General features: G+C 42.3%; 1 protein-coding gene across 1 annotated transcript; it reads left to right on the forward strand.

Moving 5' to 3' along the window:
- Positions 1–3,165: 3,165 nt before the first annotated feature.
- On the forward strand, positions 3,166–59,323 carry NUAK1 (NUAK family kinase 1). The gene is made up of 7 exons (XM_024200082.2): positions 3,166–3,576; positions 32,545–32,665; positions 45,445–45,596; positions 47,221–47,286; positions 55,941–56,060; positions 56,396–56,528; positions 57,677–59,323. The coding sequence occupies exons 1-7, from the start codon at positions 3,223–3,225 to the stop codon at positions 58,828–58,830; spliced, it is 2,100 nt and encodes a 699-aa protein (XP_024055850.1). The 5' UTR covers positions 3,166–3,222; the 3' UTR covers positions 58,831–59,323.
- The last annotated feature ends 12,766 nt before the right edge of the window (positions 59,324–72,089 follow it).

The following is a 72,089-nucleotide window of genomic DNA, read 5'->3' on the forward strand; positions in this document are numbered from 1 at the left end:
GATGAGGCCAAGAATTTAAGATTCCAAAAGAGACTGGGCATTTATATGGATTTCAAGAACATACGATTATTGTTGTTAATGATAAATTTTGTGGAAGGGATATTAAACCTCATGTGTCAGGGCTTAAACCAGTCTCTAACCATTAGAGATGAGGCTGAGACCCAGTGAGAGGCAGCACATTATTCCACATCTGCCTGCTGTGGGGTTCTTACACTTTCCTCTGAAGCATCTGGTACAGGCTATTGTCAGAGACAGGATACTGAACTAGGTGGACCTCAGGTCTGATCCAGTCTGGCAATTCCTTTGCTCCTAAGATGAAGCTGCAGAGCCAATAACCTCATAGAGACCCGTGCTTTCACATCAGTCCATTAAACTACGGGTATAGAATCATTAACATCACCAAGACCCGTTTCTTGTCATTATCTCGGCAAGCTAGAGGTGCATCGGCAGACTTCACAGAAAGCTAAGCTCTCACATAAGCCCAGCAAGCTGGAGGTGCTGATCAAGAAACCTCACAGAGCCCTGTGCCTAGACATCATCCCAGCATTCTAACACTGCTGAGCTAGCGTCCTTAGCTTTTGCATTAGCCTAGCCAATTACTCAAGTGAAGCCAGTGCATGCACAGAGAGCTGTGCCTTAACATCATCCCAGCAAGCAAGAAGAGTTGAGTTAGTGACCTCACAAAGGTACAGACATTGACACCAATTTAGCAAGACAATGCTACTGAACCAGCAAATTCAAAAGGCCTGTGCCTTGTGATTATTCTAGCAAAGCAGAGGTACTTAGCTGGTAACCTCAAAAAGGACTGTGCCTTATTGTCAGCCAGCAAGATGAAAATGCTGAGCCAGTAACCTCAGAGAGGCCTGGGTCTTTGTATCTATGCAGCAAACTAGTCATGCTGAACAGAGGATAAAGTAAGGGGGCAACACAGCTCCCACTCCTCTGCTAAAAGCAGGAGGTGCCCCCAACCCACTCCTGGGCTTCAGGGGACATGCAATTTTTAGGAAAGATAAGTGATAAAATTTCAACCCTGGCAATCAGTTGACATATCTATTTTGATTTAAGTTTTCTAGGCTATCTTTGCAAGGGAAAGGACTAGAAACTTACTTAAAAAGAAAAGAAAAGAAAAGAAAGTTGATTTTCTCCTTTACATTTCTAGGTGCCCCAAACCAGGAATGAGGGCTCTGCAGGCCCAAAGGTTGGCTCTGGATTGCATGGAAAATTTGGGTACAAAAACCAAAGATTTTTCTTAAAGGTGAAAAACACTAGCCTGGATCATAAGAGGGATTATATGTGCTGCACGATGCCAATGCAGAAAGCTGATGGGTGTGCCCAGTGTTTTTCTAAAAGTTCTAATTACACAGAAATCTTACAGACCTGTTAGGATACTGGGGAATATAATAGTTTTTTGGAAACACTTACTAGACATAAATGGGTACATTTTCTTCTGGGCCTCTATCCAGCCTGTGAGTGTGCATTTGTGCACACAAAATTGTTGCATGTACACCTTTTATGCCTGCACGTTGCAGGTGCAAGCACTAACACGTGCTATAAAAATTCTGACATTGGTGTGCACATTTTAAATAACCCTATACCTGTGCACGCACAAGTTTTTGCAGTGTCAAATTTGAACACATATGCATGCTTCGGTGTAAGTCTGTTTAAATCAGGGGTTCTCAAACTGGGGGGTGGACCCCCTCAGGGGGTCCCGAGGTTATTACATGGGGGGGTCACAAGCTGTCAGCCTCCACCCCAAACCCCGCTTTGCCTCCAGCATGTATAATGGTGTTAAATATATACAAACATGTTTTTAATTTGTAAGGGGGGTCACACTCAGAGGCTTGCTATGTGAAAGGAGTCACCAGTACAAAAGTTTGAGAACCACTGGTTTAAATTGTATGTGCATGTGTTTGCATTTGTAAAGCACAGGCTATCTTCAAATGCCTTGTGTTTGAAATTGTGGGCTACAGTATTCTGCCTAATCTTGCTAGTTCTCTTACTATAACCCAATGTGTAAATGCTTAGAGATCCTTATATAAAAGTGAAAATAAAAGCATCCTGTCTATCCACCTTTATGGTATCTCTCTGTCCATGGGATCTTCCATTGTCCCACTCCCCGCCTGTGGCATCTGTCTGTTCCTCCGTTGTCCTATCTGTCTGTCCTGGTATCTGTCCATCTGCCCCCTCATCTCAGTTTCCTTAGCAGCAGGTTGCAGCTGACTCCCTTTTGTGCCATGCTTTTGTCCTTGCCTAGCTTCATGCCGGCTGCTGGGCTGTGAGCTGAGTGGCTGGCTGGGCATTGCCAACCGCACCCTGCAAGCGCGTGAGTCCCGCTTTGTGACCTGCGAAGCTGGCCACCGCCCCCCACCCCTGGCTGCCTGCTTCCCGCCCCCCGTTCAGCGCCTGCACTGGAGAGGGGCGGCTCCCGGCTGCAAATCCGCTAGGCGCTGCCTGCCCAAGCCAAGCCCGCAGGGAGGCGAGCGAGGCAGGCGGCGGACTGCCCGGGGCATGTGCGGAGCTGGGGCGGAGGAGGGACTGTGGCTTCCGCTCACGGCCGCGGCAAAGCGGCTGCTCGCCACAGCCAGGGCCGGGCTGAAGGGAACATGAGGAGGCGACTCCGGCGCCTGCTCTGCACGGAGAGAGCGGCTCGGCCGCCTAGCCCCGCCGCTGGCTCCAGCCCCAGCCCGGGCACCCTCCGCCACCAAATATAGCCCGAAGCAGAAGGGCACCTTCCAGCCGCACATGTGCGGCGGGGCCGGCGGCAGGGACAGCCAGCGCCGGGCCCGCGGGCTGTAGATACCGACACCCCCCGGCCGGGCAGCCAGGCTGAGTGAGGGGCCAGGCGGGGCAGTCTCCTCGGCGGCGGCGGCCGCTGCTGTAGCACAAAGACGGAACTCGTCTCCCCGCCACCCCCAGAACCGCTTCCCAGCCCGGGGCCACCGGCCAGGAGGGGGCTGCCCAGAACAGCTCCAGCCAGGGGATCCCCGCCAGCGGGGGCTTGCCGGGGCGGAGCGGGGTAGCTCCTGGGCGTCGCTTCTTCCCGGGGGGGCGGAGTGGGGTGGGGTGGGGTGGGGGGACTTGCCAAGCGGGGCTGCAGCGGCGCCTGTTCCCCGAGTGCCAAATGTGCCTCAGCAGCCGGAGAGTGGGGTGAGGGGGAGGAAGAGGAGGGGGAGGGGGCGCTGCGGATCCCCACCCCCCGGAGCAAGGGCTGGTGCACAGCAGATGTGGGGAGAGCGGAGAGGCAGCAGCTGCGCTCCCGCGAGTGCCCCCCGCGCCGTGCCGCCGCCGGAGATGGAGGGCGCTGAGCTGGATGCTGGCCGCGGCCCCTCTCCCCAGCGCTGCCTCTCCTGCGGCTCCCAGCCGGGCGCCGGCAAGGGAGCCGCGGCCCTGGAGGAGCCCGCGGAAGAGGCTCCATCCTCCGAGGTGACAGCGGCGCCGGAGCTGAGGAAACAGCAAGGGGTGAAGAGGCATCACCACAAGCACAACCTGAAGCACCGCTACGAGCTGCAGGAGACCCTGGGCAAGGGCACCTATGGCAAAGTCAAGAGGGCCATCGAGAGGTTTTCTGGCAGAGTGGTAAGGCAGCCTGAGCTGTTTTTCTTATAGCTTCCCAGAGAGAACACCGCTCCTCGGGTGCATCTTCCCAGGAGCTCGTTAGAGACCAGTCCCCTGACCATTAACTCAGAGGAGGTAGAAAGGAAAATGTGGCATTCAAGAGGTGCCCAAGCCACAAAGCTTCGAGCTGAAATTTCCCCATTGTATGGGAGAATATGAACCCAGCTCTTTGGGGTTCTACATTATACAGCTAGTTATGGAGTTTGAAACTAGATCTGAACAGTCTTCAAGTGCCTTTGGAACCAGTGTTTTGACTCCAGCCAAATACTTATGATGAAGCATGTGGGGTATTTATATAGTTGGGCATATTTACCTGGTGCCAACTGATATTTATGATTGGAATAAAATGTGTATTTTTGTTGGCCTTCACAGATGTGGCCATCATCACCAGTAACCTTATTTTTATTTCTAAGTCTGGAAATTTATAGTGCAATGAAGCTTGTTGTGTTCCCTTGCTGTGTTGAAGTGACCTTCAGAATGGTGTCAGAATATTAATTGTTATTTTTAAGTGATACATTGCAGTGATTTGTTGCAGTTAACTTTTGTGATCTGAACTTGGCTGACACCTAAAAATGCTGGGACTGCAATCCAGCCCCATTGAGTTTTACAGTCCAGTTCATGGCTCAGTTTTGTGGGATGGCTCAAGACCTAACACAGCCTTGAGGCCACCCTGTAATAACTGGAGCCCAGCAAGTCCTCCAACATCTCCTTCAGCATCATACAGATGGGCTCTTGTAATGCATCTGAAGTAACACACACATTGCCATTTGTTTTTCAATTGAAATACATCTCCAGTAGTAGGGCGATGGTACAAGGTGCAGCGAGTGCATTAGGGATTGCTTGCTCAGAGACATAGATGCTTTTCTGAAGACATCTTAACATATATTTCATTTGAGGTAGACTGATTTTCAGCAGACTTTGTACAAAAGCAAGACATTGCCATAGTGAGATACAAGTTTTGTTTAATTGCTGTTTTTGTTTTGGTTGTCTGCAAACCTAGCACATACCCGAAGGAAGAAACAGTAACTGCCAGTGAGATGGCTTTAACAAGGGACATTTACTTTACAACTAGATCTGTGTGTCAGCAGTTAAAACGAGAGTTTCAACCAAGCTGTACAATTACATTATGTGTTCTTTCATTTTACTAGCTCATTTGGAGGCTGGCTAAAGAGAAACCAGAGATGAACATTTCTGCACATGCTCACTTCAAGTACAAGATTTTTAATGTTTGCTGTCTTGGCTGGTCTAAAATTTCAGACTAACAGAAGCTAATGATCTCTATTATGGAGATGTTTTTTAGTTGCAAAAAGTAACAAACATCTATTTTTTAAACTTGAATAACTTAAAGAAGGATGTTGAATGGGCTTTAATCCGATTTGTTTAGGGGAAAACTCTTCTGAAAAGAGATGCAGTTTTTCAAATTTCAGTCTGAACTGAATCTATGTGGCTGAGGTAGCAAAGCTTGGGGAAATAGGGAGAAAGGGTGAAAATCACAATACAGCTGGATTCTTAAATGAAATAAAAATATTGCATCCAATCTGTTTACCGGTATCTAGAATACTTACTGGAGTATATTATAGCTTAATTTTATATTGTAAAACATAATCCTTGCCACATAGCATTTATTTTTTATTAATTAAGATACATTCAATTACAATGTAATGTTTTTGCCTGAACTCTCCTGTTTGAGCACATGTAAAATATCTGCATTTTGTCTGTTCTAAAGAATTTGAGCTAGTGGCCCTGAACCCAACCAGACATGAAGTTAATAGAAATGACCTTTTTCCCCCCCAGTTTTCCCCCTGACACCCGTACTTCGAGCACTAATTTCTCTCACAGACCACTTCACCCACAAGAGGAGAATGCAGCAAAAGGGGGCTGGGTCAGGAGAGGTACAGGGTTTTCATTCAACTTTTTTTCATTCTCTTTTCTTTCTTCCCTTCTATTCTCATTAGTCATCAGCATTTATGGCATCATTGAAAAGGCTTAAATAGATTCATACTGTGACCAGCAGGGGATGCACGGAGAGCAGTGTGGCAGGCACCATTCCATTATGTCTTAAGCACAAATTGTCCAATAACCAGAAGCTAGGTTTCAAGAGTCCCAAGGTCACTCTCTAACCTGGCTGTTTGCTTCCAATCATCTTTTTTCACTCAGCAGTATGTAAATAGTTCAAGCTGTATGGCAACAGATTGCAAACCTGAACCTTAGAAACAACATTACATTCCCAGTTATTAGCCCTGTCCAAGTGATCTGCGCTAACATATTTGGCCTTTAACATTTTTTATTAGCCAACAAGCAATTTAGCTATACAACATTTTGCTAAAGATTACTGCATGAGTAGCCAGACTTTCATATAAAATGTAAGCTTTGAATTTTGCATTCAGTTGTTTCTAACTGTAATAAACAACTTAACAACAAAGTCAATCGGCAGGTTTGAATGGCTAAGAGTCTGATTCTGATCTCACATTGCTGTAAATGAGAAGTAACACCACAGAAGGCAATGGAGTAATATCAGTACAAAACCAGCATGAGAGGAGAATTGAGTCCAGTATACATAAATGGCTCAATCCTGCCCCAACTGAAGTCAACAGCAAGTCTGTATTGACTTCAGTAGGAATAGTATTTGGCTTTGATTTAACAGGTTATGTGTATTTAGTTTATCTTTTTTTTTTACCATTTTGCATTGAAACATCTTCACAAAGTGTTCTGAAAGTAAAACTGCTAGGTGGATTGTATGAACTATTTAGTTTGTTGCTGAAAACAACTTATTTGAATGTGTACTAGTTACTACATACAATGTTGTGTGTTGCATGAAACAGAGAAATTAATACCCCAATATGATATTTTGGGGCACCCTGTTTTCCAAACAAGATTTCCTTATTTAGTACTGGTTGGGTATAACATTCACACCTTATGATATCTTAAGTGAAAGTTCCAATAAGTATAAGGGTGAAAAGAGGATATAGAAAGTCTGTGAAGTAGCATGTACATTGAAATTCCTGTAGATGTTTTCTCCACTTGTCCTCTTGCACATGAAAGCAGTAGAACAAAACTTTGCTCTTGTACTATAATCAGTACTGGTTAGCCAAGGAATCCATAGTTACAATCATATAAGTGCAAGGCATGCTAGGTAATGGTCATATGTGCCTGTACAGTGCACGGTGCATAGTGAAAGGAAATGCTGCAAGATGCTCATGCTAGGAAATGCTTGGTTTTGGGATAATTATCCTAAATTGCTGATAGGTCCTTTCAACCTTAATTCCATCTTTATGTAATTTTATTCTGGGATTACATATAAACCAGTAAATGATATTCTGCTGATACGATGCATGTTTTGGTTAATATCGGCAAAAGAAGGTTTAGTATTGTGAAAATTGGCAAGAATCCAGATGAAAGCCTGTTACATTGCATGATGCACTCAAAGCAAAGCAGAACTGGATTTTTTTTAAAAGAGGCACATCCAGAGCCCCTGCGGGTCCACTTATTTAGGGATTCCCTCTTGTGTCATCATTCAATCCCCACTCCATACCCCAATATCCCAATTATTCCATACAATATACAGTGTTATTAACAATTTTTCATGTGCCTACTCTCCAAGCACCCAGTCTCTGTCCCCTTCAACATTCACTCACTGGACAGATTTTTCTTTCTGCAGTGGCCAAGAGTGGGCTAGGGGAGTGGGAGCAGCAGCAGGGAATTTTTTTCTCTGGTCCCCTCCTGAGAGTCAGGGCTTTTATCTTCCTCCTGGCCAACAGAGGGCAAACAACATTACTCTTCTCTCCCTACCCCTAAGACAGGCATATTATTTTGAGAACTGATGACATGTTGTAGCACAACATAAAACACAGGCATTTCATGTATATTGGTACAGGTGTTTACATCTTATTTACTCTTCTGTATAGAAGTGCACCATGCAGCTCTCAGTCATAGGGACACTGCCAAATTAATTTTGGCTGCAAATTTACATTGTATAAAAGCAATCTCTTGCAAAATTTTAGATCAATAGAAACATTGGCACAGTTGAAAAAATTCCAATGAAAAAACCTTGTTTCAAAACAAATCAGCATTTTCCTGTAGTGTTGGAAACTCAAACATTGCTTTTGAGAACCTGAAAGTGAAATGGTGTAAACAAAGGGAAACTGGCTTCATTGATTGTCATTGCCCTGACAGAGAGAAGTAGAAAACATAATGACAGTAGTGACAAGTAAATTGGATTTTTTTTAAGTTTGGTCATTTTAATAATTAGGGTCTTATTTGTAACACACACATTTGTTTGTTTACAACAAGATTTTTTAAGTGGAGTATGTCCCAATTAACAAGATAAGAGCAGTTGTGCAGATCACAAGGAGTAGTGCCCCGATTCTCCATTCTGCTGAATTGATCTCAGTGTAGGAATGGAAGGGTGGGAGTAACGGGGTTGTGCACCACTTTAAAGCCTTCCAGTATTCTTGGTCCAGTCAACATTCTGCCCAGTCCTGAGGGCTATAGGGCTGCGCTAACGGACAATATGCTCTGGTTGCAGTGGCTGCAGACTGAGAATAGCAGCACCCACTCTTCATTCTGTCTTTCGGCATGCCCCATACATGGGGAACTGAGAAGGGTCTGGTGCAGTGCAGTTCCAGTAGAGCTCTGTGGCAAGTGGGGAACCACTTTATGGCAGATCCAGTTTATGTAACTTTTACATCAGCAAATTATATAAAGTGTCTGTCAGACAACCCATAATTGAGCCCTTTAGGGGTAGATCAGTAATCCGTTACAGCCAGAGGGAAAAAAAACATACATTAAAAGCAAGTTAATGTTGAAAAGTCAAGCACTCAAAAGTTAGGAAATGTCAGGGGTAAAGTTGTCTGTGGAACCTTAATTCAACTCTCTTGTATGCTTTATTTTAATTATGTGATCACGTCCTGTTTTATCCACAGGATTCCTCCCTCATACAGTGAATGGACAGTTGTTCAATACACCTCTACCCCGATATAACACTGTCCTCGGGAGCCAAAAAATCTTACCGCGTTCTAGGTGAAACCACGTTATATTGAACTTGCTTTGATCCGCCGGATGCGCAGCCTTCCCCCCCCCTCGGAGCTCTGCTTTACCGCGTTATATCCGAATTTGTGTTATATCGGGTCGCGTTATATCGGGGTAGAGGTATTTATTTTTATTCTCATTGTTCATGTGTGGCCCCATGCATTATTTCCTACACATTATTCAAACCAAATACAGAATTATAAATTTCCTTATAATTTTTCTATAGTGCTCTCATTGTAGTAACTTAGTTCATGACAAACATTAATTAATGTGTCTTTGGAACACTGCTGTGATGTGAAGTGGTATGATTATTATTCCCATTTTATGCATGGGGAAGTGAGGAGCAGAGGTTAAATCCAAAAGTGTCAAAAGTGTCAACATACTTTGGGTGCCCACTTTGAGATGCTGGGACCTGACTTTTTCAGAGTACTTAGCATTTTATAGCACTTTGTATGTTCAGAGTAGAGCTCCTGCAGACTTCTGTTGCTGTTGTGAGCGCTCAGCACTTCTGCAGATCAGACCCTAACACCTCAAGTCAAGCACCCAGAAAATGAGGAACACACAGTGGCCACCTGTAATTTTTTTGGCTTAATTGACTTGCCCAGCATCACACAGGAACTCTGTGGCAGGGATAGAATCCAGTTCCCCAAGGCAGCATTCAAGTGCCTTAGCCATGAGATCATCATTTCTTTTCTTGCAGTTCCCTGCCTCTTTCACTACGTACCTTCCAACTTCTGCAACAAATGAGGCAGGGGTCCCACAGACAACCCCCTTTACTACTCAACCCTGATTCGTTCCTAGAGCAGTCTTTCTCCCACTTGGCTCTGGGCTTTAGCAAGGCTGATTTTACCAGGCGCCATGGTAAAGAGGCAAGGAGCGGGATGAGCCTGGGGTGTGAGGCCACAGAAGGGAGCTTGGGGCAATGCGGGGTGGGTGGGGTGGAAGTGGCAGGGGCCAGGGACATCCATGGGGGGCGGGGAGGGGCAGCGGGGGCCAAGGGCATCAAAATACAACTATACCTTATTGAATCTGCAAAAAAAAAACAAAAAACCCTGCATAAATAAATTACAATGATTTGGACAAGTATATGTGCATATTTATTTGTTTTTCCTAAAGTTAATTAAGTATTTTAGGAAAATTTGTCAGAGCGGCCACCAGCAAGAGCTGGTGGCCGCACTTAGAAACCACCAAAAATTTTGTTGTGAAAACCCGCTATCTGCATTCCAGTCAAGCTGCACTCTCCTCTTCTGTACTGACGGGGAACAAGCTGGGGGAGCATTGAGAGTACAGGAGAGAGAGTCTTCCTGCTCTCAGTTCCTGTGCCTGGTGCCACAGTGGGACCTAACAGTTGCATGAAGCAATTGCAGGGAAGGTCTGAGCTCCTGCAGTGTCAGGATGGAGCATGCTCAGTCTTTCTGTGGAGACAGTGCATACATGCTCCAGTCATCACACAGGAGCTGTGAGAGGGTTGCAGCATGCTCTGTGCAGATGGAATCTTTGGCGAATTTAGCTCCAAACTCTAACAACACTCTATTGAGCATATGCAAACTGAGATTTTTCAGAGGCTTATGACTTTTGATAAATTTGGGCAAGTTTCCATGGAGATGAGAGAAGCTACATTCCTGACACCAGGGAGACCCCCTGCTAAATTTCAAATTCCTGCTCCAAAGCATGGAGGCGTTAGAGCTTAGTGAAAAAGTTATAAGACTTTTTTTTTTTAATAAGGGCAAAACAACATTTTTCATAACCTCCTTCTTGGAAATGGCTGAACCGCTAAAACTTTCCAGCAATATTCATCCTGAGGCAGATCCCAGCATGGAAAATTGGCAGTCCAAACAATTAAAATTTGTCAAAGATATAAGCAACTGAAAACAGAGCCTTATAACAGAAAGTGGCAGGCAACCTTAACTATGGGAATTGCTACCTGCACTGCCTATAATAAGCCTAAGCAAATTGGATTTGGGGACTGATTTTTGTTGTTTTGTTCCATCCCTACTTATTATGTAACTTTGTTCTAAAACAGTGGTGTAAATATTTCCTAATTAAATCCAATGGTGTATAATTTATTTTTACTTAAAGTCCTTCATAGAAAGTACCACAAATTTATTACAGTGAAGTATCATGAGGTAAGTGTCAAGTGGCTACATCCAACCCTCACATACATACTTGAGTATCTGAAATGTTCAGGAAGAGGTTGAGTTTCAGGGATTGAAATAGAAATTGATTGTCCTGTATTCTGCCATCCTTCCTAAAGCACAGCTCTCCAGATCCTCAAACTAGAGAGTGATTAGATCAAAGGGGGTGCTCCTAGCTAAAAATAACTTAATGGCTGAAAAATGTAGAAGCAAGTTAGTTTGGTGAAATAAATATTCTGTAAAAGTCTGCATCAATGAGTTGCCAGTAAGGACTCGTAGTTGTCTGAATATGATAGTTTTCACAAATCTTTTAGCTCTTTTAGCTCAGTCGGAGCCAGATGTTAACTCTGATTCTTGGGTGGACGTCGAGTGGGTGGCATTTACTGGAGGACTTTGGATCTATAAACAAGTGAATGGATTTCTAGGCTCTGGGATCCTATTTCTGGCTCTTCCACTGACTTGCTGTGTGATTTGGGGCAATTCAGTTAACGTCTCTGTGCCTCAGCTTGTCCATCTATAAAATAGGGATGCTGCTACTTTGCCACACAGAGAAGTTGTGTTAATTTATGGGCCAAATTCGGCCCTGATTTACACCCCATGCAATCTCACTGAAGTGAAAGTCGTGATAGAATGTGTCCTAGTGTTTATAAAGCAGCTCTCAGTTAAAAAAATGCTATAAGTACTAAGTTTTATTACAAATGGTTTCTGTTGTGTGTGAGAACACAACAGAATGGAAACTGTACAAAATATCTCTTGGTACATATTGATCAAATGTATTATGGTGTTAGGCTGTGTGTGATTTTATCTTTGCCTAAGAATCACAATTACAATATTACATGTGGAGAGCGCTTTCATACATATTCTAGTTTGAGCTCATCTGTGTTGGATAAAGCTATTTGGAACTTACAGTTCCTGATAAATATTGTTTATTCATTATAGAATTCTAATCACAATTACTATGTGAGTCAGGTTTTTTTTTGGTAAATAAATAACTAGAAGGTCTTTGCTGGATTGGAGAACCAATAAGCAGCAGGTGGTAGCCACAAAATACCAGAGGAGAAAGCCATACATGGGTTAAAAAACACTGACAATGTTTGGTAAACCTTGGCTACAGCCAGATCCACGTGCACAGATCCATGAAAATCAAAGGAGGGAGAACGTGGGAAACATTCTAGTGCCGTTATAGCACACACACATCTGCTGACATTTTTCTCTTGTTCTTTCCCCCCAGAAAGCAGAATTTGGCCCTACATTGTCAGGGCATGCACCTGATTCTTTAAAAAAATATTCTTGTTATACTTCTTTGTTTGAGACACACTTCTTTACAACTCCAACTATACCCCATATATGGACCAATCAGAAGTGTAATACTAGATATGCAAATTATATTGGTTGATGCATCTTTTAGCAGACAGGGATACCATGTGTGTCTATTTAACAAACGAAACCAAAAACTGTTTCCACATTTTGCTAGATATATGTCCAACAGTGAAAAAACTACAGAGCAAGGTAAAAACTGCATCTGTGTGTTGTTATATTTGATGACCAATTCACTAAAGCCATAAGTGTATCCAGGCTTTCAATAGTGTTCTCCTGCTGTTGCTTCCTGTACTCCCTGGCTATAGAATCAGGCACTGTGGCTCTCATTTGTCTTACCCACATGAAAGCCTTTAAGCATCTGTGAGTTATGATTTGAGAAGTATCTGCTTTTTAAACAGATTATATTTATCACCATGTCTGCACAGACAACATTGTACATTGTATAAATTAGAAGATCCTAGACCTTTGAACACTAGGGGGCTGGGTGAGGTATTCCATGAGAGTATAGCGTCTGGCCATACTGATCAAACATCCTGGACTCACACCAAAAATACCAGATGTTTAATTCATGTAGAGGCCCTTCCATCACCTTTAACTACATGTTCAAATGGGGAAAAAATGCCTGAATGCAGTCGTCCCTTGCTGTGGTGTTGTCTAATTTCTGATTGCAGCTAAAAATAATTTTTATACCTATCACCATGTGTACAAATTAAACAATCCCCAAGTCATGCCATTAAACTAATATGGATTATTGATATTTGTAATATCCCTGCTCTCCAAGGACAAATAGCACTGCTACTAGCTTCGATTGTTCCCAAGATATCAGACCTTGTAACTGCCACTGGTCCAGGATTCAATACAAGTCCTGGATCTTGCTTTAGTGTGATTTTTTTCAAGTCCTGATCTGACACACGGAGGAAAGGAATAAAATATTTTTATGGTTAGTTCCTTTTATTTAAAAAAAAATGGCTGATGTGGGAAAAGTGCTTGACAGGATTGGAATGTTAGGAGCAGTCCTGGTGGAATTAGATTCGTGAGCCAACTGTAGGTAAACTCAAAATTGCAAATTAAATGCAGTTCATTCCATAGGTTGTAGCTTATTTCATGGCCACAGTCCATTCCTTGGCGAAAATGATCACATGACCATCATCCTTCTATCCGAGACCAAAAGCTTTTTTTAATAAAGAGTTAATCTTCCATCAATACAACAATTAATCCCTAAGTAATTCCCCAGTCATCCCTCACAACCTACAACAGTTGTTCCTTGTCCACATGACTTCAGCAACATCCACACCACAGCACTCTTCCCTCCACAACCCCGTTGCCCACTGCACACCCCACATTTTGTTCACCTTCCATGTTCTCTCCCACATCCCTGCTCAGCCTCTCATGGTCTCCTTAAATGGACCATTCACCACCTCCTCACTCCCAGTGGGGCAGTTTTATAGTGCACTGTGGAACCAAGGAGGACATGAGGTGGGATGTGGGGGAGCTTGATGGTGATTGGAGATTTGATGCAGGGCAGGAGAGTGACTAGGGATCCTACTGTCTCTGTGACAAGGCATCAGTGCTTAAAGGGGCTCCTTCAGGCCTGTTGCCTTGGCTATCTGGTAGACCAAGTCAGCAGCACTGGGTAAGCGCTTGATGTGTTGGTATTTTGGCATAGAGGCCCTTAGTTACCTTGGCACTGCTGCTGGCATATTGGAGAGCTCAGGCAGGAGCACTGGAGGAGCCAAGTGTCTGAGCTGAGGCACTGGTGCTTGAAAGACTCCCCATGGTGCGAGTGTTTCAGTGTGTTGGAGAGCTGAGTCAGCAGTGTTTGTGGGGATGAAGGGAGCAGGGTGTCTTTAAGCACCGATGCCTTGGCACAGACACAGTGATTTGTACATACTTGACTGAAAAAAATAGAACATTTGTTTGTCCTACGAAGGATTATTCTGCCAAAGTTGGAGACTAAATTCAGTCATTAAGATATAGAGCAGAGAGATTTTGGTCCTGCTTTAGGTGGAAATCACAGTGCAGTTTTGACAATGGAGTTGCTACTGATGCCTCCAGAATATATTTCCCATACACCGAAAAGGGATCTAATCCCTACTATAACTATCAATCTTGACACAATCCTAATGATGGACATGCTAGAGGACACTTCCAAATACAGTGAATATTATGGAGGAGATTTGTTTAATTTAAAAATGAATCTGAATATTTTCCTTGTAGAACCTGCTTCATAATCTAGCAATGAGGGTTAGATAAAAACATCTCTGCAAGGCAGCATGAACTTTAGGATCAGTGTTTGCTAATGATCATAATTGAAAATAACTGGTTTACTTATTATTGATACAAATGATTATCCATATTTAAGCAAAAGATTAACAAAGAAAAATGACTGTGCATCATTTGTTTAAAAAAACAACCCACTATCATACACATTTGGAATTTTTGTTTTGTTTTTGCCGGGCTTTGCGACATAAAGTCATAATACGTTTTGGTTCCATATTGGGGCTTTTAATTATGTTTGTCACAAGGAATGACATGCTTTAAATAGTGTAGTCCTGGAATTTAGAACCCTTGCATCTGTAGTTAAATTTGAAATGAAGACTTACCTCATAATCATCTTAGCAGTGTTCTGTGGTTTGTTGTTCCAAGTGGAACATTTTGGCATAGGAAAAAGTGACCATCGGGAGAATACTGAAGAGTGAAACCTCCTTGGTAGCTGAATGCTCAGCAGGAGGGTAGGTTGACTAACACTGCACTCCCTGAGGCTTGAAGTAGTTGCGTACCGATATGAAATATTATAGCCTGTAAAAATACCAGCTAAAATACAGTACTACTACCTTACCACAAGAGTATTTAAAATACATTAGAAAGCAGTACAGCTGGACCTACACCAATGGGTAAAAACATTTAATAACTCTGTTGTGATAGCAGTGGTTAGCTAAACATTTGTTTGTTTGACGTTACGTCTATTTTTATGGTTCGTTGGTCCCAGTCATCTGAGAATGAGCTTTAGTTGGCCTTAATTAACCCAGATAAGGGTGTGCATGAGGGGGGTACTCACCTCCCTCCCACAAGCAAAGAATATTTGAACCTTGTCTGCATATGAGTAATAGGACGTTTATCCATTTCTTTATCCTGAGCTGCCTTTTCTTTATATAATTCAACTTTTCCTCATTCATTTTTATTTATAGGCTTTTTCTGTGGTGCTTGTCATCACCATAATGTCGGAGCACCCCACAGCCATTGACATAGCCTTGCTACATCCCTTTGAGATAGGAAGAATTATTTCTCCCAGGTTACAGAAGGGGAAATGAGGTCTGGTTTATACTGAAAAGTTTTGCCAGCATAGCTATATCAGTTAGGATTATGAAAAAATAAAATCATACCCTTAACCAACACAGCTTATGCCAGCAAAAGCCCTACTGTAAACACAGCTATACTGGCAAAAAAAAAGTCTATGTGCTGGTATAGCTTATTTCATTTGAGGGAACTGGACTGAGCTATACTGTCAAGAGGTTTTTTGTTTGTTTGTTTGTTTTTCTGGAATAAGCTGTGTCTCCATTAGGAGGGTTTGACGGTATAACGATACTGGTTTAGCTATACTGACAAACCCTTCCTAGTGAAGACAAGGCCTCAGGCAATGAGAGATTAAGTGACTTGCCCAAGGTCACACAAGAAATTTGTGGCAGAGCCAGAAACAGAAGCCCAATCTCCCAAGTGTCACTCCAGTGCCTTAATCATAAGCCTAGCCTTCTTCTACTTGACTATATATGGCAGCTTCATACATCCCAGGAAAAGGCTGCACTTCCTCTGTGACAAGTAAAGTGAGTATCTTCCTTTGAGGCTGTAGTTGTATCCCATGAGCACCGTAGATGTTATCTTTTCTTCCACCCACAGACTGTCTCCTCTTCTTCATGCCCAGATCCTACCCCATTATCAGCTTAAGTAGTTAAGACTCATAATGAACAAGGGCCTTCAGCAAAAAATTGTGCAACATATTGGCAGCCAAGTGATTGGCTGGCCCTCTTTTTCAGCAACAGTCTTATTCTGAGTATAATTCAAGAGTTTTCTATGCATCTCTTTATTTCAGTGAAATAAGTATAGTCTCAGTTCATCCTGTCTAGCATTTCATTATAAAAATGTGTTCTAACAGAACCATGAAATGCTTCATTGTGGAGTGAATATTACCATGGAAGAATTCATTAGAGAAAAGAATTTCATTATGTACTTTAACCTCCCTCCTTCCAGCCTTCCTCACATGCGAAGAAAACTGTGTAGCCATGAATGTTACTGGCGATCATTATTCACTCTCCGTGAATGTAAAACAGAAAATCACATTCCTTGTGACGTCTTTGGGCCAAATTCTGCTCTTGGTTACACTAGCTCTGTTGTAAGCTGAAGAATTTTGGCCCTTTGTTTCAGTTGATGTATTTGTTTAATGCAGGCAAGGGCTAAACGACACACTTGAAAGCAATCTGTGTTATTGTCTGTAGAACAGAGCTTGTGTTTTATGAACTGGCTGATCATAAAGGCAGCATAAATCATGTAAAGCATTCTCATTTGCTTTTTCTCTTTTTTGCAGATGGGGCTCATAGAGTAGAATTGCAGTCAAATGTCTGCTCCAGGATATTTTAGTTGAACTGTATGAGTCCATTAAACAAATGTAATGGCTTTTTGGAAAGAAGTGCTCTGTGTTTCAAACCAAATGTTTTACATAGAGAACATCTGGGTATTACTGGTGTTTGTGTGTACAGCACATCAGACTGCAGCCTTAGTGAGCTCAGTTGGGAGGTTGCCTGGGATGTGGTTGTAGGATATGACAGTTCAGTTGTTATAGGGAATAATTTGTATGAAGTATTGCCATAAACTGGATGTTTGGCGCAGGCAGCTGTGTCTTTGTTTCACTGTACACCCAAATTCTTCTCATTATCTGCCCAACAAAGCCCTCTATGACACTTTAACAGCCTATTATATAAGCTAATTTAAATGTTGGCTCATTCTGAGCTATGGCATGCACATTAAAGCACACTTCAGAAAGCAGTCACAGTAAAAGGAGGGCTAAGATTGCTTCATTTTCAACAAGGCAGCTCTGTTAATCCTTGTCATGGATTATCTGATGCAATTGAGAGGTTAATGCAGTGCTTGCACAAGTTAATATAGGATTGAGCTGGAAGTTATCAGTATTCTAGTGGTAGCCATGTGCATTCTTGTTTTTTTAGGAATGTAAAAATGCAAAACCAGCAAAACACATAATTTAATACAATGCATGGTTTTATCCAGAGGCTAAAAAAAGGACTTAATTGCTGGTGTAATTCCATTGAATGTAATGTATTTGGTTTTATTTTAGCTAAGTCAGGATTAGTATATTTCTAGGACATGGAGCCAATAATTTATGTAGAAAATGTCACAAATGTTTTTATTTAGGATCTGTTTTAAAAATTAAATTATTTCTGCCACTTAGCAAAGGAATGCCTGGCTCAAATGAGATGAAAGTGGTTCTGAGTTCCAGAGTAGCAATGCAACCTCCTCCTTCAGGGTAGTTTAAGTAAAAAGTTAAATAAAATGGCTCAGGCAGTCGCTAGCTCAGTCCCTCATGGACAGCAATTCACATTGCACAGCACCACTTAAATAGTTCTACGCAGTACGACATGATTTGTGGTATTTGCTGGGATGAAATTCTGGACCAAGTAGCATGAGAGGGAATTGTTCTCCACTCTGGGGACGGTGGTACATCCAAGTCTGTGTTAAGGTCACTGGCAGGGTGAAGTGGGAAGCCTGTGTTGCTGCTGGTGCTCTACCTAACTTTTTGGCAAAAGGATCCCAGAAATCTGAGCACTGACTCTCCCCTTGTTCAGTTGACTCTGGCTAAGGCAGCTGCCAGGAAAAGGGGGTGTGCGTGTGATGGGGGTGGGGGCTACAGTCTGAGTGAAATTACACAGTCCGAGTGAGTTCATTGCCAAAGGCTTTTTTACCCATTCCTTTGTTCTGGGTTGCCTCTTTTTCAAATTTAATTCTCCCCCAACTGTTCAGAACAACCACCTTGATTTCTGAACAGGGAGAATAGGTACCCTTCTCTGTGGCTGCAAAATTGCTTGGTAACCAGCTGCTAGATCTTGTGATAGGACAATTCATTCTTCACCCTCCCTGTCACATCTTTGTCCACTCCAGTACTACTGGCCCAGGAGAACCTGAGCATGGTTGTTTCTGTATTACCCTTTCCACCGAGCCATTAGGTTGGCCCCTCTCATTTACTTTTGATAAATAGAAAGGAGCAGCAGCAGGTCCCTCTGCTTTCAGGGATACAGATATTTCTTAGAAATCAGAGACGGATGGAAAAATAATGTTAGCAATTCCCTTCTTCCCTCTGTAATAATTCCATGGAACTCTGTAATAATTTCCAGGATGGTCCATAACCAAAAAGGGCAATTAAATTAATACCATTCAGGCTAAACAAGATGAAACCAAAGTAGAATTATTACAAAAACGAGAGGAGAGTTTAGTATTACAGAATGATCTGCAGACCTAGAACAAAAGGAAACTGGGTGAGGTTTAACTGACAAAGTTGCCAACATTTGAAAATATTTTCCAGGGTCAATTCTCCAATCAGGATGGGGGACTGTGGGTTACTAGGCCCCCAGTAGAGGATTGTATTTGCAGCCTGGTCCATTTTAGAAAATTATAATTTAGCCATCAGGACCTCAGAGTTGATACTCCTGTGTGATAAACTGAAGCCCCTGCCCCTCCCTCTTCATTACATACCTCTGTGCACTTTATATCATATTCCCTGTATAGTACACCACCCCTTGTATCATAATTGCTGCCCACAATTGGCAAACCTAAAGCCTGAATTTCCTACACACCCAAAACTCCCATTGACCTAACTGGAAATTTTAGATGCTCAAGAAATACAGGTCTGGGCCTTGATTAGCACAGCCATAACCCAGCAATATGGATTCTTTAAAAATAAACTTTTCAAAGAAAACCTCTTCATGCTGTGGCACTCAGACTGAAATAATAATCTCTTTTCCCTTTTAATTAACTCTCATCCTGCTTCTAAGACCAACAGTGCCAGGGGAATAAAACAAAATTCACATAAAACCCAGGATGAGCATTGTAAAAGCGTATGCATGAGCACATAACCCCTCTTCCCCTCTCCACATTTATACTATAAAATTACCTCTCATTAATGATGGAGAGGAGAACCCCCAAAAGTCTGTGGTTTGATGAGCATACAGCAGTCCTGATGCTTCTCTGAATCTATAGAGGCCATGTGAGCTGGTGCCCTGTTACGTCAGCACCTCCCTTTGGTCAGACAGATTGTTGCACAGAGTCTGTTCAGTTCAGCAGGGCAGTCAGTCCCCCCTTCTTGTCTGAATCTCTGTAGTCCTACTCTGCAGGCAAAGACATTAAATTCTCTCTCACTGGAGTGTATGGGCTTCTCCTTATGTTTGGCAGGGGTTAGCTGTTCCTTGTCCTCAAGAGGTCTGGAACCCCCTTTGGTTCTTAAGTTTATGTTAAGGGATAGGTTGGAGAACCCAAGCCCACCCATCAATTGGGTTCCAGCTCAGGGCCCTCAACCCTGGCAGGCAGAATCAACCCTCAACAATTCTTCTGCTGTACCCTGAGCTCCATCCTACCTCCCTTAGTTCTATTGGTTTCTGCAGCCTGTGGTGCTGGTCATCCCTTCTCTGGGGTGTTGTCCTTCTGGGACAGCTTCTCACCAGCTTGCTGGCAGGACCTACTTTCTCTAGTCTGCTTCTTCCTCTGGCAGCCACCCCACCCCTGTGCTTCTCAGCTCTTTTATTCTCCCAGCTGCTGTAAGGCTGCCAATCAGTGTTGGCTGGTAGTTCCTGCATTAACTCATTGGATGCCAGGCCAGCATGGAGTCTATACACCCCATGACAGGCCTTTGGTCCATTATCTTCTCACACCACTCTACCTGCTGTGGGGCCTTATGGCAAACCTTAGGCTGCTGCAGGCCATCTTTAGTGCATTAGGGGTGTGGCCAATAGACATTTTCCCCTCTCTGTGACATACTGAGGGGAGGATGGCAGACCTCTTCCCTCAGTAGTGTCTTCAGGGAGTACCATTTTCCTCTCACAGTGGGTTGGTCCTGCTCCCATTGAAGTCAAGGGCAAAACTCCTACTGGCTTCAATGGGAGCTAGATTTTGATTGTTTAGAGAAGCATGCAGTGCTTCTCCCCTACTGTCTTCATTTTGAGAGAATGCTTTGTAGATTACTCCTTTGTTAGAGCTCTGTCAGAGAAAGCCAAGTATTTTTATTAGCATGCACGTGCCCATGTAATGGGCCTTATTATTAAGATAAGTTTAATTATCTTAGTGGCAGTATACAGTAGAGAGAGAAAATAGGGTAAAGAGTTCCCTTAATGTAGGCAGTGTTAAACTTGTCAATCCATATCATCATCAGCTGGACCTTATGTTTGAAAGGAAAATGTACCTGCAGGTAGGTCCTTGGAAAATTCTAGTTAATTGTAAGAAAGAGTTTTAAAATCATCCAAAACCCTTCTCTTGTTTTATGTGTGTCATTTATCTAGCGTCTTTCACGTAAACATATGCCAATATGTTACAAACTTTTCTAACTGATGAAGTACATTGTTGCAACTGTTTAACACACACAACAACAGGATGCAAGTTTCTAAGAGGATGTGAATAATATTTACCAGTTTAAATTTGGGGGGGGGGGGAATAGTAGACAAGGAGAATATATTCAAACTGGAGTTTTGTCACAACACCAAGGCTAGGACCCTTATGCTTGAGAAAAGTGTAAGGGATTTTTTAAATGACCACAAGTGACCAGCATCTTGCTTTTACATTTCATCCCAAATCAGCACCTCCAAAGGCAGAGTGCCCTCTAACACTATGTTTCAAGACCGATTCACAATGAAGATGTTGCCTACTGAATCATTAAAGATCCTTTCTACTGCTTCAGTTTGGCATTTTTCATTGTATCATTGGCTATGGCAGCTGAGAAATCAAGCCGCAGAATTAATTTGAAAACTGTCTTCCAGGATTTGGAGGAGGAATCTTTAGTAACCATGCAAAACTGAGCACAGTGATCATGGGACTTGTGAATTATTTCACTCCCCTTTTCCCTGATTTGCCAGTATTTTAAATTAGTAATAAACATTCTGCACGTGGACTTGCAGACCTTAAAGGACTGGTACATGACACACTTGCAGTAAGTTTTCCTCCCTTGCACATGTTCTGGATGGTGCTGTGCTGTGTTTGGAAGCTGATCAATAACAAAGATTTCACAATTGTAACCTTATTCAAACTATGATATAAACAGACATTGAAACAGATGCTACTAGGTTTTTTTCCTACTTATAAGTAAAGTCAGCTCTTTTTTTTTTTTTCCAACAAAATTGTAACCTGGAAGGAAAGCAGTTAGACATTGTGGAATCCCAATTCCTTGTTGCATTTGGCTTTAGTAAATGTGGAAGCCAAAAATAAACATCTGCTTGGCAACTTCACCAGAAGTTAATATAAATGCAGTTTTTATCCTTTCAATGAAAATGGCATTCAGTATTGGTTAACATTTCTTAAGGAAGAGTGACTGTGTAGTTAAGGTTGTAAGACAGTTTTTATTTTAATTCCAATTATGGACCTGTGGATCTCTACTCTTCAGTAGCTCCCCACGCAATTCCACTTCGAGAAAGTTACAGCAATCTTCTTCCCTAGTTCCTGAACTATCATTGCTCTCCACCACTCCTTCCTGGGGAGATGGAGTCTTTGTGAATGAGGTGGGATGGACATTACAGAGTTCAAGGGAAAAAAAGGAAAATGACTGGAACTGTGTATTCTGTAGATACCATGGCAAACTTGCTTCACTGTTGATTGTGCCAGAGTGGAGTGTTTCTGGAACTGCAGTGGTATATTATAACTGATATAACGTGGGTGGATATCGAGAGAATGGATTAAAGTTGATCCAGTGTTTGAAAAATTGGATAACACTTAAGTCCTAAGAATGTTTATGATATATTTATTCTTCTTTTGAACATAACTACTGCAATATGGAATTGTATTATTGCCATATTTAAATGGGGAAGGTGGCTTTCTATAGAGTTGTAAGGTCCATCAATTTATGTGTTGGTTTTGGGATGTGAAATCTTCTGTGGCAACTGGATTGAGACTACCAAATTTAAGAGCTATCAGATGGTAACTGATTTAGGCTGGATTTGAACCAGCAATAATCTAGAAATAGAAGGTTTTATTGCTCATTGACTGAGCCCTCCAATTGCCCCTTTCCAAGATCCACTGCACAGAGATGGAACACAAGTAACCAAATTGCTAACCCATATTTTAAGTCCTGTTGGGAAGAAGATTTATGCCAGACCAGATGAATTGCCTTTTATTTCTGAGGGTAAATCAATCTTGAAATGGTTGATGCAGAGCTGTCATTTCCAGTTGGAAATAATGAAAAGACAAGGCAGAGCTCCTTCCGAATGCCAAAAGAATGGGTCTGCCCAGGGAATTTTATTAGAGGATGCACAGTAAAAATATGCTAAGCTGCATTTACACAGCAGACTGAGGACAACAGGTACCAAACAATGAAGGGATGTAAATTTTCCAGCAGGGCATTACTCAGGAAATACGCACATAAATCCTGTTAACATATACCATGGACAAGGATGAGGGCAGAAGGGGAGGAAAGGTGTTGCACAATATGCCTCCTGTCACCCACTTTGTATATGTACAGCATAAATCTCTTGTTCTGATTGCTTCTAGTGCTCATACCCGGTTACACAGGCAGTTTTCTGAGTCTGTGAATAAAGGAGGCATGCTAAAGGCAATGAAAATCAACCTAATATTTCTGAATCACTAATTCCTCTTCTATTGCTGAGTCACCACTCATGATATGATAATGATATGATAAAGCCAACAAAATTGGAAACAAAGAAGTAAAACACAGATAAAAGTATCCTGGCTCTCTCTAAAGGCACAGGCACACAATGTCTCATCTTATGCAAATCAAATTTTGATTTGACATTTATCATCTAGACCCAGGACTTCCAGTGCCTGAGCAGGAGAGAGTTTCTCGACAGGCAGAGATATGGTAGCAGTAAATCAGCTTCAGATTTGGAAAATAGAATCTTTTTCATATGACACATTGGGATGTAGAAGATTGAAGCAGATGGTTACAGTTGTTCTGTTTTTACCATACTGAATGAGTTTGCTGTAAAAGTTACCTCGCCTTTTAAGAGAGAGAAATCAAAGGTGCCTACATAACCTTTGGTTGGCACGTGCATGCTTGCCCTTATGTGCTTGTTGATGCAGCTGCTGGCTCTCAAACAACAGCATTCGTCTTTGGAAACATCCATGTAATGACATGAACAAACACGCAAATAAAAAAAAAAAAGCAAAATCCCTGAGGTTTAAATCAGCAGGGTTCCATTGGGTACAGATTGCACCATTGCTTGCTTAGAGGAAAGCATTTAAGCAACTTCCCTGATTATGACACAGTTTGCCAATCTACTAAACAATGGAGTTGGGTAGTTTATAAATAATTAATTAGGAATTTGCCGCGTGATTGTCTCCCAGGCAGTATCTCCATGGAGATGATTTAGCTTGCGGGATCTGAAAAGTAACATTCTCCAAGATGATGGTATTGTGATGGCCTCACTCTCTCTGCCCTGCAAAAAGAGAACACTCTGAGATGTATCAGTCCAACGTACAAGGCCAGGCACTAATTTTACAGCAACTCATATAATGCCTTTTTATTTGACTTTCCACTCAGCATATGAAATGTTTTCTATGTCTCTGCAGAAGCCTCTTGTAAACAGTTTTCCGTTTATATTGAATATGGCTTGAAGTCAGATTGCCAAGAGAGCTGTACTTCTCCATCTCCGGCTAAGAGTAGGAGTATGGCCCAGGAGTATGGAAAGACACACAGGAGGGGGCTCTAGGAGAGGAAATCTCCACAAGGATGCCCTTGTGGAGTTCCTTCCTGATTGTTCACTTTCCCCATGGAATAACCCATGGGATCTGCCCCCAAACCTAGCAGATCTAAAAGAGCCCTTTACCTAGCTCTGATCCCTGGTGCCTCCCTGGACCCTGGCAGAGCAACTCCAATGGAATCACACTTGCAAGGGCCCCTTCCACCCCAATCTACTGCAGCTGCCCCAGTGACTGCCCGGGGAAGGAGGGGAGGCTCCATGAAAAATATAATACAGTCCCAACCTTTATTATTTTTTCTGGCTATGCTCCATAGGACTGGGGGAGGAACATGTCTCCTGCTCCCTCCCACAAACACTGGCTCTACTCCTGGTCTACCTCATCCTGCCACTCCTTGCATTTGGTCCACCCAATCTATAACTCCACACATAGAACACAAGAACAGCCATACTGGGTCAGACCAGTGGTCCAACCTCGTACTCCTGGGGGGATTCTGTGCCAAAAAGTTAAAAATTCTGCAACAAAAAATTAAAAATTATGCACACAATATTTTCAGATTCTGCAAAATTCTGCATATTTTCTTTGTCAAAATAACACAATATAATTTCAACTATTTCAACACCAGTTTCAACTATTTTTGGTAATTTATTTCAAAATACCTGTCCGCAAGTATGTCTATAACAATACAGACAACAAAAAAGATTCAGGAAATGTTTTTTGACAAATAGATTCCTTAATAGGCATATTAATACAGAACTCTGAGTAAGAATACATTTAAACTACAATACAGAACCATATTTCCCACACCCCTCAGAAGCAGTGCAAAGGCTTGGGGGAGGCAGGGGTAACAGAGGAGCCCAGGGAGAGGGAAGTAAATTGCTGGGAAGGAGCCTGGGTGTGAACTTGGAGGGCTGTTGGGTATGGGTGGGAAAAGTATGGAATAAGTTTGGGGGGGGGGCAGGGAGGGATTATTAGGGAGCTTCCCCCATGCAGACCCTGGCTGACCCCTAGCCTCTCCCATTCAGTCAGGCACTTCTTCTTCTTCACCCCTGTCCCCATGTGTCCCTGCACTCCCATCTGTCCTTGCACCCCTGTCCGCATGTGTCCCTCCACCCCCACTCAGATACCTACTCCCCCCATCCCCATGTGGCCCTGCACCCCTCCCCCCAGTCCCCATGTGTCTTTGTGCTCCCATTCAGCCACCCCATCCCCATGTGTCCCTGTGCCCCCTCCTCATCCCCCATGTGTCTCTGTGCCCCCACCCAGCCACTGCCCTGTCCCTATGTGTCCCTATACCCCTTTCCCCATCCCCATGTGTTTCTGTGCCACCACTTAGACACCTTCTGTCCCTATGTAGTTCTGCACCCTCTTCCCCAATCACCATGTGGCCCTGCACCTCCCTCCCCCGTGGCTCTGTGCCTCCACTCCCTTTCAGCTCCTGTCCCAGTCTGTCCTCCCCTACTAGCCCTTATGAGCCCCTGTCTGACCCCCCAGCAGTCCCACGCTGTCTGTCTCCCCATAGCCCCTGTCTCCTGACCTGGCCTGACAGGAGCTGCAAATAGGGCAGGTTTTTTCTCTTCCCTAGCTGGCTGGAAGCTGCTGCTGTGTTCTATCACCACAGTGCCCTCTGGTGGGCAAAAGGCAGAACTGCAGCAACATTTCATCAGAAGCTTTTTTCTATGCAAAAAATTAAAAATATGCATAGCTCACACAGTAGAACAGAATTCCCCCAGGAGTAAACTAGCCCAGTATCCTGTCATCTGACAGTGGCTAATGCCAGGGGCTTCCAAGAGAGTGAACAGAACAGGGCAATCATCAAGTGATCCATCCCCTGTCATCCAGTCCCAGCATCTGGCAGTCAGCACTGGCTCTTGACCTACATCTTCCATGAAGTCCAGAGGAGGGGAAACAGAGCCACAGACCTGGCTGGACCTGACTACTTCCCATCACACAGTGATGATCCCCTCTGGTCAAAGATTTGAGGAAGTGGTGGCCTGTGTATGCTTTAAAACACCCCCCACCCCTCCACACAGAGACCCAAAAAAGAAGCAAACCCTATTCTGCTTTAAATAACTTTTTTAAGCTGCATTTTTAACATATTTCCTAGTGACAGTAGTTGGTCTTCCTCCCTCAGGGGACTGCATTCTCTCCTGATGTCATTTTCCCTGCACTCTTAGAATGCTGTTGCAGTAACAAATTGGAATTTGCTCCACAGCCTAACTGGTACGTCTAAGGTTGAATCAGCTTAAAATTCCCAGCCTCCACAGTGAAATGGAACAGCTTGTGAGCACACAGATGGATCTTTCTTTGTTTATTTTTCAAACACAAAAATATTCTACAGAATAGAAGATAGTTTTCTTATCAGCCAAACTGAACATATTGTATACAGAAATTACTGGGGGAGATTCTATGGCCTGTTATGCAGGAGGACTGGCTAGATAATCATAATGGCTCCTTCTGGCCTTAAAAATCTATAAATCTATGCCATAGAGCAAATTCTGCCTTTGTTTACATTCGTGCAATCCCAGGGGGAAATGAGTCAGAATTTGGCACATTGTCTTTAAAAATCAGTTAGAAACAGACAAAAGGAACTGTTTTATTCTTTCATGAAAATATTGCTTTATTGTTCAAGATTAAGTCTGTACGGCTTAATCTCCACCCTCACCTGCCAATAACCTGATGGCCAGATTGGTCCCACAAACATACATATCTACTGGGAACTGAATGAGTGCCCAGGAGGTGGACACCTACTACCTACTTGTACACTTTACCAAGTGTTTATAATATGTCATATTTTGCTGTGCACAACGCTTTTACTGTATCTTTATGGAAAATTCCAACCATTTTGCTTTGCCCAGAAGTCTGGAAGAAGTGAAACATTTCTCATGAAGATAGCACTGAACGTACAGAAACCTTTGTAACTGTCATGAACCATCTATGAAATATAACTTGATACAAAGTATTTGCAACAAACAAAAGCCAAATAAGTATGAAACATACTTGGGAAATTCTCCACCATCCCCCAGGCAGGCCCAGAGAGCGAGTATAAATCCTCTTTCCAGCAAAGTCAGACAGGTAATTTATTGTAGCCCTGCAAAGGGAGTAACTTACTTCCCCGCACTTCATGCCCATCCAACTCTGCTAGCCATTGCATGGAGGAGTGCCTCCACGGCTCTGCCCCATCTTTGCCTGTGTGTTTATTGGAGAGGGAACAATGGGTGACAGGACCCAGTGTCATGATGTGATCACCGGTGGCACAATTGCACCGGACTGTTGAGGAGACCATATTGCCCTGCAGGGCCATGTGAGGGTTAGTGACAATCTAACCCAAAATGTTTAAACAGTAAAGTGTGGTGTTGTGGGGTTTTTTAATTGAAAGCTTCATTTCCAAATGCACCTCACCTATGCTGCTTAACTCTTAACATTGCACATCACTGAACTGAGTCAGAGTGGGTGGACCTCCACAGTGCAGAAGTTTCTACTTTAGACCTCCGCAGTGCAGAAGTTTCTACTTTAAAGTTATACTTTTAGGTACATTTTCTTTTCCTGTCAGTAGATCAGCAGAGAGTGGGCAAATTATTAACTCTTAAGACCGGAGTTAGCTACTTCCCTGAAAAAAGGTTCACTGTTGGTTAGATGTTTTTGTCTCTGTTATTACTTTGTGTTTCTGAAGAGTGCAGGATTTACTCTGTTTACTTCTGGCTATCCTCAGAAGAGGGGAGTGGAGATTTTCCTAGCTCCTCCCCACGAATGAACTCAATCCTGACCAATTGTAGGGCTGAAAGGGAAGTTCACATTCTATCCCCATATAATCCTTGGCCTCAGTATGTGACTGACAAAGATTCTAGTTAGTGCTACTTGTGATCCTTTTGTGTGCACATGTGCAACGGACACCTGTCCTCGAGGAAATGAACTATTGTGGTCCTCAAATCCTATTGTGGTCCCCAAAGAAGCCATCTTGTGGCAACTACTTTTGGACCCAGTTCTGAAAATGCACATGGCTTAACTTTGCACATGTGAGTAGTTCCACTAAAGACAGTGGGACCACTTACGTGCATCAAGTTAACCATATGCAGAGCCGGCGCTTGGGTATGGCGAATTGGGGGCGACGGCTCCGGCCCCACGCTTTGGGGGAGCCCCATGGGCCGGTGTGATTGGCTGGTGCAGTCAGTCCCAGAAGTGACAGATTCGTCACTTCCGCCCCGGGCCCCGCACTCCCCTAGGGATGGCCCATACCATATGCTTAAATGTTTGCAAGATCAGGGCCTTTGTCTCTATTGATCTTGAACCTGTAACATAGGAATGAAAGACTTTATATCTCTCTATTATGAACCAGGTATGTTATTCTGTCTTCAACTAGGGTTCTTAGTTACCCGACACATCTCATCAGTTCAGGAGGCTGGGAAAAACTAAACTACTCTGCTAGTAAAGTTACCAAAAATACCATAATTACATATTCTGAGATATAAAGCTAGAGGTGTTTTAAAATCAGCAAAACACAAAGAAAAAGTGTGGTAAGAATCATGTACTGTTTTCTGGGATTACCATAGGGGCTAATCACACTTCCTCTGCAGTCAGATCTGGAACTGGGTTGTCATGAGCTGTTGATAAGGTTGGCATAAAATGCATATTGTATTTTATCCTACCAAATTTCATGTACTTTGACACTTAATATGTTGTGATGATGAACAGAACAGATCTGTTGCTTTCAAAGAAGGGCACCTGCAGGATGAACAAATTAGTGCTTTTTAAAATGTATTTTTCAATTAAGATAACTTCTTAGGTCTAAATTGTTCAGGTTCCTCATGTACAGTCTCTGGCATCAGTCTCATAATTAAGTTTCTGATAAATGAAGCCTTCAATACCTCTAGTGCTAAAAGAGTAAACACATTTTAGAAAGGCTGCTTTTTTCCTGAACGTATTTTTGTATAAAATAAATGTCAAACAGAAATCCATTAGCAGCATTTAGAGTGCTTAGAAGAGACTTGTTTTACATTTTGATACTATAACAAGCAGATAGAGATCTTGTTTTGTTCACTGAGACCAAAACAGTGACATGTACAATAATTTCCTAAAATGCCCTCATGGCACTTAAGAGAAACCATTGAACATGTTTCAATAAAATACTTCAAAAACAATAGAACTGAAAGATGTTGGGCCAGATCCTCATCTGTGTTGATACTTTCAAGTCAATGGAACTGTGCCAGTTCAGACCAGCTGACAATCTGACCCTATCTGTGTGAATTTGGTACTGGTGAAAGTGACAGTTTTGGAGAGTGAAGTTTCCTCTATCCACAAAAAAGCAACACCACGGATTCCAATATAAGCTTCTGAACACTGTAAGTCTGAAGTGTGCAGTCTAGACTTGGGTACCGCCTCTGTGGAGGAAAGATCAGTATCCAGGCCCAGTCAATACTTGGTCTTTAAGATGAGATTGCCGACAAGATTGCTAGTCTTTGTGATGTTGAATCTATCCATTCCCATTTTCAAAAGTGACAAGCACTTAGGAAAGAAAGAAAGTGATATTCAATGAAACAGGCTTCTAAGTGCCTCAGGGCACGTTTTCACTACCCGCCGTATCGGCGGCTAGCAGTCAATCTATTGGGGATCGACTTATCGCGTCTAGTGAAGACGCGATAAAATCGATCCCTGATCGCTCTGCCGTCGACTCCGGAAATCCACCGCGGCAAGAGGCGGCAGCGGAGTCGATGGCGGCGCTGCAGTGGTCGACTTGCTGCCGTCCTCACAGCCAGGTAAGTCGACCTAAAATACGCAACTTCAGCTACGCTATTCACGTAGCTGAAGTTGCGTATCTTAGGTCGACCCCCCCGCTGTAGTGTAGACCTAGCCTAAGACTCCTTTGGAAATTGGATTTAGGCTTCTAAGTCACTTAGATGCTTATGAAAAATTTAGCCACAGGCAACACATCTCCAAGGCAAGTTCAAAGATTGTATTCCAAGGCAAGTTCAAAGATAAATTTGAATGTCTATATGCAACCATAATACTTAGGCTTGGTCTACACTGGGGAGGGATCGATCTAAGTTACTCAACTTCAGCTACGTGAATAACGTAGTTGAAGTCTACATACTTAGATCTACTTACCGCGGTGTCTTCACTACGGTGAGTTGACTGCTGCCGCTCCCCCGTCGACTCTGTCTGTGCCTTCGCTGAGCTGGAGTACAGGAGTCGACGGGAGAGCACTCGGGGATCGATTTATCGTGTCTAGACTAGACATGATAAATCAATCCCCACTGGATCGATCGCTGCCCGTCGATCCGGCCGGTAGTGAAAACATACCCTTAGTCCTGCCATGAATGCAGAGGACTGGACTAGATGACCTCTCGAGGTCCCTTCCAGTCCTATGATTCTATGTGAATCACTGTTATGTATTTTTCATATAAAAAGCATATACTTCCATGTTTAAAATAGAAACTACTTATGAGAGCTAATTTTCCTGTTTGTCAAGTATAGAGTTAGGATGCTGGCAGGCTGTCATGCTCTCCTGGATGCCATTATTCCTTTCCAGACCCCGGATGGTGAAGAATTTGCTACCTGTTATATGCTTGACAATAAAATCCTTCTTAAATTCTTCTTGAGAGCCAAGTGCAAGGCTGTCTTATAATAAAAGGCATGTTTTTACCCATGTCTAAATTTACTTTCAGGAATGCATGTGCTGCTCCAAGAGCCACCCACATCCTCCTTGTAAACAAGGTATGCACTTACAGCCTATCCAAGTGCAGAAAAATGGAAAGAGAGAAAAATCATGTGTTGTCTGCTAGTATTAGCTGCTTTAGCCCTCTGCTTGGAATTCCTCTGATGAGGACTTCTTCTTGTTACCTTTACTAGAAAGGTGTGAATCCTATATGAAAACATTGCTTTCCACTGTTACTTTTTAAACTTCTATCCCAAATGTTTGGGCCAAGAAGCAGAAAAGAATTGTTTAGCTTTTAGATATATGACTCCAGTCATCCTTTACTGCCTGCTGTGTTCTGTTGTTCACTCAGGCCCTGTATCAGGATAGCGTTTAAGCACATGCTTAAAGTTAAGCATGAGTTTAAGTCCTATTGACTTCAGAGGGATTTAGGTTCATGCTTAAAGTTAAGCATGTGCTTAAGTTTTTGCCGAATAGGGATGCCTTTCCAATTTGGGGACTCTGTAGTTCCCATTTAAGCACAGTTCATGTTAATATTCTTTTATATTTTTCCCTTTCCTGCCAATGTCCTTGATGCTACACATTATAATAATAAAAAAGGCACCAATAATGCCATTTGCAATTATTGATGCACGCAAACAGTGTTTCACAATAGACTGGAGCACTGTAAACCCAAATACTTTTTCACAAGGCAAAATGTTTTCTCAGGAAAGTTCCATGTTATAATAAGCTTGTGGAATAACAAAAGTGTTATTCACCCACAAAAGGGTGGTCTCCATAGTAGGAACAAGGTCATTGGAGGAGCATTGGAGGATAATGATGTTAGACAAAAGGCTAATGTTTGATTTTAAACTAGCTGGTAATTTATTACTTACCCCAATGGCTTTTTTTTTTTAAAGCCAGGACACAAGGATCTGTGATCATAAAGTCAGTGTTGCCATTTGCTGTCATTAAATTGCACATTCCCCCTATCAGGGTCTTCCCATTGTTGATTTATGCTTTTCTTCTGTAGCATGATCTGACCTCAGCAATTATTTATGAGCTTGCTCATATAAATCCTCTCTTTCACAGGCAACTCACACACTTGCAAGGGCTTTTTGAATCTGAATTTGTGCTGCAAGTTTGCCTATCACTTCCTCTGTTCCCACCCTGCTTTTTGGAAAGATACCCAGTCACACGATGTGCTTGTGAAAGGTGGCTGATTGAGGAAGGATGCAGGAAGGATATGGTTTTGGAGTGATTGCATAAGTGCTGTATAGGACATGAAAGTACAGGATTTATACAAGAGCGATTTTCAAGGCAGTGGCTGCAAATATTAAGGATTTCTTTATTTTTTACTTAGGCCTGCTCAGGACTTAGGACTTGTATTGTAGCTCATCATGTAATAAGTTGTATTAATATCGTGCTCATTGTGTTAGCTTGGCCCAATATATTTTGTTATCATTACCCTAAAATTTCAGCATCTTTCTCTGAAAAACTAATAGGATTTCTAATGGGAATGGGCTAAAGCTTTTGTGAGAGATTGTCAAAAACAATCAACTGTGGCCAAATGCTGTTCTCATTGAAATCAATGGGGGGCTTTACCATTGACCTCAGATTTAGGCCAATGCTGAGTCCTTTTGAAAACACCCATCCTTTTTTGAAGGATAAGGCTGTACAAATAAAAGTCTCAAAACTTAATGTGATTTACTACGGTAATGAGAGTGTATGTGCAGTGTTGTAATGAAGTGGAGGGGGCATGGGGTATGTATTTAAAACTTTGTTTTGGTCATTCCACATTCTGCCAGCATCTGACATCTGTATTTATTTTCTGAACTCTCCTAATAGATTATTTGCATCTGTTCAGTTCCAAGAGTAATGCTCGATTTCCTGAATTTATAGGTTGCAATAAAATCCATTCGTAAGGACAAAATTAAGGATGAACAAGATATGGTTCACATCAGACGGGAGATTGAAATCATGTCATCCCTCAGCCATCCTCATATCATCACTATATTTGAAGGTTAGTGACTGCGATTCTTTTCACCATCTGTACTATTTGTTTTCTCAGACCTAGTTTTCATACGCTTTTAGATTAGGTCTTATATCATCTCTTAGTAGAGAGACAGTTTTGTGCACCAATTCGCCTTCAAATCATACTCTACTTTGCAAATGTACACCACCTCTCTAGTAACCACAGGAATTCCTTGCATGGGGGAAGTTGTTAATGTGTGGCTGAAATGCTTCTGTCTGAGTGTGAGGAGAGCTGTCACACAAACCATCCAATCCTCCCTGTCCCAAACCAGAAAATCAATTTCATTTCCCCCCTCCCATTCCAATTCATTTCCTCCCTCCACCAATATAAAATCAATTTCAGTTCATGCCCCTCAACCACATAGGAAGTCAAACTAGATGATCTGATCATCCCTTCTGGTCTTAAACTCTTTGAAACCCCCAAACATTCCCCACATAGTTCATTGCTTTAACTTCCCTGGAGCCCACCTGGTCAGGCTCAGTCTCCCCACACCCTGTTTCCTTCATTGCTGCCAGCCCCTCTTGCTGGCTGTCTTCCCAGGCCCCGTTTCTCCCTGAATCCAAGGTTCAGCTTCCCACTGACTTCTCCACCCTTGCTCCTAACCCAGTCACTAGCTCATCACTCCTGTCTCCCAGTCCAGTCCCAACTCCTTCCCTTGTGCTCTGCATTCCTGCTCCCTAGCGCCCTTCCCTGCAGCATATGGCAGTGGGGCTAGTAGCTTTCTCCAGCTGATAGTTCCTGGCTCCAGGGCTGCTACTGACTCTGGGGAGCCTTTTTTAAAATAGAATAGTGGCCTCTAGTGGAAGCTCCTCCTTCCTTCCTTCCTTAGGTTGTGACGTCCTGGCCAGACCTAAACAGGTTAGGAAGTGTACATGCTCTCTGGTCCTGAGTAGGAATGGAGCCACAGAGGACCTGTAGAGTGCAAACTCCAAAGGTGTTGAGGGAGCTTTGCCCCACTTAGTCACTCGTCTTATCTCACATGCTTATATTGGGAAGAGGCACCTGAATTTGGCCCCAAGTATTAACTCTACACACCCACTGTACACGCTAGGTGATGATAGGTATATGGCAACTCCATTCTGAGAGTTGATCTGACTGATTAAAACAAGGTCTGGCTTGGAATAATGTTACAATATCACATATTGAGTTATTCAAAAGCATGTTCTTTTACTTGAAAGGAGATGAATTCATCTGTCTTTTTATGGAATAAACGCATAACAGGATCTGGGAACAGAAAAGGGGAGGGATGCTGTGTCAGCATGTGGGTTGCAAATGGAGCAAAAGTTATTTCCAGTGTGCACTGGAACTAAAAAAAATTAGGTATGCTACAGTGCTTTGACCAAGTGGCCTTCTTATGTCCCCTGCTCTGCTTTAAATAATTTTACTGAGTTAAAATATTTTAAAGAGTTAGAAAGATTTAAAAAAATAGAAAATAACTTAGTTACCTTGAAGCAAAACCTTCCCCCACAACCCTCAGTTCCTTGACTCTAGCTGAAGATGATCCCTTCCCGCAGCAGAACCAAGACAGGTTTTTAGTTCAGGGTTTTTCACCCCTTCCTCCCCAGTGAAAGTGCATATGGCACATGACAGTGTTACCTTCAGTGAGATCCCGTGCTGTTTATTCTGTTGTGATTCCTTAAGCATGAGTGATGCTTTTCTACACGGAAGCTGGAGGCAGCTTTCCTCTGGTCTTTAGAGGTTTTCAGGGTGTTCATTACATTACTGTTTGCTTCTATCCCTGGTGAAATAGCTATTCTGTTATTGAAACAAAATAATTATCTAGAAGCTAGAGCAGTCTGGCATGACCCTCTGTATTTCAGTCATGGCCTGTGGAGATGGGCAATGGGAATTCAGATGGACAGTGTGATCCTATCCATTATAAAATCAATCATGTAGCACTGGGAACAGAGACATGGCAGCTGTAGCTTCACCAACTCCAGGAGGCCAAAAGAAATATTCTCCAACAGCCAACATCATACCATGGGTATTGAAGTGCAGGGCAAACCAGCTGAGACTTAGCCATATTCACCAGGGGAATAGTTACATACTGCAGAATTATTAGGATCCCAGTTCAGAAAGAGAGCTCTTCATGTGCCTCACTTTAAGAATAAGAGGGAGTTCCAAAGAAGTTAATGGGACTACTTCCATGTTTGAGATTAGGCAGGTACTGTAGCTTGCTGCATCAGGGCCTAGATTACAAAGCCATCTTCATGAATGAGCCATAAACATGATTATAGTTATATTGTTATATATAAAGGTTATTTTTAGTTCTCTGTTGTCTATTTATAATTTATCTTTTGCTGTGGCTATTCAAGAAGAGATTTGAACTGCCATCAAACTCCCTAAAATCCATAAGCAGAGGTGCAGGGCTGCACTGAGTCTGGCTAGAATGAGTACTGCTCTCTGTCTGGAAGATCTTTAAAAGATCTTTGAATTGTACTTACAAACACGTGTTTTCCTGAAATGGGATCCATGTTTTGGTATCCTCTTGACCTTGTGGCTAAAGGTGATTAACCTCTGAATTTGTCAACTCAGTGTAAACATAAGCCATTGGTTTTTAATGCTAAGCAAATCCAAATGCATATAAACAGGCTTTCTGGTTTAATAATACTTTTTGTACCCAAATCAAAATGAATTTATCTCATGCACTATTTGCAAGAGGTAGACCTCCAGTTCTGAGTCAGAAGAAATTCCATCCTCTCAAGCAAGACTGTAATTGGCAGTCTTTAGAGTGCAGCTGGAAGGGAAGTGTTCTTTCGAGTGACTTTAAATTCCTTGAAAAGAACTGAATAGATGAAGCTGACTTTGCCAGAAATGTTCTGATTTCAGGGCATAAATTTTAACTCAGAAAGCAAAGCCCCCCCCCCCCCCCCTCCCCCCCCCCCCCCCCTTGCAAACTCCCGGACTTGGTAGCTAAAGCCTTCGAGAGTAAACATATTATTCCCTGGGTAGCCTGACTGCAAAAAACATCCCATCTGGCAATACTTTATTTTATAAAAGTTAAAACATGGGGAGCGTATAGGGCCCAATCCTGTAAACACTTACACATGTGTAAAACTGTTCATGGGTGTAAAGTTATACACATGGATGCACAGGTTCAGGCCCATGGGTCTCTATGTGGTGAAGTACAGTGTTTGTGTAAGAGTTTCCATTGCGTGTCCCGGGTGTTGTCCCAGGTTTCAGTAAATACAAACAGAGAAGTTCCTCCATTTATGGAAAGGACAAGTTACTTTAAGAAAAGTAAACACATTGTTTGCAAACACTGTGGAAATGATTTAATAAAGATTTTCCCTACTGAAATATAATATTATGAGCCCAATACAAAGCCTATTGAAGTCAATAGCATTATTACTCCTGTACATAAAGTAAAACATGTATTAAGTGCTTTGCTGGGTTGGAGCCAAGGCACTCAGCACCTTGAAGGGTCAAGCTCCTTTAAAACATCACAGTACTAAAATTGCATTTCCCTTAAAAAACAGATTTCCTTAGGTCTTTGCAATTGCATTTTATTGATTAATAAAAAAGAGAATAAAAAGATTCTTCACACATCTCCACAAAGTGTAAATTACAAATGTAAACTGACTTGAATTAAGTTTCCTATCTTTGCTAATCAGGAAATTAGTTTAGTTCTTTTAAACCTTTTAACTTCAATGTAAAACCTTTTAAATCTAACATATATTTACAAAGACGGTGTATTTTGCCTAGTTATAATAGTTGTTTTATTTACAAATACATGTTAAATCTAACATTTCGTATCGTGCTTCTGCAACAGTAACAGAAAATGATGGGTTAGTTTTCAGTCATTGTCAGTCAATTCCACCCTGCATTTTTACAGACAGACTCAAAATGGACCTGAGTGCCTGATCATGAGAGCCTCTGTGTGGAGAACTCAGTGAAGTCAATAGGTGTCCTGTAGTGTGAAGCACATGCGGGATTGGGCGCTTAACATGAATGATAAAAACTAGAAAACTGAGATTTTTTTTTTTAATTTAACCAAGGGAAAGTATTTCAATGGTGACACCATTTAACCACATTGCTAATTGGCTTCCTCTATTTATATAGCTTTTTGACCTTCAAGTATATTATTTCCATTGTTTTCTTTTGATAACATCCAAGAATATAAAGCAATTTTTCTATAGTCTAGTGATTAGTAATGAAACAAGTATAAACAAACGTAACTCCTAGGTTATCATACTCCACCCACATGAATTTCCTTGCATTCAGTATGGTTTAACACCTAAACAACACCACTTGTGAGATGAACCCTCAGGTTCCTGAGAACACTGGCAATTTCAAATCACATTCTGACATGATCTCAAGCTACATTATGTTTAAAAAATAAAAACAATTTCTAACTGCCACCTCATGGCATATGCTTGCTTGTCTGAGGTTACAAAGCAATCATAATTTAAAAATGTAATTAGCAAGTCTGTTCTTCACTCGGGCAAAATTAGGATAAAATAGTGTAACAGAGAGATTAAACGTTATGGCTGATTTCGTGATTCTCACATTTTTCTCAGCTTCTTTTTAAATGGTGAAACATCAAATTCTATGTTTCCTCATCCATGTATACAGAAAATGGATATCAGCAAGGAGTATGGTTCTCATTTTGATTTAATCCACTCAGTGGGGATTAATTTTTAACCCACAGACTGATTTAAAACGATTATCACAGGATCTTAACTACATTCCTTTAATTTAAGAAGAAATGCATTGCATTTCCACTGTATGCAGCTGTGATTTAGGAAAGCAGTTTAGAACATGCTTAACTTTAAAGCATATGCTTTAAATCCCATTGACTTCAATGGTAATTAAGCTTATGTTTAAAGTTAAACATGTGCATAAATTCTTTGCTGAATTGGACCCTGAAAGAGGAAGGCTACCCAAGCCCACTATGTACTTTATTTTAAAAAATTATATAACAATAAACTAGTAAATAACATCTTGAAGATACTGATTTGGGGCTTTAGAACAAAGAGCTACACGTTGTTTTTCCAAAGAGTCATGAACCGATGAGATATGTTAGGCTATAATTCTTAGGAAGAAGTTATTTCCCATTATTCAAGTGTCTTTCTGAGGAATAATTTGTCCTTTATAACATGAGTGTGCTAATTGGGCTTTAAATGATTTTATTGAATGAAAAGGTTATTCCAGCCCGTGTGCCTAAAATTAAAGATAAACTTGCTTGTTCTTTTGATTTGGCTGACCTTTAATAAAAGAGCACTTTGTAGCAGAGGAAAGGTACTTCTGTCTGCGGCTGTTAGGAGAGTAATAAAAATACCGCGGAATGGAAAGACACCAGATGGAAGGAATGTCAACATACTGGAACTAATTTAGGAGATTGCTCTGATAGAGAGCAAAGGCATGAGGAGAATTCAAATGGTTCCAGTGGAAGGGAGATTGGCTGCCCCTCTTAAACCAACAAACTAAAATTCTTACTCCAGGGTTACATATAAAACAAAAGGAATCAGCCCATGAGGAGGTAGTCCATTTAAAACAAACAAACTCCTGCCCAGTCTGAATTAGCATTCTGTAAACACAGAAACAAAGGGATCCGGGTATTTTTTGAAATTAGGTGTCAAACAAGTCCAAGGCAAACTATCCTAATAAAAAGATGTCCACAACATCACTGAATCCTTTTGACCAGTCTTTGCAAAGACATATTCATATGTGTTTCACATATCTAGGGCTATATTCTACTCTCAGGTACACTTTTAGGTAACTCCCATTTCTTCAAATGGATAGTGAAGTGTGTTCATCCAATAGCAGAATTTAGCCCATATGGTTTCTGTGGACGTGTAACTCTTGTGTTCCTAGAGGGGAATATTGCTCACTTTGGGTGTAATAGACTCCCAGTGCTCTGAGCAGAGAGCGGTCTCTGCACTGCCAGTCCTATCTGGGAGTTGTAAAGCTCTGAATAGAAGCTGAGTTCATCATTTCAAGCCCTCTAAATATAGTTAAGTAGAAAGATTACATCCAGGAATTATTGCTATAGTAGCACAGAGTGTGATGGAGAACGATTGTTGACGTTACAAAATGTACTTCGGCTCAAATATATCTTTGGTAGTGAGAAGTGAAGTATATGTCCAGTTTTACGTTTGTATTCTTCAATGAGCTCCCAAGCCAAGGGATTTGGTTTCAATTATCTGCCCAGAAACGTGGAGCTTTCTTCTTAACTAACAAACACCTTTTCCTTAGAATTAACAGGAAAATTTAAAAAGAGAGAAAGAGAAGCTGCAACACATATTTGAGTATTTGAACGTAAGCACCTTTTGCTGGTTGTGCACAATTCTGCTCTTACTTTTAGGAAAGGCTCTTCGGAGTGGGAAGACTGAAACAAATTTATAGCTCAGTGAAAAATAATTCTCCTCACCTCCTGATACATTACTGCAGCGCTCCCTCCACCTCCCGATACATAGTTTGTCTCTCCTGACATGTTACTCCAGTGCTCCCGCCCCCTCCTGATACATTACTGTAGTGTTCCCACCCCCCTTCTGATACATTACTGTAGCACTTTCCCCCGCCCTCCTTATACATTACTGCAGTGCTCCCTCCACCTCCCGGTACATTACCGTGGCCCTTTCCCCCACCTACTGTGGCGCTCCCTCCACCACTTCCTGGGGCCTTGCTACATCTCTCCCAACATCACCCAGCCTACAAGGTGTTGGAACTAAATACATGCAAAGTCAGTGGCTCAAAAATAAAAATGATAAACAGGTTCTAACAAGTATTTCTTCTTTCTGTCCTATAACAAGTGTTGATATTGACAACTCTTCGTTTCTTGCTCTTGATTAACTTGCCCTGCTTGCATTGTTTCCCTCAGGGACTTATGCGTAGCTGTCCCACTGCTGTTATGCATAAATAACCTTTCATGCTCCGTGACCCTCATCAGCAGTTGAGGAGCAGTCCAGGGCAGCCTTTCATGAACTGGCCTCCTCATTAGCGAGCCATGGAGAGTTCCTGGAGCAATCTTTCCTGGCTAAACCTGCTTCCTTGAAATTGCCAGCTGCAGCAGAAGTACTTCAGAAGTGGAGTGAGCTTCAGAATGGCAGAGGATGGCAGATAATAAATCAAACACAGTGAAAACACAATGTGCACCAAACATTCACAGGAGTTATGCAGAGGCAATCAGTCCATCATCAGCTTGCAAGTCACAGCCCAGGTGTTAACAGGGTAGCATATTTATTACCTCATTATTATTTGCAGTAAATAAATCCAGCATTTAGTTAATGTCCTCCTCCCTTCCCCCAACTTGGGGCATATATTTCTAAAACTACATTTGGTGCATATGTGTACACACACACACACACACACACAGTATGTTGTATCATGTTTGAAGATACATGTAAATAGATAGATAGATATTCCCATACAAACACTACTTTCAGTGAATGTTTAATGTTGGACTCTTTATCGCTGAGTTCAGATTGCATATCCCACTCATGTGAACCCTAGAAAGTAAGGAAATAAGCAACAAAGCCATGCATTTCCATTCCGCTCATTACTTTCCCTTCTCAATCTAGCTATGTCCTTTTTACCACCATCTCCACCCTCATCCTGAGCAACCATTGTACACCCCTGTTTATTGGGTATGTGCTCAGGTGTTTTGGTGATTAATGTAGGGTAGGTGTGGCTTTCATTACACTGTACAGGACTGTGTATTGGTGTACAGTGGCAGACTGCAAATGGGGTATGGGGCCAAGGAGGTTCCAAGCTTTTCTGTAACGTTCAGGGGAACTTATGCAAATGGGTGATATGTGTTGGTGATTGTTCTAAAACTGGTATTAATTTTTATGTAGAAATTAGAGCATTGAAATCTGCATCTGCATGCAGGGAGAGAAGGATGTGAGGGGCCGAGGTGTGAGTAAAGATGTGGAGGGTATGGGGCCAAGGATGAATGCAGGGATGTCCCAGGTGGGATGGAAAGGTCTGTATGCCAAGGAATCTGTGATTGAAGGGTTTCCTCTGTGTTGTAGTGGGGAGTCCTTGTTGTACTGATGCCACAGTGCAGAGAGGTACTGCTGCCTATTCTGTGCTCATTCAGTTTTGGTTATGTTGAGAGAGCTTCTACAGTGTCAATGTAAGTCAAAGGGTAACGTCCCTATGAAAAGTCTCCTTCATGGAGATAAATAATACGCATCAATGCATCCTTCAGAAGACAGTGTAGTGAATCCAGGATGCTAGGTACTGAAATGCTCATATATTGATTGGATCCAATATATTTTTCCCCCCAAAGGCAAAAATTCATAGTAGAGATTTAGTATTTTCTAAATTTAGCTTTTAAAATATAAGCTCTGCTTGTTAGAGAATAGAAAGCACTTAAAATGTTATATAAATAATAACGTGCCTTTCTCAAACCAAAGACCGTCTGTATATGCTTCTGTGTAATTGTAGGGAAATATTCTTGGACCAAGACTCAAACTGGATGTCAAATTTTAGCCGCGAGGGAAATTTGGTCATGGAATTAGAAATTTCTAAATATAAAGGAAAATTTGACAAAACTTAAATGGTTGAGTTGCTAAGGCACAACTTCAATAAATCCATGTATCAAAAGAATGCTATCTTCAGTCATGGGACACCAGGAAGTTACCATGTTTAGTGGCATCAAACAGCTTTTGTGACATCCTCAGTCATGAGTGGAGGGTGTCCAAAGGCAAAAGGAGTCTTTCCACTTGTGCCCCGTGACATGGTTAACATTCTCCTGGGCTCAGCATTCTGTCTGCTAACTCCCCTTGGGAGTGCAAGCCACCCCAAGAACAGCAGAGTGGAAGAGGGGCCATCGCCCTGTGCATGCCCCTCAGACACATGCTAGCTGGCTGCTCAAACCCTAATCCTAAGCCCACAATGCTTCCTGGAGGCAGTGCAGCTACAAACCACCCCCTACTCAGAGCTGCTAGCCCTCAAGCAGCATATATGCAAAACAATCTGTTAGATTCAATATTATGAGTCAGAAAAAAGTTGCAAACCCATTGGGATTAATTAAGCCCCATTGTATCCTTGCACATACATGGGCAGAATTCACTTTTGTTGTGAGTGAAACTCCATGGAGATCAGTGGATCTTGGCCCACTTATACCAGTGGTGAATTTGGCCAGTTTAATTGTACATATAGTACACAATAAAGCCTGGTACGCTGTTCAATAGCTGTTTGTGAACTGACTTCACTTCTGATTCAAAATGTTCAATTCATGTATTTTTAGTGTATTATCTAAGCGTAAAGAATTATTCCTTTCCCCCTTCCTGGGCTGAATAGTGATTAGTTAGCAACTGTCTCTGTGCTTAGAGATATGGGTGCACTCATTAATGCTGTATCAATAACACGTCAGAACGCTTTTGTATAGAACACATATTATGTTGAGTCCTTTCCAGAGACTATCAGTCTATCATTCTTGGAGAGGATATTGTAGTATAATCCATCCAGAGACAGCTCTTCCAGTTTCCGAAGGTTATTGTTAATGAGGATGCATGTAGGATGTAATCGCTGGCAGGAGTCTATGCTTCAGGGTACTGTAAGGCCAGCAGACAAGTCAGTGGCCAATTTTATCTGGCAGTTCCCTTTCCCTTTTATCAGAGCCATTTTGCTGAAGCTTAGGGGGATTTAGAAAGAACTGCAGAGAGGCTTTGGCTTGTAGAATTTAATGACAAGGTGTGAGGGGACAAGAGACAAAGCCCAAGAATAAAAACTATCTGTGTGTTGGGAGCTGCAGCTTCACACTGAGCTGCAAAAGCTGAAGTATGTTCCTTAAAACACTAATGGCCATGTTGGAAGACAACATTCCAGTTGTGCGGGTCCAGAAAAGCACTGGTTTGGAAGACTCCCTGTAACCTCGTTACTTTGGCGGAAGTTTCACTGCCAGCATGGTCTTGCCTCAGCAAGTTGCCTCTATAGTATGAAATAAAAGGAAATTCAATACATTCTAAAGTGAACTGTGGTTATCTAGGCCAGGTACAGTGTTTCCTGTCTGTACAGTAGATTGTCAGAGTCAGAGGAAATTTTATGTATCAGCCAAAGTAGTGTGGCAATTTGAAACTGGTCACGGCCTGTTTTGTTAGTTTAAATGTTTATTTTTCATGAACTCCCAGTGGAGTTAGTGGCAGTCAATGGCACACAGCACAGGACCTTGCAGGATTGAGCTCTGAAAGAGCAGTCATGTCACGTACTACAATGAACATACAGGTGTGATAGTACACACTGTGGGCCAGACTGCAGTTGGCCCTACACAGGTGCACAAGAGACAAAGGTGGCACAAACCCCCACTTGCAGGATAGTGAGCACAGGCATTGCTTGAGGCTAGCATCGGTGGCGTTCACCCACAGGAGGCAGGGAAGAATGGGTGAAAGCAGAACCATGGCCATGTGCCTGTTCTGTACCAGCCAAAGGAGCTGGATGTGCCTAGAGAGAAGCACACATGGGACACTTTTGAAGGATGGCAGAGCTCCTGTTTTCACCTTTCCCAAGGCCCCAGGAGGAGTCCTAGCTGAGTCAGCCAGAATCCCTCTGGTAACTCCCAGGGCTGAGTGGCAGCTCCTAACTCACACCCAATATAGAGCTGATCACTAAAGGCACAATCTAGTCCTTTGTAAACTTTTATGTCCACGAAGATAAGCTTTCTGGAGTTATCATCAGTGACCGTGCATTTGCCTTTACAGAAAGTTGAATAGTCACAAATATTTGATAGCCAACCCCTCCCCCCCACACACACATACGCACACGGTATGTGTGAGAGCTGTTGTGGGGAGGCCTGTAGGTGCTGAGCAGCCAGCCCTTCCACTGAAGTTCAGAATAGTGCGCTCAGACAATTAAGTAATCATTAATAATACCTGGAATTGTGATAGTAAAAGTCAGTCACAGGCATAGCCTCTTCCTGGGAGAAGGACAGGCAACAGTAAGGAAATGAACCCCCTGCAGACATCCCAGACTCCCCTTGTATGCTAAACATGTAATACAATTGTTAAATTAAAGTATTTGTACAGTATACATAAACCCTTAAGGCCAGAGCTTCAGCTGATGGAATCTGGCATTGTTCCATTGATTTCACCAATTTAAACAAGTGGAGGAGGGTGTGTTCCTTAGGACAAGAGCCAGGTCTTTGTCTGTCTGTGTTTGTACAGCACCTAGTGCAATGGGGCCCTGGCTCACTACTGTAATGTCTCTAATAAAAGTTAACAGTATAACTTCAAAACCCCTTTGAAGTGGCCTTTAAATGTGTGCTAGCATGGCTGTTTTCAATTCTAATGAAAAACATCAAACATATGAAATATTGATGGTAAATATAGGCAGTAAAATAATTTTTCATGAATTTGACACATTTAAGACCTAACTGGTTATTTATGTATTGTTTGATTTATAAAATCACATATCCAACAGTCTCTAAGCATATTATGAGTCATGGTTACAAAAGACTTCTTTCAGACCAGGAAGGCAACAGATTGATAGTGTGACGGAGGGGTCTGGACTGTATTACTACTGGAAATAAATAGAAACCTGTTTGCAGAACTCTGGTTAAAGATATGACTCCTAGAACTCTTTGGACCTGATTCTTCATTGACAAACCGGAATGGCTTTACACTCATTTTGCATTGCTGTAATTGATGACACATGGTGCAGGGAAACAGAATCAGGCCCTTTTATCTTAATGCCTATTCAATGGCACTGTGAGTACACACTAGTAAGAGTAGGGAAAAAGCTTGCTTTAACTGACCAAAATGATACCTAGTAGCAGTAATGATTTATAATATGAACAAGTGTAGAACATTAAGCACCTTTGCCTTTATCACAGGTCCTTTAATTATGCCTGCAGCAAAGAGCTCAGACCTAATCTTTATTGTTGTTTAACTAATACTTAATTTATGTGTCTTAAGTTATCTGTATTTTTGAATAATCATAGTAATGATGAGTGCTTTACACTGTGCCTCTACAAGCAGTAACTAATCTTTATGACAGCCCTCTGAGATGGGTATTGCTTCTGTCTTTACTGGAGTTATTCTGGGATTTACATCAGTGCCCGTGAGTTGAGAATTTGTCCCTAAGCAAAAGATCAAGACCACAATGAAACTTAGGGTTAGAACTGGGACTCTAATGCCAGGAATTCCGAACTCCTAGCCCTGTGAACCAGCTTCTCTCCCTAGGCAGCTCCTGGAGTTACATGATTTGTTTGGATAAGCATTTGAAAAGATAACTTAGGCAAGGATTGAATCTGGTGCAGTAATGGCTCACGGAAGATGTCCGGGCATGAAGGTAGTTCTGTCGGCTCATCTCTTGCATTTCAGTTCTGCCTTGTTTCTCTAGCATGCTAGATAATTTAGGTTCTTCAAAAGATGTGCAATACCAATCTTGCAGACTGGCTAAGTGTGTTTCACAAGGATATAGGATGTCATTGTCAGACCTGGGATTAGAACTCAGGAGTTCCTGGCGCTAGTACTTTGCTCAGACTGGTAGAGCCTAGTGGTCTTATTCATACCCCATATTACAGTGTCAGGATCCCCCTCCCATCTAGCTGTAAAGACGGTGAGGGTAGTTACAACTCTTCTTCCCTTGACCTGTTCATGATCCCCTTAGGGTTGCGACCTTCAAGTTTAGAACCAATGCACTTGAGTAGCCCATACCTTTGCCAAGCATGTTGGTGACAGTATATTGGAAACCTCTCCATGCTCCAGTGATGGTGCATCACATACCCCAAATCATTTTTAGTCTCTTCCCCCTTTTAAGTGTCAATTTTAAATCTATCAAATGAACAGTTTATTATCTTTTTTTTATTGCTTCTGCAGTGTTTGAAAATAAAGATAAGATTGTGATAATCATGGAGTATGCAAGCAAAGGGGAGTTGTATGATTACATCAGCGAGAGGCGGAGGCTGAGCGAGAGGGAGACGAGACACTTCTTCCGGCAGATTGTCTCTGCTGTACATTACTGTCACAAGGTGAGCACAGCATTTGGTGTTAACCTAACTATTTGAGGCTTTAACAGTGACTCTCATGCATAAAAGAACCAGTGAGGTAAAAATGTTCAGCTGCTGAAGTGGGAGGGTCCAGGTGCAGTATTTTATGTGTACAGCAAGATATCACAAGTGCAAATATTTCACTAGTTCACCATCCATGTTTAGAGACTAAAGGCCATATCCTCACCTGGGCCCATTTCCACCAGCTAACTCCCTTAGGGTAGGTCTATACTTACCTTGGGTCCTAACTCCCATTTGAGCCTTTGAAAATTTTCTCCTTATGTAACAGAATTCTCCACTAGCTTTCTGTAGAAGAAAGACCACTGTTAGTGACACAGTCAATAGAAAAGGATTGATAGTTTTCCTGTACTTTGAATTCAGAACAATTTTTGACAGAAGAATAAGGTACAGTATATACAATAAAAAAAAGCAGAGCAGAGGTGTAAATGTACTACTTCAGAACAAGGGAACTCTTTTGAGAGGGGAAGAAAGTGAGAATACCTGTCATGGAGTCATTTAAGTTATCCAAAAGTAACTCCTCCAGATATAATAGGAGCAGCAGAAGGATTCCCCTTGTTGTTGTCTTTATCCTTGGCATGCTTCTGAAGGACAATTTAAGTCATGAAAAACAAGCATCAGGCTGATTAACTTCATGGGCCCGTCATCCTCCCTTACGGGCCCTGGTTGTCCACATACCTTGTGAGTGATGCAGTCGTAGGGATGTTACGTTCATGACATTTCAATGGGTGCTGCTTTTATCTCAGCAGTGCCCATCTCCTCTCCGGAACCTATTGAGACAGGGAAGCATTATCACCCCCATTTTTACAGATGGGGAACTGAGGCACAGAGAGGTTAAGTGACTTGCCCAACGTCACACAGGAGGTCTGTAGCAGAACAAGGAATTGAACTTGGGTCTCCCAGGCCAGTGCCCCAACCATTGGGCTATCCTTCCTCCTGTGGGCCATGGAGGTATAGCGCTAAAATTTGCACCAGACTAAAGCCAATAAGCAGCTAGTGCAGCCTTTTTATTAGAATTTTAAAACATTTTAATCTCCCTTTAAATTCTGCTAAGTAAGGGAGGTTTGCAAAGTCCTCAGTGCACAGCACAGAAAATCCATCACAGTCTTTTGTGCAGGGTTAGTTTTCAGAACTTTAGGAATAAGATGCTAAGACTTAAATCCTTCTTGTTAATTTCCATCCCTAACATTTGCAGGCAGTAGCTGTCTTTTAGGGTTATAACTCCCCTTGCCCAAACAGCTGCACACTGGAGGAATTAGAGCTTTTCTAAGGACTAATGTCATTGACAGATTCTGTTTTCTGGTGCCTGGGAAGAATATATTGCTTTCACACAGTGGGGGTAGGATAGGAGTTGGAATTAAGTTCCGAAAAGAATCCCCCTGCTGTTTTACAGGCTTTGTGGGAGGACAGATTCCAGTCATTCTTCTCTTAACCACACAGCAAGTGACTAATACATCTCCTGTCACTAGTCACTGGGCCGTGAGTGTTATGACAGCAAACTCAGCCCTGAAATGTAGATACAAAGACCACCCTGATGGTTCAGTTCTTTAACCTGTCCAATATCCCCCCCTTTTGTTTTTAATTTTAGAATGGTGTTGTCCATAGGGATTTAAAACTGGAAAACATCCTTCTTGACGACAATTTTAACATTAAGGTAAGGTTCTTTCTGTCCTCTTCTCTGAATGGCTTTGCAAGTTCCATAGCAATTTTTAGCCAAGGTGTGATAGGATCCAGTATTATAGCAACAGCAACTGGCAAGTAACTGAGCGGGTGGGAAGTTGAGGAGAGAAAGTACTGTGTATGGTTAGCTTGAAGTGCTAAATGGAGTTTTGGATAATTTTGGGGGGAAACCCTTCTCGCCACCCCAGGGGCTCAGTTCCCAAAGCAATATTAATTTGCCAGTGGAAGACAGCAGAGTGTTTCAAGCGGTACCGTTTACATTACAAATGGTATTATTGCTGGCTGCTGCTAAGGCTCGAAAAAACTTTCTTAGCCTAGAGGGTTCAAGTGCCTCCTACAGAACACTCCGAATGTCCTTTTGATCACGTCTGGAAAATAAGCAAATAGAGTTTCAAAATAAACCTAGAAAAGCACATGTGCTTCATTAGGAAATGGCCTTAGAACTTCAGACACAAATGTAGCTTTCTGACTGGCGATCAGTGATGTCATATGCATGTCAGTAATCCCCAGTGAAAGCATGGGAATGACCTTCTTTCCTTTCTTCTTCTTCTTTTTTTTTTTTTTTTTTTTTTTTTTTGTAAATAATAGCCATAAGACAAGATAAGTAATGCAGTTCTGGGAGATTAGTGAAGTTCCTAGATGGTGAATCTGTTTCACCTTCAGCTTGGTGTCAGTTCACACTCATGAGGCATACAGTCACTGTCCCCTCCTGATGCAGCATAGCTTGGTAAGGTGTATAGATCTATGGACAAACAGAGAGGCAGATGATAGATACTACCCACTGGCTGTTGTGCCTTATGGCTTAATTAAGAAAATGAAGCAATCAGGAAACCATCTACACAGCCAACTATCCCAACAGCTCAAGTTTTGTCTTTGTCAGTTCTCTGTCCTGTCTCTCCACTGATAGCCACCGTGCTCCCTGCTCTGTCTTTTGTGCATCATACTGAAGAGATCCTATTCATTTTAAATGTATGCACAATGGAAATGGAAATAGACAATAACATATGATAGGTACCATCTGTGTAAAACTGATGACAGAAGCTACGTTGGATCAACGGGTGGATTAAAGACACATAAATATGCAGTTTCTAAAAATAGCATTTTACAGAGGGCACGTCCTATGCGACACTTGAATGTTTGTTGTTAACGTTAGGGTTGTAGTGCTAGAGTCAATCTCTCCCATTATGCGCCAACAGTGTCACCAATGCTGGCAGCCCCACTGTGCCTTTTAATAGCACTGAAAACAAAAAATAGCCTTTCTAGGACATTGTATGTAGTCCAGGCTTCTGCATGCAGGATGGCCTCTCTTTCGGCATTACATACCAAACTATCTTCCCAGCTCATCACAGATTTTTTTTGAGAGAGAAGAAGAATTTGGGGAATTTGTTAAATGGGGTGGGCTGCGTTCATCACATGCAAACCAGTCATTTTCTCAAGCCTGTAGGAAATTGCATCAAGACAAAAGGCCTGATTCTCTCTTTATGTCTGTTTTATACCACTTCAACTCTTCTGATTTCAAGGGACTGAATCCTGATTTACACCTCAGTGAGAGGTGAATAATACCCAAACTCAGCGTGATCAAAGCACTTCAAAATCACAGATTTTTTTTCTCAGATACTACAGTGGTTGGTGCTATTTTTGGAAGATGCTAGTCAGAAAGTAACTAGGGGCCTGATCCTGGAAGTCCTCACCCACATGAAGCATCCTGTTGACTTTGATGGGTATGAGCCAGGACTGCTCTTGTGAGCAAGGGTTTGCAGGATGGGGGTGAAATCCTAGCCCCACTAGCGTCAGTGGAAAAACTTGTGGCCGGGATTTCACCCTGGGGCTCTAGACATGTCAAATACTGCAGTGGTACTTTAACATAAATCTTGTGTTCATAGAATACCTGAAGAAATATTGGTAGCTGATGAATCTTTTAATAATTACACATTTCCTACAGCTCCCAGTAAAAAACAATTTGGGGTATTCATAGACTGTTTTCTCAAAGACCCCCTTTTGTTGGATTAAATTCTGCTTAGCCTACCGTGTGTGTGCCTTTTGCATATTTTCAGTTCTTTCTCACTCATTCCTTTGCTAAAAGTAATGCACATCTCTATATGTGCAAATATGCATGGGCATGATATACACACAGGTGGCTATAAGCTGTCTTGCTTTCTCATGATGCCTATATTTAAACAAAGAAGCTCTTGAGGTTTAAGGATTGGGATTTGGAAACGGTTTATATTTCACAATCCCACTATCAATGATGTTTGAATTTGGATTCCTCTGAGGGAGGGTTTTTTGTACCTTACCTACCACATTGAGAACTACTTCCAGTACTTGATATTAAACAGACTGCTGCTATTTGCCTTGATACTTTGGGGTTAGAATTTGTTATTGTGGTTTCTACGTTAGTGACACAGGGTTTTATTTCCCCCTTTTTTTTCTGTTTCATAAACAGTGTTTGTTGGCAAGGAAACACATCTGGAGCTGTAAATTATTTATTTTCAGTTGAGTAACTCTAACAGGCCCTGATTCTGAAAATATTTATACATGCTTTATGCAGAAAGAAAGAAATGTGCAGTTTGGGGCTTTAGGAAGGGGTGGCTGGTTTTGAATGCTCAGTGGAAACACATCTACTAAAATGGGATGAGACTTATTGTTTTCTGTCTTTCTAAGATGCCCATCCTCATGAACTAATATTTATATTTTTTATTTTGCCAATAGATCCCAAAGCCCTTCACAAATTTTACTAATCGGTTGTAAGAAATGTATATAAAAAGGAACCACTTTGTTTACTGGCTTGCAACGTATAAACTTTTCAAATAACTAGTGACACATATAGTGCAGATTACACAATTGTACTATTCATCCACTATGTTAACAGCTAACATCTAATAAAATGTCATTATAAGAAACCCGAACAATGTAGAGTAGCACCCTATAGTGCTTTTAGGATGGGAAGAGAAGAACATTTCATCTATTAGAAATTACCCTCTGAGCTCAAGGATTCACTTAGCCATTTTATTCTATCCTTTCTATTTGATACCCTGCCAACTTTGGAGCCATCCTTAAATTTGATCTGATTAAATTTAAGTCATGAGGCAGATGAACAGTGTGCATAGAGATAATTGGGTTTTTGAGTTTAATTAGCCAGTAAAGTCTCTGGAAACTTGAAAGAGTCATGGACTGAAGTACAACAAACAGGAAGCATCAATGTTTGAAGATTGACAAATGTAGCATCATTGGAATCCAGACAGTTGGGAAGATCCCCACTGTTCCACAGACCAGAGTGCGTAGGGGCCTCTAGTCTAAGTTACATGGTTAGATTACCAAAGGACTTTCTGTGGTGATGGTGTTCCCTGAAAACCATTTCTTGAACACTCCCTGAAATTGGGGGAGCTGATATATATTAAATCATAAATAATGTCTTGTTTCAGTCACTCATGAGAAGGATTGTGTGTTCAGATCCTTTGGAAGTAAAGAAAAACAACCATACTAGTTTTGGCTTAGAACTGACCATTTCAGTCCTACAGCTTAGTACTTAATGTCCTAAGCAGTCAGTATTATGTTGCATTTTCGGAGCAAATGGCTGCATAATCAGTTTCTTGGTAAATTGTGCCTTAGCACAGAATCTCAATGGATAAATCATATAACTCTGCGAAGTATGATGATGCTAAGACCTCTGAACTGAACCACGGTGTTATTTGGACCCAGAGTGTTACTATTCTGCATGTCAGTAATGGTGCTGACATCACCTAGCACAGCGGTAGTCCAGATCCATGAATGAGGCTCTTAGACACTACATCAGTTCCAGTAAATGATTATAACAAATATGGACAGTCTGTTATGTCAGGAAAGAAAAAACATTTTTTAAACTAAGAAAGGAAACTGATAGTGATGAAACTGTCTGATTTGATTTCACCAAAGTGTTACCAGCAGATTGACCACTGAACTTCCCTGCCTCTGGAACAGAGTCACGGGTCCATGCTCCAAAAAGGTTCTCCCAGGATATTGACTATCTTTATCCTGCAGCAGAAAAATGGGGTGGAATCTCATGAGTTGATCCCTCCCAGGACTCCCCAAGTCAGCACAGTCTGCTATGTTGAAAAAATATTGCAATCTTTATTGCATTGTATACCGTGCAATATACATAAAGCAATAGTCAGTTTAAGTCATGTGGTAATGAAGCGTGGGATCGTGCAACAAATATTAGCCTCTCCCTGTCCTGACTCACTTCCCAGCTGCTAGCAATACAATTTACTTTAAAATGAATTTATTACTACTTTGGGCTTCCGACCTTGGTCCAAATAAGAGCTTCCTCCCTCTCACTGCTGCTCCTCCAGCTCTCATTAATTTGAAACATTGTGTGGAATGCTGGAAACTAAGAGACTCTGTATGTCGAATGACCTCACCCACCTTGTGAGGATCTATCTTTTATTGGATCAACTTCTGTTGAGGAGTCAGATAAACTTTTGAATTACACAGAGGTCTTCTTCAGCTCTGTCTAGCTCAAAATTTGTGTCTCTCACCAACAAAAGTTGATCCAATAAACGATAGATCCTCACCCACTTTGTCTCTCTAATATCTTGGGACCAACATGGCTGCAACAACACTGCATACATTGATCCTCCCAATCAGCTACCCCTTATGCTGCTCCCCTCAGCTCAACTGAATTGCAGTCTCCCACCAATGCCTTTTGTACCAAGAGGAAGGGGGTCACCCTCTTTCACAATCATCCCCCATACGTGCCTGTGCAATCAATGGCTAGAAAGACAGTAGGGCTAAGGCAGCACCAAAAGACCAAAACTCCTGTTGATATGATAAAATGATACAGAGTGACAGCAGGAGAGAAAAATGTAAGTAGTAGTGACCAGAAGCTGCTAACTGCACCTTCGGTTGGGCCTTAAAATGGAAACAAGCCAGAATAAGTGCTGGTAACCCATGGGGATTACATATATGCAGAACAGGCAGTTTGCTCACAGTAGCACAGTAGATACATGTAATTCTTGAAAATTTCACCCCTAGCATGTAAATTCTTCAGTCATTCATCTGCTTTAATGGACCAAATATATTTTTAGTCTGCATTGAAATACAAAGAGCCAGATCCTCATGTGATGTAAGTCAGAATAGCTCCATTGAAGTCAGTGAAGCCATGCTAATTTATACCTGCTGAAGACTTGGCCCAAGTTCTTTAAATGAATGCACACTTCATGGAATTTACAATCCATACTTATAACCAACCAATAAATTACATCTAGGTTATTATAGTTAACAGTAAACATGTAACATGCACCTCCTAAAGCTAAGGGAAGAAAAGCCTGCTGCCAGCACTTCCCAATTTTGAAGGTTTTTTGACTTAATGCTTTAGCTCCATTTAAGTGCCAAGAACATGAAGTAATCTTGGCTTCTATTAATCTTGTTTTGGGGGGCACGACAGTTTTTACGGGAAAATCTGATAAATATCAGTCTGTGAGTATGGGAGTGGATTGTAATATAAATACCCTTTTCCTGAATGGCCAAAATGAAAACATGAATGTCCAAGTCTAGGAGTTCCTTGGTGTGAAGAGTGGTATGTGTATCCCTATATATGTCAATGCACATATACACACATTTTATACATTCCATGGCCTTAAGGGAATGTATTTTCTTAAGGAAGCATACTGTGCAGTGTCTGCCCCTGTCTTAGCTGTATCCTGAACTAAACCAAAGCTCAGGGACTAGCAGGAAAGTTTTAACACTGAATTGGTTCCACTCTTCTTCTGATTGACAGGACACACTTCATAAGATTTAAAACCAACTTCCTGCAAGCCAGTCAGAGTGACTTGATAAGAAAGTGGAATTTAGGGCAATTAAGTGCAATTTGAGCCATGAGAATATGTCTGCAGATTGCAGTAGTACACCCCATTCAATGGTATTCCAGCCATCCAATGAAGATTTTACAAAACATACTTATTTAAGGGTTGAATTTGCTACAACAGATTGATAATGCACTAGTTGGGATATTGAATAAATTCAAATTATAATAATTATACTGGAATGGGATAAAGTACTATTAATGAACAGAAATCAGCTACTCCTTCAGGACTACTTTAGGAGCTGCAAATATCTGCAGGACTCTCACACACATATGCATTCCAGCAAAATATTAGAGGTGGGAGCTTGAAATGGGATAAATAGGATTTTAAAGGTGACCAAGGATTTAAGCAAAAAATGGACATGGCCCCCATTTTTTTCTTTATGATATATAAAGAAAACCTGGAAGTTCTCCTCCACCTTGCTGCTTATTTTTGGTTTTTAGTTTGGCATTCCCTAGTTTTGCGGCAGAACATTGGAGGTGGGGGGTGTCTCAGAGAAAGGCAAAAGAGTGAGGGGTGTCAAAAAAGTTTAACAAGGACCTCTTTTTTCCTAAATGCTGATTAGACATTGCAGTTATGTAGATGTTAGCAATATCAAACAACGACAAAAAGTTTTAAATGCTGAAAAAAAATCCTCTTTGCCTTCTGATTACTGTACTCTGCTTTTGCTTTTTTGTCTTTTATGATGTCATAATCTCACTAGTTCTTTATGGTAGAAAAGGCCTGCATTTATAAGGTGAAAAAAAACAACCCTCAATAGAAAACTCCTTCCTTTTTAGTCAGAAAAATACTTTTGAAGCTTCCTTTATACATCATAAAGATGCAAAAACAGGGGCAAACCCAATTTATCATTCTGTTTATTTGTTTTTTGTATTGTTTATTGTTTAGGCCATCTATTATCATGGCAGGAACCATGATACAAGTTGTCATACTTGCCTCATGTATTCTCTGCATGCTTTCTACCCTTCTTGCATCACTGGCAGACATTATTGTGTGTGTTTATCAGCTCCACTCCACTGCACCCCTAAACCATCTTCTGCTGGCTGAATGGTCTTTTGCATTTTATGGGCCCAACCCTCTACCCCGTTTTTTGCTACGCTGTTTTTCTACTATGGTGGGAGGCTCAGCTTCTGTGCTGCCATTTCCCAGAGATTTGCAGAAGGGGAAGAGGAAGCAGCTTCTGCTACCCTGCTACTATGTTGGATTAATTTTTATAATGTAATTTAAATAACAACTAAATAAGAAAAAATGTCTATCAAGGCATTTAAACCCAGCAAAGCCCCAGCAATGTAATTCCTAGTAACATAATCCTAGATGATAATCCACCCCCTCTACAGAATCTCATATGGGTTGGCAAGCTACTCTCCCCGCAGGATCTCAAAGGAAGCCACACCCCGACTCACATGATAGTCCCATTGAAGCCACGATAGTATGGTGAGCAGGATTTGTCCCGTGAAGGGACAGCTTGACTGTGCCTGCCGCTGCAGTGTGGCTTCTGGGGTAACTGCACAGAAAGCTACTGTGAATATTACCAATTCTAAGTTTTGTGAGCCAGCATTTTTGTGTCAATAGTGTACATTAATAAAAAAGTGGATCTCTATGACACAGACATTTGGGTCAAAAACAAGATGAAACTGAGCTATGTTGCCTTGTGCTGGGGAAACAATGAAAATGTAAGGATGTGAGAGTTTTTAAGCCACAGTCTCACAATCCTCAACTTTTGTTTGATAAGAACAAGAGCAGAGACTAGACCAGGGGTTCTCAACCTTTTTCTTTCTGATCCCCCCACCCAATAAGCTATAAAAACTCCATGGCTCACCTGTGCCACCACCACTGATTTTCTGCATATAAAAGCCAGGGCTGGCGTTCGGGGGTAGCAAGCAGGGCAATTGCCTGGGGCCCCATGGCACAGGGGGCCCCACAAAGCTAATTTGCTCAGGCTTCAACTTCAGCCCCAGGTGGCAGAGCTCAGGGCCCTGGGCTTCAGCTCTGCACATCAGGGCTTTGGCTTTCTGCCCTGGGCTTCAGTGAGTCTAACACTGGTCCTGCTTGGTGGACCCTCTGAAACCTGCTTGTGGCCCTCCAGGGGGCCCCAGACCCCTCGTTGAGAGCTGCTGGACTAGAAGAAATAAATAAATAAATGTCCCAACAATCTCAAGGGGCATTTTTAGGAATGCAGGATTTGGGTCCATTGTTTCCAATTCGGAATGGACTTCTGTTTATTGCCTTACAGAGGACACACTGGTTTGGTTGACCATTCAAATCCATAATGGCATAATTGATCAAAGCCTATTGAACCTGGAAAGATTAGACAGTGTGTTACTCTTTCTCCTCCTACTATAATTGGCTCCAAATGACTTCAGATGCCACTTCCTTCTGTAATCTTATCCCTGGGTCCCCAGGACACCACTGCCTCGCTTCTCCTGTTGAGTTCTGAGGTCCTGACTCTCAGTTTGCCTGCACCTTGTGTAGGCTTTTAGACCAGTGCAGCCACATCAGAATGGTAGCACTTTATGCTCACTTTGCACTGGTGTAAATGACTACACATGGTGCAGGGCAACCAGCGGATAGTAAGGTCCAGGTTCTTCCAGTTATCCTTGCAAAGATATGTGAGGTATCCAGGATTAAATGACTTACTGATGGCCGTCCAGGGAACCAGTGACTGAGCTGTGAATAGAAACCAAGAGTCCTGGTGCCTAATCCTGAAGATTTAACCAGTAGATCTCACTCCATCCCTATCTTTTCATAAGGTAAATGTCAGTACTACAGACCCCTTTTGTCTTTACAGATTGCAGACTTTGGTCTTTCCAACCTCTATCACAAAGACAAGTTTCTGCAGACCTTTTGTGGGAGCCCACTGTATGCTTCCCCAGAAATTGTTAATGGAAGACCCTATCGAGGCCCAGAGGTAAGGGGGCACGGGAGAAGGAAAGTGAAAATAAAATTAATCTTGTGTTGGTGGCACATATACGATCTGTATTTGGTAATAATGAGCATGAACATTAGTTCTGTCCTGATAATATCTCACAGATAGACTGTGTTGGGCCTCTCCTAGGTTGGAAGTATTCAAGCTGCCTTCTGTTACTTTCATTTGCTTTGCTTACACTTTGTCAGCTGTTAAATACCTGCATGCTGGTAACCAAGCACAGCTGGATGTTCCATTGCTTTTGTGGTGCTAATGGTCTGGAAGACTGCAGGAATCAGCTTTTCTAGCCTTTACGCTTCTTGTCTATGTATTTTTAGGTCGACAGCTGGGCCCTTGGTGTATTGCTTTACACTCTGGTTTATGGAACGATGCCCTTTGATGGCTTTGATCACAAAAATCTGATCAGGCAGATCAGCAGCGGAGAATATCGTGAGCCAACACAGCCCTCAGGTATAAAAAAAGAGCTGGTGTAATGCATTGAGATGACAGGAGTTCAGAATGGCTGGCTGACTTGGCCTCTACCAGCATTTTCTGGTGTGTCACTTTAGAATGACAAGTAAAAGGATCTCCCATCCCCTCTCAAAACATCATCTGCCATCAGTTCCCATCTGGATAGAGCCCTTACCAAAAGCCCTTTTGAAATGAAAGTTTTACAGCAGATAGATTTTATTGCCTTGTGGAAGCTTTAACAGGGTCTTTTAACTAGATCTATGACAGTGGAAAGTCTGTTAGCTATTGCAAGCGAAATTGTTCAGACAAGCTGTAAACTGATACAAGGTTCTGATACAGATCAGTCTTCTAGTCTAACTACATTGTGTGATATATATATCAAAAGCAGAGAGAAGTTGAATAGTCATGGGGAAGCAACCACTTGGCCCAAAAACCCATTCTGAAGTCTGAATTTAATACCAATATGTTCACAATTAATATTACACAAGGGGATGCCACCGTGATTAGAACCCTGATAGAAAGGCACCAAAACATTCTAGTCCAGCTACATAATCATAATGGTCCCTGGCCATGAAATCTATGAATCTATCAATAAATTTCTCTAGGCATTTCTTTTTCATCATTTGTTTGCCACCATTTTTCATATTCTGCCTCTTGGTTATTCCTACCTAATTTGCTTTGTGGAAATTTACCTTTAAAAATACATAAAAGACTATATTATAATTGCATTTTACTTTCTCTCCCCCTCTTTTCTTAAAAAAAACAAAGATACAAAATTAATAATGTACATAATTTGAAATACCTGAGTGCCCTTTTGGTTTCCTCTAAGGCTTATACTAATCTGGGTTGATGTAAAGTTCAGTGTCTACACTAGATTCCTTCACTAATAAGGAAAAACACTCATCTACTTGGAAAGCCAATGTTACATTTGCTTGGGTGTATCATGTGGCTTCAGATATGAAATAGCACTTAATTTCATTTCCTGAAGTTGAATTGATGGTCAAAGTCTTCCCACATAGCACGTTCACTTCACCTGTTTTGAGAAGCATAATTTCTTTTAATCTGTCTTGCCCATATTTCCATTTTAAAATGAAAAAAACAAAGATGTCTATATTTTGACTATTTTAAATGTCATTCTTTGACCGTAGATGCTCGTGGTCTGATCAGGTGGATGCTGATGGTGAATCCTGAGCGCCGAGCAACCATCGAAGACATAGCCAATCACTGGTGGGTTAATTGGGGCTACAAGAGCAGCGTTTGTGACTGTGATGCCTTGAGAGACTCAGAGTCCCCGCTGCTGGCTAGGTTTATTGATTGGCATCACCGTTCGACGGGTCTCCAGCCAGAGACTGATACCAAAATGAAGTGCCTTTCCAAACCCAAAGGTTCCGAAGTTACGCTGGAGCGACAGAGGTCCCTGAAAAAATCAAAGAAGGAAAATGACATTGTGCAATCGATCCAGGAAGGAGGGGCTGACAGTGCATCCAAACCAACCTCCAAGAGGCCCAAAGGAATCTTGAAGAAAAGGAGCAACAGTGAGCATCGGTCTCACAGTGCAGGATTCATTGAAGGAGTGGTCAACCCAGCCTTACCCTCCGCTTTTAAGATAGAGCAAGAACTGTGTAGGACTGGTGTTGTTATTAAGAGTGCCATGGAGGGAGAAATAGCAAGCAAATACGGCACTAAAGCGTCTTCCCTCATGCCAAAAAAAGGAATCTTAAAGAAGACTCAGCAGAGAGAGTCTGGCTACTACTCTTCTCCAGAACGAAGTGAATCTTCTGAATTGTTGGACAATAAGGATGAGACAGAAAACAGTGACACTTCCCCAGGCATCACTGAAACATCAAGAATTGGGTCTCATAGCCATTCCTATAGACGTAAGGGCATCTTAAAACACAACAGCAAGTATTCCACCAGCAGCATTGACTCTGCTTTGGTCAGTCCTGAAACACCGATGGTGGAAGCCATGGAAGAAGGGGTCCTGCCTGGGGATAGATTATCTCGAAGTTACAGTCGCCCTTCTAGTGTGATTAGTGATGACAGTATTTTGTCCAGTGACTCCTTTGACTTGCTAGATTTGCAAGAGAGCAGGCCAAACAGGCAAAGGATACGGAGCTGTGTCTCTGCTGAAAACTTCCTCCAGATCCAAGATTTTGAAGGACTCCAGAACCGCCCACGCCCACAGCATTTGAAACGTTATCGAAATCGGCTGGGGGACAGCAGTTTTTCCCTTCTCACGGACATGGATGATGTGACTCAGGTCTACAAGAAAGCTCTGGAGATCTGCAACAAGCTCAACTAGCACAGTGGAGAGGGTGGGAAAGGAAGGGAGTTGTCATGTGTACCTTTATGATGGAGTTAGCCTGGTTACCAATTTGCTGACAGTGGTAGGATCATCAAAATGGGTTGAATGCGCATTCTCAGCTGGAAATCGTGACATATGTAAAAACCCCAAAGTCTTCTCTTGAGCATTATGCAAACTCTTTTAGTTTGCTTTATTAAAGTATTACCTAGTTGCCCAAAGAAAATATTCATATGGGATGCAAACATACAGTGCCTAGCACAGTGGGATCCTGGTCCATGATTAGAATTTCTAAGTGCTGCGATCGTACAAAGAAATAAATAATACCACCACCACCAGGATCTGGCAGACAAAGGCATAACGTAGACAAATTCAGATTGGAAATAAGGCAGGTATTTTTAATAGTGAGGGTAGTTAACTAGTAGAGCAACTTTACCAAGGGAGGTGGTGGATTCTTCATCACTTAAATCTTTCTCAATATTGGATGTCTTTCTAAAAGATATACTCTAGTTCATCCTGAAGTTATTTGACTTGATGCAGGAATTACGGGGTGAAATATCTATGGCCTGTGTTATGCTGGAGGCCAGAGTAGATGTTCACAATGGTCCCTTTTGGCTTTAAAAATCTCTGAATGTGCTGTAGGAAGGGTAGTTTTAAATAGTCACCCTTAGTGTGGTGTGCCTAGAAAATTTGAGGCATGTGGCTACAGATTCACATTTTCCAGCTACCATGTCATTCTCCTCACTAGCAAGGAGCACAGATTCATATCTGACTATCAGTACTAATAGTGAAAAAATACAAGAACTGAAACCATAGTATGAGCTAGAAAAAGTTGTACATTGCAAATGGCTAGTTGATTTCTGCTTCCCACCCCCAACATATTTACTAGGTTTGTGACATTTTCCAGATTGCCAGCCAAACAAATGCCTAGGAAGGGGGTGTGTTTATCACATTCTCTCAAGGGTTAATTAAGCAAAAGATCCAGATTTCAGTCACTTTCACTGTCAGCAAATGGTGCCGCCTTGCTTATTAGCATGTATCTGAGAGTGGAGAATAGTTTGCTTCTAGAATGTTAGCTTAAGAAAAGGTTGTAGCATGTAGTAAATGGACAGAGGACTGAGAATCAGTGAGAATGTGCCTTTTTCCAAATAAGAATGTTTTGAAGTAGGTAGTAGTGGAACAGAAGGAATTTGACTATGAGTGCTGGAATGAGAACAGTAGACTCGACAAGGGATTTGTTGTAAAAATGCAGATATCTATCTCTATTTGTAATTGGTACTGCATGAGCAGTGGTATCAGTCTGAAAAGGAGAAAAATGTATATGTTTCCTTGGATATATCTAAATATCCAGACTTAAGGCTTCAACTCCCATAAAGGTACCACTTGGGTCTACTGGATTACCTGAATGTAAGCCTCAGTTAGCAAGGCACTATGCGTTTGACAGGCCTGGGCAAACTGGAGTCATATGGCCAGTTTCAGATCTCATTTACATGAACATATGGCCCTGGGCTTCATTGGGGCTGCACTGGTGTGACTGGGGGCAGAATTTGGCCTGTGAGGTCAAATTGGCTACAGCTCTAACAGTCCAAACACACAAACAACTGGAGGTTAATGGGCCAAATTCTGCTCTCATCTTTACCCCAAGACTTCAGCTGGGAGCAGAATTTGGCCCACTCTCTCTGGGCATGCTCTAAAATCCTAAAAGCCATAGAGAAATAGTACCAAGTTCCATTTGGATTAGCTGAGAATCCAGAATAGCAATGTGAATAGATTTAAGATCGAACAAAGAGCTGTTTTATTGCTCATTGCTTCCCAGCTTGCAAACTCCTTATTTTGTGTGTCACAGTACTTCACTCTGTCAGCTCCTCCTTAAAATCAGCAGGATTAACAGGCATAAAGGTGGGTGAGTTTTAATTTCCTGAATCGCCTCCTCTATCTCAATGGAGAGGTTTTTTCCTCCAGGAGACACTTGGCCAAAATTCAGCCCAGGTGTAAAAGGCATCCGTGGTGGTGTTCTCACACAAAGCAAATGCTCACTGTTCTCTTAAGAAGGGGGGTTTCAGTATGATAGTGAGGCAGCCTGTCCTCCCAAGGGTTTACATGTGTTGTTTCTGCCTCTTCAAAAATCCATGTACTGTTTTGAGGGGTGCAAAGTTGACAGGTTTGCCATATTCCATTTTAGGGAAATGTGAACTAGAGACCACATGGATTCAGCAATTCAGGTGAGCTTTGCAGCCTCGGGCAAACGATGTTCTTTTAACTATATGCCCTAGAGTGTAAGATGCCAGACCCTGAGCTGGTGTAAATCAGCCTACTTCCCTTGACCTAATGGAGTTTGACTTCAGTAGACCTACACTGACTGATACCAGCTTTGAATCTGGCTCTAAATGGGTAAATGATTTATACAGGTTTCAAGATGAAGGAGACGGACCTCAGCTTGCTGTTGTGAGGAACTGAGAAGCACCCCAAAGGCTCAGATCTCCTTAGATTTTTGCCCAGGCCTGCCATCTTGTGTACAAATGTGAATGAATGATTGACTGCTTGCTGCCAAACTGGAAATGTCATGTAGGGATTTACTGGCATGTTATCATTCCTAGAAGAATAGAAAAAAAAAAAACTTGACTGCACATTATTATTAGTGTTGTGATTTTTATTTAATTTTTTTGTAATACAAAGTTGACTTTTTTTTTATTTGAATTTGTCTTTTTTTATTTATTGGTCTGAAAGCCATTTCAAAAAGGTATAATAATATATTTGGTGTAATTTAATTGGTGCAACATTATTTTACAGCTGCAGCCAAAATGGTTTTGTTTTGTTTTCCACTCATTGGTTGGCTTTAGAAGGCACACAGGGAAAACGCTGGATAATCACCCAAAGTGTTTGTATTTTTAACCTGATACTGTTTTTTATTAAATAAAAATAAAATGAACTGAATGTAAGATTTTTTTTCTCTTTAAATAAATGTAGATCAACTGTGGCCAAATACCAATGAACTTCTAATGCAAAAATACAGCAGCATCTCCAGCAAACTGTACTGAGTTGTTTACTCAAAGCTTTTGGCTTATTTGTGTATTTGAAGAGAATATGGGTGGCCACTGAGACTTGCATGCTGAGCCCTGGTCTACACTGAGGGGTGGGGGGGGGGCATTGATCTAAGTTACGCAACTTCAGCTATGTGAATAACATAGCTGAAGTCGACGTACTTAGATTGACTTACCGTGGTGTCTTCACCGCGGTGAGTCGACTGCTGCCGCTCCCCCGTCGACTCTGCCTGTGCCTCTCGCAGCGCTGGAGTACAGGAGTTGACGGAAGAGCACTTGGGGGTTGATTTATCGTATCTAGACTAGATGTGATAAATCGATCCCCGCTGGATTGAGCGCTGCCTGCCGATCTGGCAGGTAGTGTAGACATACCCTAAGAGAGATTTGGCATGAACAAGCCACGGTTTTCATCTGTATTAAAATAACACAGAGAAGAATAGCTAACTAGGATCTCCTTTCTTCGAGATTGAGATCCATGAGCCAGGTATGTTGCAGGAGAGGGCAGAACAGGCTGTCTCACAGCCAGGCAACAGCAAATTTATTTATGCCAAGCAACACCCCCAACAGTAGTCCCTTCCCCTCCCTGGTCAGGGAAGGAAATGTATTATTATTTTAAATCTTCCTGCTGATGTAATCGAAGGCCTGTTTGGACAAAAGGCTATCAGCCATATGTTGCTATCAGATGTGCTGTGGTTTTAGTCATACGGCTTTCAGCAGGCCGAACCCGTGCGGTCAGCTAGTGGAAGACAAAAAGGGAGTTTCCTTTTGATTTAATTGGTTGGAGTCCACTTGAAAATTGGAGGCTTTTGACGCTAAGAAATTAAATCTTGGTGTTTTGTCTTGGCAATATGGGGTCACAGTGAGGGAAGCCGGAGACTGGGTCTCCCATTGGTGTCAAGGACCTATTTCAATAAAGGGAATGGTGGTAATGGCCTGCTATTGGCTCTGACTGAGGCTGCATAAACCTCTTGCTTGAGTTAGTCAGTCCAGGTGCCTTTTTTGTTTTTTTACTTACAGGAGGTTTGGGTGCCATGTGAATTCATTCTCTAATTAATTCTACCCTGATCTTGTTAGAACTCAGGACTTTTGGTGCAGGACTTAAGTAACATAACACTACCCAACAGAGCAGGGTAATAGCGACCACAAACCAATAGAACACCAAAGCAAACATACATTACTACATTACAAAGGGAGTAATTAAGCCAGCTTTACAGTAATTGACACAGGAAAGTATTAAGTGCATATTCAGAGTCAGTCATAACATTAATGTACCTGATGCTGATAAGGACTAAATTGTGTGGTGAGGGAGAGGGCATGCCTTGGAGCCTCCTTACCGAAAAGTGGTGGGGGAGGTGGTTATGATGAGAGGAAAGCAGACTATGCTGTGACAGCACTTGGGAAGCCTTTTCAGGCTTCCCTCCCTTCCCCGTCCCCCCGCCACACACATATTAAAAAAAGGGAAGTTGAGGCAACATTTTTTTTTTAATTATTGACTTTTGGAAGACAGAATCTAAACAGCTTGGCCCTGGGGCAAGGAAGCCAAGAGTATTTAGTACTAATTGCAAGTGTGTTTATAGATCTCCAACCCCTTCACTTCACAAAGATGGGTATTTTAGCCCCATTTTAAAACTGGGGAAACAGAGTCACAAAAGATGTGTGACTTGCTGAAGGTCATGCAGCAAATCTGTGATTTAGCCAGGAATAAAAACCCAGGTCATCTCATCCCAGTCCTCATCTACTGGATCAGATTGCTTCCAAATAACTATTGGCATTTCATTGAGTGGATAAGATGGGAGAAGGGCATTACTGCCCTGGGAGATATGTAGCACACAGGCAAAGTGCCCATTATTATTGTTTATTTTATAGAGTCCATAGCCATGCTTGGAACGTCCTAGTATGCACAGGTCCTTGCCCTGAGGAATTTAGTCTAACACCCTGAGCCTGAAAAGTAAGTGCATAACTCTGCTCATGTGTGTAGTCCTAATGATTTCAGTGTCACTACTTACAAACATCTAGAGGACAACTCACATGAGTAAAGTGTAAACATGTGTCTAAGCTTTTTCAGGATCAGGGCCTAAATGGTGGACCCACAAGTGAGGATGTAACACACCCCAAGGAGCGGGAGGGGCAAATAAGGCCTGGGCTACCTATATAGCAAGACTACTCAGTTTAGGCAGACATATATCTTGGTGGTTCAAATGTGCTTCTTTAATGTGCAGAGATAGTTTCTGTAGGCAATGTTGCAGAAGTGCAGGTCCATCACTACAGATGGATGACAATTCTTGAACAACTATGTGTTTGATTGTGTCATCCCAGGCTCCCCTGACATCTTCAGCAGTCCCCATTTCAGGGTGTTACATAGAAGAACTACTGATACTTCTTCCCTTGAACAATGACATTCACTATCTAGCTATGTATTGGCTCTAGTACTCCATGAGGAGCTGTCTGCTTGTGCCTCAAATCAAGACAACTTTGTCATGAAAAACTAACTAGTTGAACTTGGGTTGGGCCAGAGCTTTTCTGGATTCCCTCCCTAGCTCTATTTCTGGTCATCAGGATTTATTCTCCTTTTTGAAACATTTTATGGACTTTCCCTCAGTACATACAATAGTTGACATACATATCAGCAGGGCATACACAATCCTGCATATCTTTGGCATAAAGGACATTATACTCATTCCTATTTACATATGCATATAAATGCTCCGTGAGCTGGCATTTAAAGATGCAATTTTATCCAATACAGGATGGAGCCTTCACGAACGCCAGATCTCTCTAGGTACTTATATGGGTCTCGTTGCTAGTAGCTGAGTGCCTCTGGGGATTGGTTACATGGATAACATGACTGAACCCCCTGCTCATTCCACGGAGCATCCAATAGCAGCACTAGGTGCTCTGTCCCTCTGAAGTTCATGCCCAAGGTCTCACGTTGAACATCCAAAACTAAAGCATCCAATAGCAGAGGCTATTTGAAAAATTTGGCATTAGCTGCCCTTCTCTTTTGACTCTCTCCCCCTGTGTATTACGCTATATAATTTACACAAGTAATGGCATTCCCTGTCAATTTAAACCTAGCTTGTTATAGCCTTTAGTTTTCCAACATGGACTCAGTGACACCTGTCATATGTTGGGCTGGCTTTTACTAACTACATTCTTTTTGGGTACTCAGCATGGCTGTGGTATTGATTCAGTAATTGGCATCTCTTTAGACCATTAGCCTATGGCAGGGTTCTGCTCTGCCTGGTTTGGCTCAATTTCTGGTGGCCAGCATCAGGTAATTTTTCTTTCTGGATGTTGAACTTAGGGAGGACAATTGGAAGACACCTTGCACTAATAGTGGCTTGTTCTCTACCAAAAATGAGACCCTGTGGAGGAGCAATTAAAAAGGTAGACGGCTGTGATAGACAGACCAACAATCTAATTCTGCAGAAGTTATTATGAGATTCTACAATCCTCAGCAGGAGTCCACGTAGAAAAACTATGTTCTTTTCACATGTAGGGACAAAACTGTTGCATTTGGAAAATACAGAAAGTTGAGCAAGGAGCTGCCAGAAGAGAACTGGCTAGTAAGTGAAAGCAGGAGCGACTGGAGACAGTTTATTCTATTGCACTGCAATGATACAGTTTATTAACCTCCCACACCCCCATTCCAACTTTCAGCCTCAGAGATAATAAGACAAGGCATACTGTAAATAGAAACAAAAGGAGAACAAATTCAAACCAGATGCCAGGAAATTTTTGTTTGTTTGTTTGCAAGATGCCATAACTGCATGTAAAGGCCTGCTGGGAAAGCTTGCTGGAACTAGCCATATGACAGCATTCTGTGTGCACTGGGATTTACCAAAGAAAGAAGCCTGGATTTTTTTTTATGTTCCCTGTTTTCTTTAGTGGCATGCACCAGATCTTGCTAGGTAAGTCAGACGTCTTCTTCAGCAGAACCTGCTGCCTCACAGGGAGGAGGCGGTTTGCAAAGTTCCAATATAACCTGGTGCTGCATGTAGTTTGCAGGCTTACTCCAACCATACAATAGTATGAAGCTTCCACCTGTACTTCCAGGAGCACTTTATGTCACAGTGGTAAATGCAATGGGTAGTGATTGAGTGCCCCAGCTGAGGTAAATTGGCATCACTCCATTGACATCAATAGAGCTATGCTGATTTGCACAAGCTGAGGATCTGGCCCTAAAATATCAATAATAATTATACTATTGTAAAAAGTCTTTTGGGTTGAATGAGAGCAGGGCATGCCCTAAGAGTTGGTTGGCAAATTCCCGTCTATAGGTCCAAATTTTCACAAGTGATCACTTGTTTTGGGTACCTCAGTTTCTGGGTGTCCAGTTTGAGACAACTTGGACCTGATTTTCAGAGTGTTGAACACCTTCTGGTCCTCTTGATTTCAGTCAGAGCTGCAGGGCTCAGCACCTCTGAAAATCAAGTCCCAAGTGTGTTGGACAGGACAGCCAAAACTGAGGTACCCAAACTCAGTGACCACTTTGAGAAATGTTGGCCTTAATTTCACCGACTCATAAAAATGTAGCACTGGATGGTACCTCAATTGGTCAGCTAGTCCAGTTCCCTGCACTGAGGTAGGACTATCTAGAAGATCCCTGACGTGATCAGGAGTGGCACCAGGGTTTTTGGCGCCCTAGGCGGGGGTCCTGCCGCGCTCCCGGTAGTCGGTGGCAATTCTGCGGCGGGGGGGAGGGGGGGTCCTTCCGTGCTCCCGGTCTTCGGGGCACTTCGGCGGCAGGTCCCGGAGTGAGTGAAGGATCCGCCGCCGAATTGTCGCCGAAGACCCGGAGTGCGGAGGGACCCCCCCGCCGCAGAATTGCCACCGAGGGCGGCAAAATGCCGCCCCCCCAAATCCTGGCACCCTAGGCAACCGCCTAGGTCGCCTAAATGGAAGCGCCGGCCCTACATGTGATATTTTAGCTGTTCTTAAAATCCTCCAATGATGGAGATTCCACAACCTCCCTAGGTAATTTGTTCCAGTGCTTCACTACCCTTTTAGTTAGGAAGTTCTTCCTAATGTTTAACCTAAACTTCCCTTGCTGCAATTTAAGCCCATTGCTTCTTATCCTGTCCTCAGTGGTTAAGGAGAACAGTTTATCACCCTCCTCTTTATAAGAGCCTTCTACTTACTTGAAGACTATCATGTCCCCCCCTAAGTCTTCTCTTCTCCAGACTAAACACAATTTTCCTAATCATAGAATATCAGGGTTGGAAGGGACCTCAGGAGGTCATCTAGTCCAACCCCCTGCTCAAAGCAGGACCAATTCCCAACTAAATCATCCTAGCCAGGATTTTGTCAAGCCTGACCTTAAAAACCTTCCTTAGAGCCTCCACCACCTCCCTAGGTAACCCATTCCAGTGCTTCACCACCCTCTTAGTGAAAAAGTTTTTCCTAATATCCAACCTAAACCTCCCCCACTGCAACCGGAGACCATTACTCCTTGTTTTGTCATCTGGTACCACTGAGAACAGTGTAGATCCATCCTCTTTGGAACCCCCTTTCAGGTAGTTGAAAGCAGCTATCAAATCCCCCCTCATTCTTCTCTTCTGCAGACTAAACAATCCCAGTTCCCTCAGCCTCTCCTCATAAGTCATGTGCTCCAGCACCCTAATCATTTTTGTTGCCCTCTGCTGGACTCTTTCCAATTTGTCCACATCCTTCTTGTAGTGTGGGGTCCAAAACTGGACACAGTACTCCAGATGAGGCCTCACCAATGTTGAATAGAGGGGAATGATCACCTCCCTCGATCTGCTGGCAATGCCCCTACTTATACAGCCCAAAATGCCATTAGCCTTCTTGGCAACAAGGGCACACTCTTGACTCATATCCAGCTTCTCGTCCACTGTAACCCCTAGGTCCTTTTCTGCAGAACTGCTTCCTAGCCATTCGGTCCCTAGTCTGTAACAGTGAATGGGATTCTTCCGTCCTAAGTGCAGGACTTTCCTCTGAGGCCATGCATTCTAGACCTTTAATCATTTTTGTTGCTGTCCTCTGCCAATTTGGCCACATCTTTCCCAAAGTGTGGGTCCCAGAACTGGACACACTACAGTTGAACCCTTATCAATGCTGAGTAGAGTGGAAGCATTACTTCTTGTGTCTTGCTTACAACACTCCTGCTAATACATCCCAGAATGATGATCACTTTTTTTTGCAAAAGTATTACATTGTTGACTCATATTTAGCTTGTGATCCACTATGACCCCCAGATCCTTTTCTGCAGCATTCCTTCCTAGGCAGTCATTTCCCATTTTGTATTTGTGCAATTGATTGTTCCTTCCTAAGTGGAGTACTTTGCATTTGAATTTCATCCTATTTACTTCAGACCATTTCTCCAGTTTGTCCAGATCATTTTGAATTCTAATCCTATCCTCCAAAGCACCCGCAACCCCTCCCAGCTTGGTATCGTCCGCAAACTTTATATGTGTACTCTCTATGCCATTATCAAAATCAATTGAATCTTGATTCAATTATCAAGATATTGAACAGAATCGGACCCAGGACAGATCCCTGAGGGATCCCACTTGATATACCCTTCCAGCTTGAGTGTGACCCACTGATGACTACTCTTAGTACACTTTTCCAATCAGTTGCACGCCCACCTTATAGTAGGATTGTCTAAGTGGCTATATTTCTCTAGTTTTTTGGTATCAAAAGCCTTACTAAAGTCAAGGTATACCACATCAACTGCTTCCCCCCCTATTCACAAGACTGGTTACCCTGGCAGAGAAGGATGTTAGGTTGGGTTGACATGATTTGTTCTTGACAAATCCATGTTGACTGTTACTTATCTTATTTTCTTCTAGATGCTTACAAATTAATTATTTGCTCCCATTATCTTTCCAAGTACCGACATTAAGCTGATTAGTTTATAATTCCCTGTGTTGTCCTTGTTTCCCTTTTTATAGACAGTTACTATATTTGCTATTTTCCAGTCCTCTGGGATCTCGCCCATCCTCCACAAGTTCTCAAAGATATCTACTAATGGCTCAGAGATCTCTTCAGCCAGTTCCTTATGTATTGTAGGATATATTTTATCAGGCCTTGCTGACTTGAAGACATCTAACTTCTCTAAGTAATTCTTAACTTGTTTTTTTCCTATTTTAGCCTTGGTTCCTACTCTATTTATACCGATGTTCATTATGTTAGTCATCCAATCATTGCTTTTTTGGTAAAAACTGAAAATAAAAAGGCATGTAACACGTCTGCCATTGCTGCATTATCTGTTATTGGCTTTCTCTCCTCATTGAATAATGTGCCGACCCTGTCCTTGGTCTTCCTCTTTCTTCAAATGTACTTGTAATATGTTTTATTGTTACCCTTTATGTCCCTAGCTAGTTTAATCTCATTTTTTGTGTTGACCTTTCTAATCTTGTCCCTAGATGCTTGTGGTTTTTGTTTTTAATATTCTTCCTTCATAATCTGACCTAGTTTCCACTACTTATATGACTTTTTTGAGTTTCAGGTTGTTGACGATCTCCTGGTTAAGCGAGGGTGATCTCTTACTATACCTTCTATCTTGCCTATGCACTGGGATAGTTTGCCCTTGTTCTCTTAATAAGGGCAGGTTTTTAAAGAGACAACTCTCCTGAACTCCTTTTCCCTTAGACTTGCTTCCCATGGGATCTTACCTACTGGTTCTCTGAGTTTGGTGAAGTGTGCCGCCTTGAAGTCCATTGTCTTTATTCTACTGTTTTCCCTCCAACCATTCCTTAGCATCGTGAACTCGTCATTTCATTGTCACCCAAGCTGCCTTCCATCTTCAAATTCTCAACCAGTTCCTCCCTTTTTGTCAGAATCAAACCTAGGATAGCTTCTCCCCTACTCCATTTCTCCACCTTCTGTAATAAAAAGTCTCCTATACACTTTAAGAATTTGTTGGATAATCTGTGCCCTGCTGTATTATTTTCCCAACAGACCTCTGGGTAGTTGAAGTCCCTGTAGCGGGGTGGTCATCCACTCCTGCTCTGAGGGGTTTAAAAACAGCCCTTGGAAAGGATTGGGGGGGTGAGAGAGAACATCCTGGGCTGATTGGGGGAAGTAGATGCAGCTGGGCCACGCCCCAATCAGAGCCCAGCTGGCCCTATAAAGGCCAGGGCGGCCACAAGCTCAGCAGTCTCTCTCTGAGTGCAGAGAGAGAAGGGCCTAGCTGCAGGAAACTAGAGCAGAGTACTTGGGTGGAGCAGGGCTGGGGAAAGGCGGGGGAGCTCCAGCCTGGAAAGCCCCAGGCTGCGGCCTAGTGTTAGGCCAGGAGGTACTGGGGGTTGCAGAGGGCAGCCCGGAGATAGGCCAAGGCAGCAGGCCCAAACCCAACCTTGCCTGTGGTGAGTGGCTGATACTGCAGTCTGCCCCTGGGCGTGGGGCTAGATGGTGACTGGCAGTAGCCTGATACTGAGGTGAGGTAGGGTTAGCGGGTGGGGGTTCCCCTGGGAGGGGAGACCTAGTGTGTGGGTACTGCCAGGGTGCAGCACCCTGAGCAAGGGGCACCGGGGTCCTGGGAGGGACACAGGGCCCAGAAGTAGAGAGCAAAGCAGATCACTGGTCTGCAGAGGGTGCTCCGGAGGCTGGGTCGAGCTAATTCCCTGGACGACCAGCAGGAGGCGCCGCAGGGGTGAGTCCGCTTGTGTTACAGTCCCCCATGACCACCACGTCCCATGCTTTGGATGATTGTTAGTTGTTTTAAAAAAAAGCCACCTCCACCTCTTCTTCCTGGTTAGCTGGTCTATAGTAGACACCTACCATGACATCAATCTTGTTTTTTACCCCTATTATCCTTACCCAGAGACTTTCAACAGGTCTGCCTCCCACTTTTATCTCCGCTTCAGTGCAAGTGTATACATCTTTGATATACAAAGCAAGACCTCCTCCCTTTTTTTCCTGCCTGTCCTTCTGAACAAGCTGTACCCTTCTATATCAATATTCCAGTCATGTAAACTATCCCACCAAGTTTCTGTGATGACAGTTATGTCATAATTGTGATCATTCACTACTTTCTAGTTCTTCCTGTTTATTCCCCATACTTCTTGCATTATTATACAGACATCTAAGATGTTCATTAGATTTCGCCCCTATATTCCCTCTTTGTCTCTCCTTTGTCCCTGCTGCGATTGCCCATGTTCCCCCCCCAGATTCTGACCCTTCACCCAGGTGTCCATATTTTGGACATACCTGTGGGCTTTTGTCTCTTGCCCTCATCAAACCTAGTTTAAAGCCTGCCTTGCTAGGTTAGCCAGTCTGCATCCAAAGATACTCTTCCCCTTCCTTGATAGGTGGACTCTGTTACACTGTCAAGTGATACATGAATACTAGCCTCAGAGCAGACTCTTAAGAAGAGGGCACAAATCCCAACTGGTTGTGAGTTCTATAATTAGATTTCACCAACCAAGTGTAAACTCCTCAGGCACTATACAGGCTTAAGATGGAGTCAAAGACAGTCCCCTTGGGCATTCCAATCTAGTTTGCCACCCAGGCAAGCTTGACTCTGTGATAGATGGTCACTTAACACCACAGATCACAAATATTCAGGTTATTCCCAGTCCCAGAGGTCCTGTTACTTACCCCAGGTCAATCTGCACCTTAGCTCTCACCCCAAAGACAACACTTGTAGCCAATCATGTAATAAACTAACTAAAGGTTTATTTAACTAGGAAAGAGAAGTGAGAGTTATTTACAAGTTTAAAACAGATAAACACACACACACAAATGAGTTGCAGTCTTAGGTTTCAGATGGTGACAGAGCAGCTGAAATATGCCAGCTCTATATGTCCATGAGGGCAAACTCAGATTAATTTTGGGGATCTCCTGCTTATATTTAGGAATCTTTGTCCCATAGAGTCCAAACAGCATAAAAAGACCCTATTTCCTTCTGGTCAGAGATTTTTTTATTCCTCCCCTCCCTAGAGTCCAAGCTGATGGGATGAGCACTTCCACACATAACCTCACTGTGGGTGGGTAGGGGGAGCAATCGACAAAGTCTTTGTTCCACAAAGGCCCATTTGGATTCAATAGTCCTTCCTGAGGGGCAGGAGATAAAACCTTCTGTAGCAATCCAGAATTTTGCATTAGGTGTATTTTTTCCTGTTTTGTGAATTACAGAGTTTCATAACAAACATTTTACAGTTATAGAGCAAACACTTAAGTATTACCTTATAGCATGGGATACAAATGTAAGTAGGATTAATACATGCAGTATCCTACAGGCATTCCATA

Source organism: Terrapene carolina, unplaced genomic scaffold, assembly GCF_002925995.2.
Source record: "Terrapene carolina triunguis isolate 2854851 unplaced genomic scaffold, T_m_triunguis-2.0 Scaffold247, whole genome shotgun sequence".
Lineage (NCBI taxonomy): Eukaryota > Metazoa > Chordata > Testudines > Emydidae > Terrapene > Terrapene triunguis.

Bases quoted from the DNA above. Each gene is read 5' to 3' on its own strand.
- NUAK1 (XM_024200082.2), top strand. From the start codon at position 3,223: ATGTGGGGAGAGCGGAGAGGCAGCAGCTGCGCTCCCGCGAGTGCCCCC. The intron at 45,597-47,220 runs GTGAGCACAGCA...TTTTAATTTTAG, and splicing joins CTGTACATTACTGTCACAAG to AATGGTGTTGTCCATAGGGA. The intron at 56,529-57,676 runs GTATAAAAAAAG...CTTTGACCGTAG, and splicing joins TGAGCCAACACAGCCCTCAG to ATGCTCGTGGTCTGATCAGG.